Source organism: Bidens hawaiensis, unplaced genomic scaffold (assembly GCF_021521415.1).
Source record: "Bidens hawaiensis isolate Kalapana, Puna unplaced genomic scaffold, B.hawaiensis_p1.1 tig00003115_1, whole genome shotgun sequence".
NCBI classification, from domain to species: Eukaryota; Viridiplantae; Streptophyta; class Magnoliopsida; order Asterales; family Asteraceae; genus Bidens; species Bidens hawaiensis.
The window spans coordinates 203,213-275,301 of record NW_027491167.1 but is presented as its reverse complement, the minus strand read 5'-3'; the positions used below and the strand labels follow the sequence as shown (position 1 = coordinate 275,301).

Sequence of the window (72,089 nt, the reverse complement as noted above, 5' to 3'; positions counted from 1 at the left end):
CCTTTGTGCGTTAGAGCTGTTAAAGGCAAAGCGATCTTCGAGAAGTTCGAAATGAAGCGCCGGTAATAACCAGCTAAGCCCAGAAAGGAACGGATCTCGGTAGGAGTGGTCGGCGTAATCCAGTTCTTGATTGCTTTAATTTTGGATGGGTCGACATGAATCCCCATCTTGTTCACAACATGACCAAGAAACTGTACTTCATCAGACCAGAATTCACACTTGGAGAGCTTGGCAAAGAGCTGCTCGGCTCTAAGCTTTTGCAATACCAATCGAAGATGTTGCTCATGCTCGGCCTTGGTCTTAGAATAAATCAGAACGTCATCGATAAACACAATCACGAATTTATCCAAGAAAGGCCTACACACCCGATTCATTAGATCCATGAAAACGGCGGGTGCGTTGGTTAAACCGAAGGACATGACCAAGAATTCAAAGTGGCCATAACGAGTTCGAAAAGCAGTCTTCGGAACATCCTCATCGCGGATGCGCAACTGGTGATAGCCAGAGCGGAGATCGATCTTGGAGAAACAAGAGGCACCTTAGAGTTGATCAAAGAGGTCGTCAATACGCGGTAAGGGATACCGGTTCTTAATGGTGAGTTTGTTCAACTCGCGGTAATCGATACACATGCGAAACGAACCATCTTTCTTTTTAACGAACAACACCGGAGCACCCCAGGGCGAAGAGCTAGGGCGAATGAATCCTTTAGCGGTCAACTCTTGAAGTTGACTTGCCAATTCTTGCATCTCAGCGGGCGCAAGACGATAAGGAGATTTGGCTACGGGGGAAGCACCAGGGACAAGATCAATACGAAACTCGACTTCACGAGCGGGAGAGATACCAGGAAGATCATCAGGAAAAACTTCAGGGAAGTCACGCACAACAGGGATTTCGCGAAGAATCTTCTTTCCTTCATCGGGTTTAACCACATGGGCTAAAAATGCAATACACTTCTTCCGCATGAGTCTTTGGGCTTCGGCGCAAGACATAAGCTTAAGACCACCGGAGGGTTTCTCGCCGTAGATGTGAAGATCACCGTTTTCTCGAGGAATGCGAATCAACTTCTTGGCGCAAATAACTTCGGCGCGATTCTTCGAGAGCCAGTCCATGCCAATAATAACATCAAAACTTCCAAGAGGCATGGGGATGAGGTCGATCAGAAAATCGTTTTCGTTAAGGTTAAGCGTGCAATTTTTAATCACTGAGTTAATTAAAACAGTTTCGCCATTAGCCAATTCAACTGAAAAATTTTCTTTTAAATCGTTGCGCGGATCGCGCAAGCTTCTGCTCAAACGCGCGAGAAATAAAACTTCTATCGGCGCCAGTATCAAAAAGTACAGAAGCATAAAATCCGTTAAGCAAAAATGTACCATTAACTACGTCATTATTCGCTTGCGCTTGGTGCGCGGTTATGTTAAAAGCTCGTCCGCGCGTCACTTGGTTCGAAATCTGGTTCACCGGATTCGCTTGCGTAATCTGAACTTGTAGTCTCGGGCACGCGTTCCGGAAATGACTGGGATCACCGCAGTTAAAGCACGATCTGGGTCGTGGGTTTTGGTAGGTTGGTTGTGGGTTCTGCGGGTAGGCTGGTGTTGGCACAATTGGATTGGCGGGAAGGACTCTACAGTTTTCTGCAAGGTGACCAGCGCGGCCACATCGGTTACAAAGTCGACATGGGACTTGAGGTGGGTGGTGGAGTCTACAGGTTGGGCAAAAGGGGTGGTTTCCTGTGTAGGGTTTCTTAGTTGGCGGGGCAGGGAGTGCGGGATTGGTTAAGGCATAGTTGTGGACTACAGGGGGAGTTGGGTAAGTCGACAGTGGGTTAGGAGCGTATACTAGAGGTTGGTAGGCGGGTTGCTGGACTATGGGCGGGCTGGTAAGCGCGTAGACTTGTCTGCGCCTACGTTTCTGGTTATGGTTTGAGGGTTCGGGTTTGGTTTCTGCTGGTTCAGGGACAGTTTTGGTGGGTTTGGTCTTCTCAGTTCCCCGCAGGAACAGGGTTCCTGCTCTGACATGGTTGTCGCTGAGCACAGCGGCCAACTCGATGGCGTCAGAGAGGGTTGCTGGGTTTCTGGCCCATACAGAATCTTGAATTTCCATGGGGAGGCCCCCAAGGAATTTCTCTATGGCTCGGCGGGAAGGGGTAACAAGGTGAGGGACAAGCAGGCTTAGTTCATGGAAGCGCGTCGCGTACTCGCGCGCTTCGCCACTGTATTGCTTCAAGTTCCAAAATTCTTCCTCTAGGCGCTTTACCTCGTTGGGAGGGCAGAATTCTCGCGTCAGAATTTCTTTGAATTCCTCCCAGGGCATGCTAGAAGCAGCTTCTGCGCCACGCGCATGAGCTACTCCATTCCACCATGTAAGCGCTCTAGATTCCAGGACACTGGAAGCATATAGGGTTCGTCTATCTGAGGGGCATTGGGTATGGAGGAAAGTGTTTTCTATTTTCTCAAGCCACTGGAGCATCACGGTGGCTCCTTCAAGACCTGTGAACTTTGGAGGGTTACCCGCGTTAAAGGACTTAATGTTGTAACCGGAGGTATTGTTTTGGCTCAAAGCTTGGGCTATTGCGGCGGCCATTTCCTGGGAACGTTGCTGTCTACGCCTGCGCGAGGCTTCTCTCCTCTGATGACGGCGAGATAGCGGAGGCATTCTATAAAAGTTTTAATTTTTAGTTAATATCTTGGTTTTAGCGCAAAGTATAACCTCGAAAAGCTTGGTTTCGCGGAGTCAGTTACTGTCAAAAGTTAAAGTAAAATAATTGACCCTAAATGCAGACTTAATAAAGGTAACAAATTCGAATCAAGAATCGACAATTCATGTATCACCATGACTTTCCGAATTCCCAATTTAAAATGACTAGTAAACGAGTATTGGAGATTGACGATTCATGTATCACCATGACTTTTCAATCCTCAATATAAAATATACAAGAAAATGAGTATTGGAGGTTGACAATTCATGTATCACCATGACTTTTCAAGTCTCCAACCTCAGAACATAATCGTAAATGGAATTTGAAAATCAACTATTCATGTATCACCATGACTTTTCGGATTTTCAATCCCAACAAACGAATATGTAAGTAAAATCAATGAAAATCGAAATTCAGCAAAAATCGAAATATCGCGAAATAAAACATAAAACCATACGCTGCGTCTGTGCAAGCATATTCATAAATATCGAGTAATTAACAATAAGCGCGCAAACATGAGATTTCTCTCATGCGCGAGAAGGGACTCTTAGGTATTCTAGGCCGTTACGTCTAACCACCTATCCTAAAGTCAACGAGCTCTGATACCAATCTGTAACACCCCGACCAAAGGCGGATTATACATCGGGGCGCCACATATTGTTTCATTACTCGTGACACTATTGGGTGTCAATATTTAATAAATATATTCATTCGCGCACGCGCAACGTAAACACAAGATAACATAAATCAACATAAATCAATATATTATAAGACAAAATATTCGAACAACAGTAACTTGTCTTGATACATTTTAATCTAGGTCCAAAAGTAAAAACGTCCTACGTGTCCACAAGCTCCAAATGTAGCTACAGCAAACCTGAACATGTGTTAAAATAAACGTCAAACACTTGCGTGTTGGTGAGAAATCAAGTTTAATACAATACATAGATAACAATAAATCTGCGCGCAACATGTGTATGTCTGGTTTTCAACAAGGGTGTAATCCGATCGGGACCAACTCTAAGATTCATACTCATAGACTGCCAGTGCTCACAATTGAGCTCACAAACAAGAAAGACTGTGCAAGTGTAAACAAAAGAGAAAATCATAAACGATAGTTCTCCCGTGTTCATCTAATGGTACCATGAGAACTGCGGAATAGACCGACAAGACGGTTAATGATCCACACATACAAATAAACAGCCAAGTCTACGTCCTCAACACATGGGATATTGCGCGACTAAAGTTCATAAACAGTTTAAGACTCTAAGTTTGTACGAACACATGAACATCCCAAAACATTAAAAATAAAAAGGGATTAGGTACGAGATTACTCACTTGATAAACGATGCGGTGTAAGATAAACCAAGAACCAACTTTAAACAAGCACAAGTTAACCTATAATTAAAGATTATTGTTTTAATGATTTGATTTAAGTCTTGATTAGAAGTTAGCATAATTAATAAGTAAATTATTATATATAATATATATATTACCGGAAAAGCAGGGCAGAACAGGATAGAAGACGAAGGCAAAGAGAGAGGAGACGGCAGAGGAAGAACAACGGCAAGGAGTAAGAGAGAACAGGAGAGTTTAAGTGCTTTGTGTGTGTAGTGTTAGGAAATTAACATTATTATTTATAGGGAAACCTTAGGGAACACAATCCCTAGAAAAGGGGAAAAGATCTCCAAAAAGTAAAAGATTCCAAAAGCAAAAGATATCAAAAGATATGGCAGCTGCAGGGGGCAAAGGAAAAGCTGACAGGTAACAGTAAACAGGCATGGGAGGGTCAGATAAAGGTACTGGTCAAGCATGGAAAAAGCAGATCTCAAAAGATAATGCCAGTCACTTTTTCTGCCAACCAATGGGGTTGGTGCGCATGCTGCGCCGAAAGTAACTTTTCAGACATAAGATAGGTCAGGTCAACAGCACCGAAGATAAGACATCACAAAAGCAAACGGCTAGATTAAACAGAAGAAAAGACTCAAAGGGGGGGTTTAGCGCGAGAAGGCTCGAGCGCACGCGCGAGGGCGAAGGCAGACAGAGAACAGTCCACAGCGCGCCGCGGGAAGAACTAAAATCCTTAGCGCGTCGCGGGAAGAACGGTATCCATAGCGCGCCGCGGGAAGAACTAAAATCCTTAGCGCGCTGCGGGGACAGTTCGTCTCGCGTATCGCAGTAACAGGTGGTCTTCACGCAGGCTTCCTTGTAAGGAGTCTGGCGCGTGGAGCTGCGCAGACAACCTTAGGCGGGAAGGATCAAAGGACAGCAAAGAGTCAAGAGAAAAAGGGGGTTCAAGGCTAAAGGGCGGGACGGCGACAAGAGGGGAAAAGAAGGCGGAAAGAGAGAAGAAGAGGGACGGGACGGCGGGAAGGAAAAGAGAGGAAGAGGCGGGAAGGAAAAGAGAGGAAGAGGCGGGAAGGAAAATATATTGTTATTATTAAAAGTAAAGTATAAGTATAAATAAATATTAAATCATAAAAGAAAGAGATCGGATCGGAGAAACGGGTACCTGGGTCGGGTCGGATCGGGGCAGATGTCACACTACTTGAACTGGACTAACCCAAAGTGAATCTGAGATTGGGTAGATTAATCCGGCATCAAGGAGTTTTATTACTTCCTTCTTCACCACATCTTGCATGTTGGGATTGAGACGTCTTTGATGTTGGACCACGGGCTTGTATTCTTCCTCCATGAGGATTTTGTGAGTAGAAAATGAAGGACTGATGCGCTTGATATCTATGATCTTCCATGCGATAGCCTTCTTATGGTTTTTGAGAACCTTAAAAAGTTCATCTTTCTCTTCTTTAGAAAGGTGAAATGAAATAATTAGTAGGAGTTGAGAGTCTTTTTCCGGAAAGGCGTATTCGAGATGGTTTGGAAGTTCTTTTAACTCTCGGGCTGGTGGTTCTTCGATTGATGGTTTCGATTTTTCATTACATTCGGTGATCTCACATACTACTTCTGATGTTTCTTGATTGTTGTTAGCATTGAGATTTCCGTTTTCTAAAATGGGTATGGTGATGGTTTCGGTTAAGACTTGTGTTTCGAGTGGGTTAGTGATGGAGGAATCTCGCACATAGCAACTCACGATAGTATCGATGATGTCAACACAGTATAATGTGTCATCGTGATGTTGCGGATATTGCATAGATTTTCCTATGTCAAAAGTGATTGCCTCGTCATTGACCCTGAGAGTGAGTTTGCCGATGCAAACATCAATAATAGCATTTGCATTGGCTAAAAGGGTCTTCCTAAAATCAGAGGTACACTTTTGTCTTCCTCTATGTCTAGAATTACAAAATCTACTAGGAAAACAAATTTGTCAATCTTTACAAGCATGTTTTCAACAATGCCCCGAGGATATTTGATCGGTCTGCTAACTGAATGCTCATATAGGTGGGCTTTGGTTCTCCTATCCCTAGTTTTGCAAAAACCGCATAAGGCATTAAATTATTACTAGATCCTAGGTCAGCCAAGGCATTGCTAACAGACAAATTTCCTATGAGACAAATGATAGTAAAGCTCCCTGGATCGGTCATTTTTGGCAGCATCTTGCTTTGGAGGAAAGTTGAACATTCTTTACTCAATGTGACATGTGAGAGCTCCTCCAGCTTCCTTTTGTTGGTCAGTACTTCTTTGAGAAACTTTTCATAGTTCGGCATTTGAGCAATGGCTTCGACGAAATGGATGTTGATGTGGAGATGTTTGAAGAGTTCTAAAAACTTCCCGTATTGAGCTTCCAATCTCTCATGTTTCAGCCGACCAGGGTATGGAATAGGTGGGACATAAGTTCAGACTGGTTCCTTAGGTTGTACGGTGCCTGTTGGGATTAGTCTAATCCTGCGTTTTATCAGGGGATTCCTTCCCCATAGCTGGTTCTGAATTTGGTGAGGCAACAGTGGTTGTGCCACTTCTTAACGTAACACCATTGGCTACTGCATCTGGGTTGGTTATTGTGTTGCTTGGAAGAGCGCCGGGTGGTCTTGCAAACAATTGCCGGGCAATCTGTCCGATCTGAGTTTCTAGAATGCAATGATGCTTTTTGACTTTTTGGGTCAGCTTCATGCTTTAACAAATTGTCCGCTGATATCAACGGCTCTTAAGTCTGCCTTCATTTCTGCTTCATTTGTTTTGGTCATGATTTGGATCAACATTTCTTTAATTTTTTAGTAGCTTGGATTTTGATGGCTACTGGAACTTTGATCTTGGAATTGAGGTTAGGTTGGAAGGTTGATTCATCGGCCTTTTTTCGAATCCGGGTAGAGTTTGAGTGTTACCTCCGTATTTCCAACTGAAATTCGGGAGGTTTCTCCAACCTGGATTGTAGTTGTTGCTAAAGCGTTGTTTTGACGGGCGATGAAGTTGACTTCTTCCATAGCCATAACGACTTATTTACAGTCAATCATCTTATGTGTTCCTCCACAGGTGTCACAGGTGATTCTGGTTTTTGATAGTTCGGCTTGAAGTTGTTCGAATTTTTTAGAAAGGGCTTCAACCTGTGCGGTGAGAAGAGTGTTGGAATCGACGTGGTGCATTCCTTTGTGTGTTGGTGTAGATCTTGGTGGGTTTAAGGGAAACTCTTCTTTGCTGCCTTTTCCATGATTTCAAATGTTTCGTTAGGTGATTTAGATCCCAGGTCTCCACCGGCAACTTGGTCGATGGCCCGTTTGTTTTGACTGGATCGTGCGTCAAAGAAATTTTGTACATCCAATCATACGTTCAGTCCATGATGTGGGCAGCTTCCAAGAAGACTTTTGTATCTCTCCCATGTTGCATGTAACGACTCATCATCATCGGTCCGGAATCCGGTAATGCTGGCTCAGTATTTGGCAGTTTTATCAGGCGGAAAGTATTTGAGGAGAAACTGTTCAACCATCTGGTCCCAGTTAGTGATGGAACCAGAAGGAAGAGATTCTATCCATTATAAGGCTTGACCCCTTAGAGAGAAAGGAAAGAGTTTGAGTTTGATCAGATCTTATAAACAGTTTTTGATTTTAAAGGTTCCGCATATTCGTAAGAATCGAGATATATGAGAAAGAGGGTCTTCGTCGAGGAGACCATGAAATTGAACTGAATTTTCCACCATATGAATGGTGCTTGATTTGATTTCGAAATTTTCGGTGATTTCGGATGGAGCCACTCCATTGCCTTAGCCTTCGAGAGTTGGCTTGGCATACTGGCTCATGTTTGGTTCGTTGTTTTGGGCCGCCATCATTTCTTCGGTTTGATTTTCTCCTGATGTGTTGGTGTCTACTAACTCGTCTTTAATTGTTTTGGCGGTTTCTGCAGTCCGTTTAAGTGCTCGTTGATAAAAGAGTCGTTCTGGTTCAGATTTTGGAAAAACAAACTCAGGACGAATGTAGAGGACATACATGAGATTAAATCAAATTGAAACTGCTTAAATTAAACTAAAGGTTAGTTGAAGTTAAACTAAAAGTTAGGCTAAGTTATTCAAAAACTAAACTAATATATAAGTTATTAATATAAGTTAGGCTAGCCGTAAAAATATATAATATAATAAGTAGTAAAAAAAAATTTAAAAATGAAATGAAAGTTAAAATATTTACAATTATAAACAATGATTAAATTAATTCTTGGATCGTTCTAAGAAACGTACCGTGTCCACGGCAACGGCGTCAAAAACTAGATTTGTGCTGTGTGAGTGCTAGTAAAATGTAATGGATTGGAGTTTTAGCTTTCGCATAAGATCGTGTTTAAAATTTATAAATGTGATTTCTACTAAGACTAAACACACACAAAATAGGCAAGTGTACCTATCGTATATGTAGAATAGTATTGGCAAGAACCAAGTATCGATCCGTGGACACAAATGTTTCTAATAATGAATCTTCGTTTTACTTTAATCGGAGAGTTTTAATCATTTTGGGGTTGATATTTAACTTTTATAAAATAATATATGTATATATATATATATAATATAGGTGACCAAGAAGAGAAATTCTAAATGAGTAATTCAATTACATGAAAGTTACCATCTAAATCCGAGAATCCACTCCATTTGTCCTTGGTAATTATAAAGTGAACATGTGATAAACTTGCCATAATAATGTATGATAGAATAGCCCCTCATTTCTAAGTAAGCATATCCTATGACATAAAAGAAATTAGCATGCGCATTTTAAAGTCAACCATTTCATAATGTCATGCTACCACGAGAATGTCAATTTGAGTTGGCAAGTAGTTTAGTAAAGTAGAAAGATTAGGATTGACTTCGATTTCTCAAATACCAATTCTAACAACTTCGGGTGGTTATAGTTTAGTCACACAATCTCCCCTTGGTTTTAAGTAGGTTATAATTACACATTTCGTTAACATATGATTTCTTTAAGTAGCATGATAACCTAAGCAATTGTGTTAACGATGTTATTTCAGAATTATCAAAACTAGAGAAATAGATCATAGCTTATATCTCATGATTTCTAAGTACAATATAAGGATCCATGTTTTATTTTAAATAAGTTATCAAATTATTCTTTTTACCATTTCTAGCCTCCAAGGACATGAGTGAATCATAAATGATTGTTAATAATCAACTTTGATTTATTGAAGAAAAGTGATAAAACATTTTTCATCAAAGGATAATTGCAAAATAATCATGTACTTTACTAAACTAAACCACATGTTCAATATAATCATCAAGTAAAATAAAGATTCTTCATAGAATTTAGATGGTGAATGGAGTTTAGCTCATAATGAGCATGGTTAATGAAATCAAAAGAGATGAAGATAACAAGCACATGATCAAACTAGAATAATCTAACCAAATGTGGATGAATCTTCCTTAATGATGATGATGATGATGATGGTTGATGGTCTCCAAGCCTTCCAACTCTCCACAAGATCTTCAATATGAGTGTTAGTAGGTGTTTTTATAAGTGAAAACCGTATAGAACTCTCTTCAAGGCACACCAAATGAGTTCAACATGAGCCTCTATTTATAGGCAGTCTGGAGTGAGAGGCACGACCTCGTGCTCCATGAGGCACGTCCCCGTGTCCAGGTGTCCATTCGCATTAAATGTTGTCAGCTTGTACATGACGACTCACCACGGTCCCGTGCTTCCTGAGGCACGGCCGCGTGCTTTTTAATGACATGTGTTAATTCTTTTGTCATTTCTTAAAGGTGACCACGGCCCCGTGTCCTTAGAAGCACGGCCCCATGTCCAGTTTTCCACTATTTTGTCTTTTATTGTAAATTTTTGTCTTTTTTGAAAGGTGAGCACGGCCCCATGTTCTCTGAAACACAGCCCCATGTTTTCTAAAGCATAGCCCCATGTTCTCTGAAGCACAGCCCCATGTTTTGCTGTTTTCTTGAGTTTTCTTTGGTTTTTCTTTGGATTTTCATTTGTTTCTTCGTTTGAGGCTTGGATTAAACCTGAAAATATATTTTAACATGATAAGTAGTTATTTTAATTATATTATACGATAGAAGTTGCAATTTTTAGAGATTATTGATGCTAAAAAGATGAATATTTTTATATACATCAATGACTCAGCACCCATGTGTCACAGCACATGCCATGGCGGCGTAAAATATACGGAGCCGCGATACGCGACGAGATTACCAAGAACCATCGCGTATCGCGATGGGTTTCAAAATCAGCTTATAAATAGGAAGTTAACGACACTTCACATTTCACACCCAAAATCCTTTCTTTCTAGAATTACTCTCTCTACCTGGGTTTTCATGCCTTGACCAGGTAATTATATCATCGCAAACCGACTCGCCTCGAAGTACGTGGCGACAAGTCTCGACGACCGGCGCACATCATTTTGCGTGCCGAACATCATAGTGCGTGCCAAGCCCCAAAGTTCTGACCATATAGATTCTAGTATGCGGCGTAGAATAAAAGTACTGCTCGTACAAGCATAAGACGTATAAATTCTGAATACCCGTGTAAGGTGGAGGTTCTGCCTAAGTCATTATTTTATTATTATATAGCTTAGACCATAGTCAGGGGTATAGCCCAAAACTTGATCAGAATTATGTTTACATAAGCTTTAAACATACAAAGGATTATAGTAATGTTTCTTTACAATTAAGAAACACGGAATTTTTCATTCATGAGAATATAGTAAAAATAAAGTTTCTTCGCGATTAAGAAACATAGCATTTTATATACATGGAATATAGTTAAAATGTTGTTTCTTCATGATTAAGAAATATAAGATTTTACATACAAAGATAGCAGCCAATAAATGTTCTTCTTGAAAAAGAAACAAATTATATATTTTTCTTCATGAAGTAGAAACTCAGCATAAGATTTGGTAAATAAACACAAAGACTACAGGTCTTGATATTTTATTCTAACAAATGATCAATCAAGGTTTAAAGCTATTAAAACCAGACTAAAGGTCTGTAGCCGGATCAAGAGACGATCCGGGTATTTATATAAACATATTTTGTTATAGGTTAATCATCAATCAAGCAATCATTCACAAAGGTTTTCAAACGAGATCACAACATCATTCAGAACAGACAATCACAGGTGAATACGTTAACCTTTACAAACAGTCAAAATACATTTATACTCTATAAGATGAACGGGTGGGTTGTTTGTCTTAAAGAGTCGGTCAACGTTTACATGAGATTACGTGATCTCTAAAACGTTATAATACAAATTAGAAAATAAAAGCAACTCAGTCCGATTACACATGTGTCTGGATCCAAACACAATTGTTCAGCCTAAACAATTAAAGGCTACGTGGCCAAGGACTAACAATCATAATTTATTCTCCATTAAGGGCTACATGGATCGGGGAACACTTTTGTGTATGTAGGGTAGTGGTACAAATCCCAAAGATAGAAACATTTCTGCTGAGTTTGTACAGAATACTATATTTGTATTGTAACTATAATTTAATTATTTTTAGAGTCAACAATTCCCCACATTTCAGGGAGACATATTAGTACAGGTAGCAAGGAATTATAGTCATTCATGGAGTTAGATGCTCTCAATGTCGAGATGACTCAGTTTTAAATTATTTAAAGATTATAAACAAGATTTAAACATGATTTATAAATCAAACACTTGTTTATTTATTATCCGAGAAGTTTTCAAATAAATCAATACTTTATTATAACCAAAGTCTTCTGCTAAAATAAACCGCAAATCTGTGTATTTACCTAACCCGGGTTGTGACAATTAATCTCGTTACAAGCTATCGTGTGTGTATATATATATATAGGGGAAGGTTAACGTACAAATGAAATTAACGTGCTAAACATGAGAATCAAGTAGAGTAATTAGATATACAAGTAGAGTAATTATCATAGAGTAATTACATAATTACTCTATGATAATTACTCTACTTGTATATATAATTACTCTACTTGATTCTCATGTTTAGCATGTTAATTTCATTTGTATTTGATCCAAACCCTATATATATATATATATATATATATTAATAATAAACCTTATTTTATTAAAACCCGACACCATTATTGATGGTTCTTATCATTGAAAGTCTTTACAAATTTCTTATATTTATTATATATGTATTACATATATATATATATATATATTATTTAAACTAAAATAATATAAACGTATTAACTATGTTTTTACCATTTGATCTTCGTTAAAGATTCCATAACATATATTTTATGATGATTATTTATTTAAACGTTTGTATTATAATTAATTAATATTATATATATTTGTATGTATGTATGTATATATGTGTATATATATGTATGTATGTATGTATGTATGTATGTATGTATGTATGTATGTATATGGCATTTTTAGTTATCTATGTAAATATTTATCTTATTAATACATATTATTAACTATTTAATATATATTTATTTAATTTTATCTCATATCATATTTATTTATTTATTCAGATTATTCATTAAATATATCTTGTTAAACAAGTTATCAAGTATAAACAATGGTGATTCTATAAATACTAATAAAAATAATTATCTTATAAATGATAAACAATAATGTTGATTTTGCAATAATAATAACAATAGAAATTAGTCACATAATTCAAATCACATCGAAACCCTAATTCCATAGCACATGTTATGTCATTACAATTAACCTATATTATCATTATTAACTAGGAATCCTTGTCGGTGAATCCCGAAGGGTTTAACAGTTTACTTTCTCGCATCATCCATTGATCTTTTGTTCATCCGTTAAGGTGAGTAATCACTCCTCTATTTTACTTGTTTTCAAACGTTTTGGGAACTTATGTGTACCAATTATTAATTTACACATATTTATTATATTCTTAAATGCAAACAGTTAACATTTGTGTTATGTATCAATTGAATGACTACTTGCTACTTGTTGTTTATTTTTATGTTTATTTATCGCATTCGGAGAGGTCCATCATTATAACCACGTCTTTTAGTAGTGGTCGGCGTCCTATCGCATGGCAATGGTTTCACTGACAACTCAATTATTATATCATGGTAACCAACGCTCGATTCGCATGGCAACGGTTTAGCCCACACATCCTTATTTGTTTGCAATATTTGCATGCTATGGTTTGATTGTTTACACTAACAGAAAACAATTTTGCTCATTTATTTTTATTATCATATATTACTATATTGTATTCAAAACACTAGTGATCTACTCACTCAACATGTGTTGTTGACAAAATATCTATTTTGTACGCATTTGCAGGCTATCAGGTTGGATTGTTTATCAAGATGAAGATCACGTAGAGATAACTTTTGAGATTAAAAATTATTCAAGAACTATTTGATCTTGTTTCGTAATTTCTTTTACTTGATGTACTTGAATGTTATTTTTTATTAAATAAATTAATTAGATATTGTCACATATTAAATTGCGTGATAGTACCTTGTGAGTTGTGAGCAATCAGTTCGCGCCCCGATATTTCCGCCTTAGGTTGGGGTGTGACATGATTGGATTTTTAGGATTTATAATCAATTTGGGGAAGAACAGGGTTGTGTATAAGTTTAATTTATCTTGGTTCGTAAACAGGTTAGCCACCAGCCCTGTTGGCCGGTGCACTTTGGGTTAAGTCACTGAACCGGCTAGGGGCGCAAGTTCAAGCCCCCTGGACGCGATTTTAAGTTTTTAAATTTTATTTTCTTTATTTTATTATTCCAACTTATTAAATATTAAATAAATAACGACAAATATATATTATTAGTCGGATCCCTGATGGTGTTAAAACCCTCGTTTTCTAGACAACCTATGTATTATGTCTCTGTGTGTGTGTATGCGTATAGTTTTTCTAATGTAAAGATTTAAAAAAGATATTTAATAATAATAATTGTAAATTTAGTATTATTAATTTTCACTTAAACCCTATCGAGACTCAAACTCATCCCAAATCTTGTTCCACTCCGTTGTTGGAAATTTAGTTTAAGAATAATTAAACTTTGCATGGCGATGGTTTTACCGACACTTATTAATTGCTCGTTAGCTTTAAATTTTATCTAATAAAGGACGATTGTGCTCTTTTCATATTATATTGTATTAGCTGACTAGGGTTTTACTCACTCGACCTTGTGTTGACAAATCTACTTTATTTTATACGCATATGCAGGTTTTCGTTTGAATTGATTGCAAGATTGGTGAAGAACTTAGGAATGCTTTAAGCTAAAGAAATTTATCAAGATTTAAATTTAATTTGAATTTGAACTATTATATTGTGTCTTTCATGTCAAGATTATGTACTTTGTTTATTTGAATTGTTTGGATATTTAATTATATATATATATATATATATATATATATATATAGATAAATATCAAATGTTGGTGCGACAAGCTTCTTTCTAGAAACCCATTGTTTGAGTATTTAGGATTTTAGTTTCATTATTGAAATAAGTATTAGTGATGGCATGTTGGCTCAAGTGTGTTATGCTAACTTCTTTGTGTGGTAAGTTGCCAGGGTTCGAATCCTTGGTTTTCCTTTCAATTTGGATTCTTTTTTAAAAGTAGTTCTTGCCTGTTTCAAAACTCATATAGAAGTGATTTTGATTTTTTTCTTAGTACTTTTCTTTTGGTTTTGGTGGAGCATGATCCTTTTTTTGTATTTGTTTTTTTGTTTTTTTATAAATATTTGAACTTGAAGAATTTATTATTTGAGTTTATTTATGGAACCATAACGAACATATTGATACCAGCCGAATTCACATAGACTCACTGCTGCAATGTCCGGACTTTAACGATCGAGTAAACATCATTTTAGATATGTTATTTGTATCATAAGCTATACGAGTGGTCGTAGCGTAACCAAGTCCGTGTCATTTTGAACATAAGTTGTACTTTTGTCGATACTATTTTAGACGTTTACATATTATTTTCTTTATTAGCCGGTGTCGTAACGAACTTAACTGATACTAACTGAATTCGCGTTGCTGCGCTGCCGCAACACGGCTGGTTGTTTACCTAGTAAAAACTGAATTGTGGAAATATGGTTTGGTTTTGAACTTTTGATTTAGGCCTTGTGATGAACGGAATCGAACGGATGTGAATAAGTAGGACTGTTCAAAGGGTAATACCCGACCCTTTTACCTAATATCTTATCCGGACCCTTTACCCTTTCAGGAAGAAACTTGGACCCGAGACCCTACCCTCTAACCAATAAAATGGTCGGGTATAAATAAGGGTTTCAAGGGTCCAACCCTTTACCCTTTAAGACAGTAATCAAATCTTCTTTTTTTGCATTTACAAGTTGCACATCTCATAAATGACTTTAATATATGAATCATAGAACAATTATACTTTCATTTAATAACATAGTAAAGTTTAACTTCGAAATTTTATCAATCATTTGAACTGATGCAAGCAATATTCACATTCACAAATTACTTGTAAAGAACAATTCAGTGATTTCCATATATATGTTTCCATTCAGTAGTATGACCCTTTATTTTTATTTTTCTTAGTAGTTGGAAATTTCTGATGAATCATATATGAAATACAAACCTCTCATAAATTTTATATTAATCGTGAATCTGATGTATATCTATATAGTAAAAGGGTCAGGGGTTTGAAAAAGGGTCGGACCCTTGAAACCCTTTTACCCTTTAAGGTGAAATTTAAATACCCTTTACCCTACCCATATTATTTATTCGGGTCTAATTATGGGTTTTAAGAGTCAGGTAACCGGGTTTCAAGGGCCGACCCTTATCTAGCTCACCCCTATGAATAAGGGCATGTTCATGTTTGTTTATTTGACTTTAAACGAATGCTTAATCAGATAATATTTGTGTTCGTGTTCGCTCGTTTAGAAGATGAAAATGTTTGTGTTCGTTCATTTAAAATAGGTGTATTGGTTTTTTTAATCCCAATTATCATCTTTTGGTTCATGTCGGCCCCAACTAACGAATTGGTTGATAAACGATTTCACCTTCTATCATATTTGTTCCCAACAGTCCGCGACCAACAGAATATAACGTCTTTAGTTGCAGGTCACCGGAAAAGTCACAATTTTAACTAGAAAACTCAATTTGAACACTACTACCACCACCAACCAACCAACCACCACCACTTGAGCACCACCGATTCCAACAATGGTCATAAGGTTTCGACAACCTCAATAACTATGAGCTTTTTAACAAAAATGTTTGGGACGATTTGAGTTTTCCGATCAAAAACGTTTTTCCGGCGACCTGCAACTAACGACGTTAGCATTTTGTTAGTCGCAGACCGTTGGGAACAAATATGATAAGAGTGAGATTGTTATTAGCTAATTCGTTAGTTAGGCCAACAATGACCAAAAGTTGATAGTGGATTAATAAAAACCAATACACCTTTAAAATATAAAATTCACGAACATAAATGAATATACGTAAACAAACACCCATAAATGGATATAAACAAACAAATATAAAATATATTATGGTGATATAATTTATAAAATACATATAGTATTTCATTATTTTCTATTAATATGTAAAGCAACATGAACGAACGAAACATGTGTTCATGTTCGTTTAGTTAAATTAACACAAGCATTTTGTTCATGCTTTCCACCGAATAATTTACAAACAATATATTGAAATTTCAGTTGGCTTACAAGCCTAGGTTTTATGAAATTGATTAACCAACTAGCTAGATCAGTTATGTTGTGATAGAAATCAAACTGAAACCGACACGTTTGTTAAACATCCTTATCATAGTGTGATGCATGTCATGTGTGGAGTTGAAAATATGTATCCTTTAGTTGGGGGCGTGTTAATGGTACATGCTTTAACTAACCACGCACGTGTCCATGCTCACCTACATGAAGTTTTGATAGTTGTCATTGCTAATTCATCAAGTGTTAGGTGGTTATAGTTAATATTGAGAGGATAATAATGAGAAGCACAAAAACATTTATACACAGGGTTTGACAAGTATAACGGAAGAGATATTATTATGTGGCCACATAATTATTATCACGAATGCCATAGCACAATCCAGCAAAAGGGGGCGCTAAGGGGGTAGCGCGAGTCGGCTCGCATATGCTAGTGGGAGTGGATGGAATGGATAGGGGGCGTTATTGGCTCACCCGTCAGTCCATCACAACATGCTCAGGTGAGGGGCACGAGTGAGTATGGGTGAAGGGTCAGGTCCATTCAGCGCCATATGAGGCAATATGATAGGATGAATCATGGTGGTGGCTTCAATCACAACGCATAGTCTTATGTATCATCGTTAGAAAAAGTATGTATAAAGTATCCATACCATAATAAATAAGCAGCTAGAGAACACTTGCCCCCGTTCTATTAGTATCTAAATCGGAGATAATTTTCTGAATTATAGGATACGCGTATATATGAACTTTGGGTATTTGAGTTTACCACAGCCCGTGAGAAATTGTTCTTATACATGTTACCAAGTATAAAAAGTGTGTATAAAGTATGTATAAAAAACGCATAGTCTTATGTATCATTGTTAGAAAAAGTACGTATAAAGCATTCATACCATAATAAATAAGCAACTGGATAACACTTGTCCTCGTTCTAGGGTATTCACCTAAGCAAAAAAATGCCACTAGTTAAAATTAATAGATATTGTCACTTTTAAATATTGCATGATAGTACCTTGAAAGCTGTGAACAATCAGTTCGTGCCTCGCATTTCCGCCATAGGTTGGGTGTGACTGTTCGTTTGTCTCTACGCTTTATGGTTCAAAGCTTGTTGTAAAGGCAAGGACATCAATATTTTGAGCGACTGACGCTTCTACATCCCATGCCACATTTTCATAACTTAGGTTAGGTTTACTAATCCGACTTGATCGTCTTACATTGATTTCTTTGTTTTTAGCTCTACCATTTTCAGCTTTTCATCTTTTTTATTTTATCATGAAAAACCGTAGCATGGAAATGAGCTATCTTCTAGCATACTTCATCCAACGTGGTCTCTCGTTTAGAAATAGGTACAAGTTGATCGGGATTGAACAAACAAGTCAATAAAGCTGAAAATGGAAAATAAGAAGGCAGCGTGCGTACTCTACACCCATGGGGCGCACCTTGCGCCTTGCAGTGTAGGCTGCTGTACCAAGAAGGTTCTTGTTTATGCTGGGTTTTTTTTATGAAAATTTTTTTTACCATACTTTTGACATAGTTTTCATATAAGATGATTATAGTTGATGTTATGCACTAATATGGATATACATTAGGAAACCATTATGTTGCTTTGAGGATCGATGACCAAGTTTTTGGAACAATGGGAAAGGTTCATGGTGGAAGGTTTGGTTGTCAAATATGGGGAATGCACAACAACAACTTGGATCTTTGATTAAGTGCTCGGGTACTTTAGGCAAGGCTATTGGATACGGGGTTGCAGGGGAATCAAATGCTCGTGATAGATTTGTTAGGATTAAACGCACACACGAACCGAACACACAGAAGAAAGCAATAACAAACACGAGGATCTAACGTGGTTCGGTCTAAACTGACATACGTCCATGGGTGGCAACTAGATATTTATTTTATTGAGTGACAAGGGATTACAAGTACATAACATCAAATATATAGAAATACAACTAGGGTTTTTATCTTATTACACAAGAAATCTAAACCAGGTAGGGATTTGGTCTGGCCACCATACACCCGTCTGTCCTATGTACTTCAAATAACAAACCGGGCCAACAAGGCCTACGAACCCAACAATCTCCCACTCGGAGGCCTTGAGTACTCTCGTCTGCACTCCTCATCGTAATTTTGTAATCTAAACAATAAATTTCTTCTAGTTGCCATCACCTTCTCATCAATTAACCTGAAGGCCCGTTGAAGCTCCCTAGAGCTCCAACACATCAGTCATGGCTAAAACTGCCCCTGACCTGTTCTCTGTCCCTACCGGCTCCCACTGTAACGAACTACAATATCTTGAGATATCCCGAGAACAAACACTCTTCATATTCAGCAAGCAATCCACTAGAGAGAATTTTACAGCTGGAATACTAGTTTTCTTAATCCACTATCGACCTGGAACTGTAACTGAAACACGACCTGTGCTCCCACTGTCACGATGTTCTCCGACTGATTTAACCTTCCTAGCTCGTTCATCATGAAACTTCACTTTAGCTCTGGGTTTGTTACTTGCAAAATGAACCTTCTTCTGCCCACGAGATTCTGTGAACCAGACTTTGTCTTTCACCAAAACTAGATCCACTCCTTTCGGTGGCATATCGACAATATACAACAAACCCATTTTCTTGCCACGAGCAACCACGAGATTCCCTTTGACTACCTTCCACTGCCCATTCCCGAACTTAACATCGTGCCCATGGTCATCCAACTTCCCAACTGAAATCAAACATTTCTTCTAACTTGGAACGAACCTCACATCTTTCAAAGTCCAAGAAGTACCTGCCGATGTTATCAAATCAACATCTCCCATACTCGTAACCTCTAGAATATCATCGTTCGCAAGTCGAACCTTTCCAAAATCCCCAAACTTTCGATTCTTCATCGTTCCACTGTAGTGAGTGGCATGAAACGATGCACCAGAATCCATCACCCAATCAATAACGTTACTCTCAACACTACAAACCTAAGCCTCATCACTAGTGACCCCATCATCTGTGTCGTCTTCAGTAACGTTCATCTCTTTCTTACCATTCGGACACTGATTCGTGAAGTGTCCCTTCTCTTTACAACCCCAACATTCAATATCTTTACGAGTCTTAGACTGACTCCTCTTCCTGCTCCCACTGCCTCCTTGTTTTCCCCTACCTCTACCTTTTGTGACTAATATATTACTTGATGGTTCACCTGAACTTCTGCGTCTTGAATCTTCTCCAAGAATCAAATCCCTAATCCCATCAAAAGTAATTTTTGCAGACGAACTACAAACCGCAATCACTGTTTACGACCAACTGTTGGGTAAAGAGGATAATAACAATAGACCTTGAACTTCATCATCAAACTTAATGTTGACCGATACTAAGCGGGACAAGATCGAATTAAGATTATTAATATGCGTTGTAACTGACCCACCCTCTTTCATTCTTGTCACTAGCTCTCGGATAAGATAGACCTTATTCGCTGCCGAAGGCTTCTCATACATGTTGGATAGTGCCTCCATCATACGACGGGCTGTGGTTTCTTTCATGATGTTAAACGCCACATCTTCCGACAATGACAAAGTAATACAAGCCCTAGCCTCTCGTCTAACTTCTTTCAATCTTCATCTAGCAAATTTTCTGGTTTTTCATCCTCAAGCACTACATCTAAGTCATCTGACAAAGTAGCGCCTCAATCTGCATCTTTCACCAACCAAACTTTTGTCCATCACACTTATTTGTCGAAACCTTTCCGTATTCTGTCATAACAATGACTAAACGAAAAACCTGGATAAAAACATAGACAAACACAGCAATGGCACGGGCCTAAACTTAATGGATTTTCTGCTGAACTCTGTTAAAAAATCAACATATTTAAACACAATGGAATAACGAACTAAAAATCAGAAACTGAAACTTTAAACTAAAACGATAAAACCTGATAAACGCGGTTGACACTAGTTCTCGGTTTCTTTAATGTTTCTTCTTATTAATTACGGTTCTTCAAAAAATTAGAATCTTGATTTATTGTTCTTGGCTCGTACTTTGCAAAACAGGATCGACCCAAATTATTTTCGGGCTAAACTACCAAAGACTTTTAGACCACACAAACTTAATAAGCTAGGCCTACTGCCCATGTATTCTAAGGCCCAAAATAAAAGATAATAATAATTGTTTGCTCAAAAAAGCAAACTGGTCAACCTTGTGTGCTACAGGCAACAAATATCCTTTTTTCCTTTTATGGCACGAACCCCAAAAGAATAAATAATTCTTCCTTTTTGGATAATCGCAAACAAGCAAACAATGGAGATCAAATGATCGGCGCGCAGGTACACGGTGGTGGATGGTGCTTGACTGAACCCTAGTCGCGATCGTCAGGCTGGGTGTAATGGCGGAGAAACATAGATGGCTTATAATCTAACGATAATCGGAAAACCGTAGGTGGCAGCGGAACCCTAACGCAGTAGAGTGGCGGTGGCCCGAAGGTTTGGCGGCGACTCCGCTGGTTCAAAGTGTTCTTCATGTGTAACGAACCTAAGCTCTAGATTCCACTTGTTAGGATTAAGCGCACACACGAACTGAACACACACGCACGAAAGCAATAACAAACACGAGGATTTAACGTGGTTTGGTCTAAACTGACTTACGTCCACGGGTGGCAACTAGATATTCGTTTATTGAGTGACAATGGATTACAAGTACATAGCGTCAAATATATAGAGTTACGACTAAGGTTTGTATCTTATTAAACAAGAAATCTAAACCGGGCCAGGCTGCGATCTGGCCACCATACACCCGTCTGTCCTTTGTACTTCAAATAATAAACCGAGCCAACAAGGCCTACGAACCCAACAAGATTAAAAACACACATCATAAAGTTGAAATCATGTTATTGTCGGTTAATACATCAAATGTTGTTTGCCAAGTATTGTTTCTATTAAGCTGAAGTAGTGATTTTTGAAAATAGGTGTGTATTTTGTCATGACAAAATATATTGAGAAGTGAAAAATTTCTATTTTGAATCGTGTTTTCTGCAATTATATATAAAAAATTAACGTTTTCAGATTTATGATGCAACCAATAATAGCCTAAATTTCATGTTATTTTCATTTATATATATATATATATATATATATATATATATGTATATATATATATGCACAAGTAATCAAAAGGACTTTTCTTTTGATGTATATTCAATGGCTATAATTGCATATATAAATATGATTAGTGATGATGGTAGTGACTTGGGTTACCCACGACCTTTGACAATTTACTAAAGACCAAGTCCAAGTTTAATGTTTGAGATAAAAGAATAAATTATGTGGTTAGGTATATATTAGTATGCTACGTATGGTCGAAAAAATATCATTAATGCGTTGATTAATCTATGATTAATCGTTAATCGATACCTCTAGTGCTCCTATCGACTAGTTGTTGATTACTTCCTATTTGGTCAAAATTAAAAAAATTTATATATAAAATTTGGTCTCTCTCTCTCTCTCTCTCTCTCTCTCTCTCTATATATATATATATATATATATATATATATATATATATATGGTAAGGATCCTAAGAGAATCCTTTGCAAATTAAGAACTTTGAGAACCATTTTGGACCACTAAAAACATCTTTAAAAAAATCATAAAACAAAAAATAACCATAATTTTAAAAAAGTAAAAAAACCAAAATTCTTATATTTCATTCCGGTTTCATTAAAAAAATGTCGTATTATACGCATATGTATAATTTTATGTAATCTTTAGTTACGTAATATACACATATGTACAGTATCATTTATCTTAAATTATACATACGTGTATAAAAACATGTAAATGTACATATTATACATATGTGTATGTAATTTAGCTAAACCGAGTTTTTTTATTTTTTTATGAAACCAGTATGATAAAATAAGAATTTTGTTTTTTTACTTTTTTCATTTTTGTGTTTTTTTTTATTTTATGATTTTTTTTATTTTTGAGTTTTTTGTGGTCCAAAATGATTGTCATAGTTCTCAATTTCAAAAAAGTTATCTCATGATCCTGATCCTAATATATATATATATATTAGTTTTTATCCACCATATTACGGGGGTTGTTTTACATTATTTGTTTTCTAATATTTATATATATTTATTCTAATTTTAATTTTATGTATTGTAAGTAAGTTAATAATATACTTAGGATTTGATAATAAAAGGGTTCCATAAATAAATGAGATGTTATAACCTGATTTAAAAGCTATTTGGGTTTAGTGAGACCCATGACCCGCGTATATATTGTTATTATAAAATTGTTTCTTAGTTATATAGTTATAAATAATATATTTTTTAAAAAAAAAATCGGATACTAATTTTTAGTATATCCCTATTTTATAGGATTTTCATATCAAATATTTGGTGAGATTAATTTTTGATTTAATGAGATGTTAAAACTCGTTTAGGGGCTATATGGGTTTGGTGTGGCTCATACCCACGAATTCGGGTCAAATGCATGAAAAGTTTTCATTTAAAAATAAAACAATCCGGTGGCTTGAGAGAATATAAGGAGGTTTCGTTTATATATATATATATATATATATATATATATATATATATATATATATATATATATATATATATATATATATATATGGATAAAGGATCCAATACAATAATCCATAATCGTACATTACGTACGCGACTCGTATCCCCGTCGATTTCAAATAACACGCGGTGGCAATACTGTAATTTTCATCAAATATGATTCGCTGCTCCCATCGATTCCGTCCACCCTTACCATGACCGTTCAGCAATCCGTCAGCATCCAACGATTTTGTCCACCATCCAACAATTCCGTCCACCGTACGCCATCTTCCTCCGTCATGACTTGTTCACATGTCAGTTGATAAAATTGACCAATTGAAATTGAAATTGAAATTATTGAACTAATTGATCAATTAAACTTTGAAATTGGTCCGATTAATCATCAATTTGAAGTTTCAATTGATCAATTTTGAGTTTTGTGTGATGGGTTTTAACTGAACGTTTAAAGTTTTAAGCGTCATTTGCATAAACTCAGTTGCAGACATTCCATATTTTGTTCATATGATCGAATCGATGATCAAATTGACGATTGATTGATAATTGTTTGATGATTACGAGATTATATTAAGTGATTTCAGTGTTCAATTTCATGTTATAGGTGTTTACTCTTTTTTTTTTTATGTTAGTAAGTTCTATTTAGAAGTTCTGTTTATCTCATTTCTTTTGTCTAAATTTGATTCCGTATTAAACCATCGCATGAATGTATACATACATGTATATAAACACACAGAGAGTAGTCAAATGATTTTATTTTTATTTATGTATGTGTAAATGATTAAAAATGTATCTAAGGTGAATATTCGATGGTCGAATATAGCTATGATTAGGGATGATGAGAGTGACCTGGACTGGACCACACGACTTTTGACAATTTACTAAAGACCAAGTCACTCACTCGTCACACGTACACCGACATAGACACAAACCCAATTCTGCATTCTTGGCTTTGTGACGTAATGATTTTATATCACATGAGTTCAGTTTTTTAAAACTAAAGGCATCTTACTTTATTAAACAAATATTACTACGAATTAAAGTTTCGAATGAATAGGCCATTTCAAAAATCTGTTAAAACTCTTGAGCCAAAAGCGAAAAGAAATTTAGAAGTTAAGTAAAAAGTTTTATTTTATTTAGTATAAACAATAAAATTTTTAAATGAGTTTATAAATTAGGTAATTTAATTTAAACATTAAGCATATATATTGTCTCATAATAACATATATTAAACATATTAGAAAAAATTCCGGTTCTAGGAAGCGTAAAAATACATGATCCACCCAACAACAAAACTGAATGTTGAAACAAGAAGTAACTATGAAGCGTATGTTTTGTTCATAAAAATGAGTTATTATTCGTAATAAAAAAAGGTTGAATGGTTGATATTTGCCTGTTTTGAGTGAGTGTGAACTCACTAAGAGTATAGGTTTATTATTTGCATCTAAAAGTTCACATTGAGAGTATAGGTTTACTATTTGCATCTAAAATTCACATGTCCATCCTTCACTTTCTATATTTGTCCAAAACTATTTTTAAACTCTTTGCGATACATCTTTCTATCTCCTTCTCTCTCCAAAATTATTTTTTAAAATAAGTTAACTAAAATAAATAAAAAACAACAAAATAATAAAAAAAACTAGGATTTAGGATCACGTGCTTCAAGACGGGACCGTTAAATGGAATAAAAAAACATAAGTAAAAACGTTAAACCATAAACATGCTGCAAGCCGACGCGAAGTCTGTCTGTATCAATTTACGACATCGAAACTAAAAAAATAAATAAATAAACTTGTTAACGCCAACATACAACAAATTATCATATGTAGAACCAAAAACCCGCACATTAACCAACACAAATTCGTAAATTAGTAAGCCAAAAAAACTATTTTAAAAGCGAGGTATCAAACGTTGAAACGCGGATATAAAACCATGCAACGATGAGATATTTTTAAATCATAAAAAAAAATTCGTTCATTGTAAAGACTAATATGAAGCAAAATTTAAGAAAATCGTTTAACGGATAAATAAAACACGTAAAGCCGACATTTGCCTAAGTTTACTGTTTAAAAATATAGTTTGTAAAATATTCTAATTAGATAAAAAAAAGTAAAATAAAGAAAATAAAAAACATTATATTTATTTGTGGAATTATAGAAATTAATAATATATTAATATATTAAATAGTAAGTTTGTGAGGAGAATTCAATCTTCTTTTTAATATATATACTAAGATTTAGGATCCGTGCTTCGCGACGGGGCTATTAAACCAAACAAAAAAACATATCTAAAGATGTTAACCCACGAACGCGATGTGAGTTGACACGAAATCAACCTATATCGGGTACGACATCAAAACTAAACAAATGAAATAAACTCGTCAATGTCAAAATACAACAAATTATCATATGTAGAACAAAAAACCAGCACGTTACAGTTGCAAACCGACGCAAATTCAGTTAGTATCGGCAGTATCAACACAAATTGGTAAACATGAATTAGTAAGCAAAAAAAATCAAATTTTGAAGGTGTGGTATCAAACGTTGAAACATGGATATAAAAACATGTGACGATGGGATAATTCTAAATCACAAAAAAAAGTTTTGTTCATTTTAAAGATCAACTATAACAAATACAAAAGCAAAGTTTAAGAAAATCGTTTATCCAACAAATAAAACATGAAACTGACACTTGCCCAAGTTTAAAGTTTAAAAATATAATTTGTTAAATATTATAATTAGTTGAAACAAAAAGTAAAATAAAGAGAATACAAATCATCTTATATTGTACCAACCTCTACTGTATTTTTAAAAGTTAAAACATATTTAAATAACAAATAATAAATAATAAATTAAAACTTAAGTAATAAAAAATTAATATATAATATATGTAAAAAGGTAGTGGAGTTAAAAGTGAAAAGTAAAAAAATAATATGAATAGTAAATTAAATAGTATTTATGGATGAAGAAATCCTCTTTTTATAATGACTATACATGTATAATGTGCAATGTGTTTATCGCTTTATGGTTGGTACATTAAACATCAAAGCGAGAGGGTCCGACGTGACATGCATGCGCTACATATCCTTCAACATTGGTTGTCGAGAATTGTGGTATCATTATCATTCTCCTAGGTTGGGGCGTTATTTTTTGTTATTTTCCATTTACTCTATGTTTGAATATATAACATTTGTGACAGGTGAATCAACAAACATTTTACACACACACACATATATGTATATATATATATATACATACATACATACACACATGGGTCAAACTTATGAAAGCTCACCAACATTTGTTATTGACAAAAATATATTATTTTAAACATGCTACAGGTTGAATTCAATGATGTGCTAGGACGAATATCGTTAGTCGACCTTAGGATATTTAAATAAAGATACATATTTATTTTATTATGATGTAATGGTATTTGTCTTATTATCAACTATTTGTGTACTTGCGAAATTATGAAATAAAATAATTATATTGTCACTATTAATAGTGTTACGAGCTTATGAGTAATATGTATGTTGCACCGGGAGTATTTATCTTAAAGTCGGGGTATTACATTTGTCATGCATGTTTGATTTATACACAATTGTTTATGAACTATGTGAATTACGTGCAATATGTTTACTGTTTTTATGATACAAGTTACGCATACACATACCATAGTAGAATGGTCCAACCGGACATGCCAGCGTCGCATAATTCTTCAACTTATGTTGGAACGACGGTGGTTCTCATTCGCCAAAATTTCGACTCCGATTGAAAGAACATGATTCATTTCTTTATTTATTTGTTTATTCATCTAACAATACTATTAAATCATTACATATGCTCCACATGGCATTCAACTAGGGTGTCCACCTATGATGTCATGTAGGATGCCACATCACTATTTCTTAAAATAAACCGCTACCCATTTAGGCTATCTTTCCCGGGTTTTAGGTACCCGTTTCACCCATTATTTGATATCCTTTATTTCTCTTTCAACCCATTTAGAATATATCTACTCCCTGCTTTCTCTCCCTAGGAATCGTAGCTATATTCTCTTCCCTCTGTCTCGCACGTATCGATCTTTGTCGCCAACATCAAATCGATTTCAGGTGTGATTCCATCTAATCGATATATTTTTTAATTGATTTATGGTTAAAGGCCTAATTTTGAATTTCATCTGCTAATCGAATTAGGCTTTCTCTTGGATCTAAACAACATTGCTCATAGGTTGCCCTTCAATCCAAACAAGATCAAAATTGATTAACCTTTAGCTGTCAAGTATAATTGAATATTATGTTTCATTATTGACATCGGTTTCAGTTTTCGTTTTATATTTGTGACGTTGATTTTCTAGCAAATCGATTCCTTTTAATATTTATATCGGAATCGAATTTTGTATGAAGTTCGTTTGAACAACCATCACGATTACTGTTTTTCTGACCCTTAAGTTACAATATTAATGTTGATGAGCTCAAATACATGTTGTATTGTTGATTTCCTAGCCACTAGAGAGTTATTGTATTGTTGCAAGTATGGGGGGTTTGAAAGTTTTAACAGTTTTATACCAATTTGCAGGTTGAAGTAATGAATCTTATAACTTTTTTATGAATTGGTGTAGTTTATTACTAACACTTTTGGCTTTTATTATGAAATATTTGTTGAATTTAGGTCAAGTAGATAATTTTAGGCAATTCACAAGTGTGGGTTTCAAATGTTACTCACACAAGATTAGTTTTCTTGATTATTTTCATATGTGTCGTTATCTTGAAATTCGAGAATTTTGGTAGAGATTGAGATTTTTTAGGCTGTTATATCTACCCTAACAACAACAATTGAATTTCTCTATTACTAATATATGTTTTTAGTTACTTTACTTATTTTTCTTAATTTTATTTTTGCTGTTTACCGCATTTGCCATACCTGTTTACTAAATTTTTAATGGAGGTAAGCATTTTGTTTGTTTGGTGGTTTCTTCATATATATTCACTTTGTTATAATGTTTTAGAGACACGTAGTCTCATGTAAACCTTTTCATTTAACACATTTGACAAGTTTTAAACAAGTTTGTAAAGTTTGGGGGCGTATTCACCTTCTTTGATTTGGATCAGCTTCAAACACTGTTCAAGGGTCTTTCCCTTGCTATCTCGCACATACAGTACGAGCATAACTTTTTTTAGTCGGATATACAATCCGGCTTAAAACCTTTTGTCTTTTTATAATCTTTACTTCGACTTTAAAACCTTAGTTCAAAAGTATTCTTTCTTTCTTTTATAAATTAAAAGTCTTTCTTTTAATTATATTATTTTATAAGATAAATCTTATTTTCTTTAAACCCTACGTTTCTTCTTTTCTAAGAAACGTATTCTTTTTATTTTCTTTATTGTCTAAGAATAATTATATTAAACTTAAATAATACTTATAACAAAGAATAATAATCACATTGTATTATATTCATATTTCTTTCTTTTCTTTGTTATGTTTTCTTTTATTCTATCGAGGTATCGAGTATTTCCTCGACTTTAGGGTTTTAAACCTTTTCAATATTTTATTATTATTTTATTCGGTCATTGTGCCTACCTTTGTCGGCTTATAACAACCCTAGATAATCGAGCAGCACTTCGACGTCTTTTCTCTTTTAATGCTTTCTTGATCAACACACCACCTTGGCACGCAAAATGAGGCACACCAATACTTCTTCACGTCCTGGCACGCTTTACGAGGCGGGTCGTCGGGATGGCAACACTTTATTTGTTGGAACTTCGTCGGTATGTGGCACGCACTTCGAGGAACGGGCACGGAAATCAAGGAATATGGGTACGTTTTACGAGATGATCGAGGGTACACTTTACTAGGCTTTAGAGTGATGTTAGAGAGAGAGAGGTAGGTGAATTTTGGTGTGCAAAATGAGAGAGCCCGACCTTGCCATTTATAGGCAAAATCAGCAGGCTCATCGCGATAGGCGATGGCCTCTGATCAGCCCGTCGCGTATCGCGACGTAGCTTGTTGCGTTGCCATATAGGCTTGCCACATGGCGACACGTGGCAGACGTGATGCCACGTGGTGCCACGTGTGGACATGTGGCATGCCACGTGCCTTGCTTGTCAAACAACCCATCGCGATACGCGATAGGTTTCCCTTCTGATCCATCGCGTATTGCGATGGGCCAGGAAACCAGAATTTTCATTTTAACCATAAAGTTTAGAATTTGACATTTTTGGTCCTTCATCTTTTGAAACTTGGTATTTTCAAATCGAAACTTTCACGATGTTACATGTATAGCAATCCTAAAATAAAAAACCTTCAAAAATCAAAACAACTTCTATATTTATCAAACAATTAGCAAAAATAAAACACGGTTACCTCCCTATATATAACACTGCAGTATCACAAGTTCACAACACATTTTCACTACAACTTATTTTCATTCCATCTGAAAATGCGTTAATGAAAGTATATAGCTATTTAAATCATTATTTTTTTAATATATACTATTTATTGATGTTGTCTTTTATTCTTAAAGTTGAATTATGTTCTAAATTTTTTGTAAACACTGTTGTAATCTTTACAAGCAGCGTCAATGGAGCAACAAAAGATAACGATGCTGAGTGAACTCGATGTTCTTATGAACAACTGTGCCTTAAATGTGTGTATAATGAAGTTATGGTATTTAAAGGATAACAAACCCAATGAGAATGATCCATTGAGAATATCTTAATCGATGAATAGGTAATTTATTAGTAACCCAAATATATTTTTATTTACACATTAGCTGTTATTTATGCTTATTGCTTGATTTAAAAAATATTTATTAAGTTATTATAAGGTTTTATTTGTACAACCATTGTTACTTATCTTTCCATTATGTCTAATATAGGGAAATCAAATACAAAAGATTAACTTTGGTTGCATTTTATTAATGTAGGTTGTAGATGATATGTTATTGGTTAAGTGGACTTGGATTACACTGGAACAAAGGTGACACTGTAACTGAAGAAGATAACAAGGTGTGGTCTTTGTTTTAAACGTTATTTTGTTTTATGTAAAAGTAACGGTTTTTACTATTACCCGATACATTATGGGGCTCTTATGTTAGTTGCTCTTGGTTTGAAGAATTATGATGACCATGATCACTTTTGTAGAGATAATTTTAAATAAAAATGTTAATTTTGTAAAAAAAATCCATTAAAAAGCATTTAATGGGTTAATTAGCAGCTAAATGATTTTGGAGATTGTATTCAAGTACATTTGAACTACTTTTAACCTGTTTTCAGGGTATTTTAGGTTTGTTTGCGGGTGAAGAGAAATATGTATTTTGAACATAAGGGTATTTTAGGTATTTGCTAAAGCACAAGTAAGTAATTTGAGAATACGGGTCACTAACAAGGTTACAAATTAAAAGTTTAAATGTTAAATTGACCTAACATTTTGTTCTAAAAATCATTTTTATACACATAAAATGTATAATAATATTGGTATGAATGTTTTGTTTTAAAATAAATCAAACACCAAGGTTTGGTTTGCAAATTATAATTTATAATTAATAGTGTATAAATATATCAAAAACTTATTATAAAAGTCATAAATAAAAATCATTATATAATATAATTCAATTTACGTATTACGTGAAATATTTTTTTACTTTTATTATAACTTTCATCCGTGTGTAACACGAGCTTTCATTATTAAACATGTTATTATTTTAATGGTATATTTAATTTGGATGCTATTGTTTTATTATATTTTCAGGTGGTGAAGTAAAATGAGTTTCTTTTGGTAGAATGTTTGAAGAAGTTGATGGTGGTTTAATATGAAAGAACATGTTTATGTTTTCTGTTAATGTTTTTTGGTTGTTCAATGTACATTAACTTACGGTAACTTTTAACTTTTAATATCTAGACAATATAAATGGTTAACGTTTTGGTCCGAAAGTTTGAAGAAGTTTTGTGTTGCTTGAATTTGTTGTTTAAATTTATTATGTTTGTTGACATGTTTTTCCACCCGTGTGTAACACGGGCTATACCTTAGTTTATAATATGTTAAAGCGATACCTTCTTAACAATTGAACTGATATCAATTTTTGTATTAAATATAATTAAATTTATGAATTTTCACAAACTTAATTGTTAATAAAATATATTATTTTATGTTTCTATATTAAAGAATTAGCTTTTGAACTCATGTATTACATGAGATTTATCAAATAATAAAAATAAACAAGGTTAATTATTTGAAAGAAATGAATAAAATTAAAGGTAAAAATAAAATAAAATATATAGTACAAATAATAAGTCTAAAATCTCAAATTTACAAATTCAAAAATATCTCTTTATATACAACATTTACCAAAATTGTCTTGGGCTTTGGCGAATTACTTATGGATAGCTATGATAAATGAAATGAGAGATTAGAGAATTAGAATTGAAATTATAACCCATTTTTCAAAATTGTTTTGACTCATAACTCATGGATAAGTATGATAAATAAGATGAGAAATTAAATATGTAGAAAGGAAATTATAATTCATTTGTCAAAATTATTTGACCTATGACTAATGGATATATAGATGCATGAGATGGGAGATTGAAGAATTAGAAAGGAAACTATAACTCATTTGTCAAAATGTTTTTGCCCCATAACCCATGTATATGTAGGATGAATGAGAAAAAGATTAGACCAAGAATGAATATGAGATTACTATATCATTCTCATTATTTTCTTTTATTAGTATAGTTAGATTAAATTAGATATTTAGATACTTTTTGTATTTATTGATGTAATGTTATTTGATTTGAGCCATTGTTTACTTGTGACTATTTGAAATAGAATAAATATGTATTTGTCACTTTAATAGTATTTACAAGCGATAAACAATCTACATACCACCCCGACGTATGATCCGTCAAAATCGGGGTGTTACAATTACATTGTACTAATATACCCAAAACACATATTTATAGCCATCTTACATATTTTGTTTACCATTACTTTTTGAATAAAAGAATATCATTCTACCTTTTTTGTAAAATTGTCAATACTTAAAAAAGGCTCAATGATTTGAGCTTATAATACATTCAGACAAGCTTACACAATATTCTGCATTCTCTTATTTCTCTCTAGAGTTTACGATAACCATAACAATTTTCATAGGTTACTATAAGACCATTTCAAGCCTTTGAGCGTAACATGAATAGACCCTTTGAAAGGGCTGCAATGGAGATGAAGGAAGATGAAATCTTTATGTAAGGGCGAGGAAGAAGAAAGGTAAAAGGGAGTAGAGGTGTTAAAACCACATTGGAAACCCAAATCGGTTCGTAACCTGATTTAATGCTACCTGTAACACCGATTTGAAGCAGCCCGACCCAAATGCCAGTTTGTTTATCGGTTCCACCTCTCATCGCTCAACCTAACCTAAATCTGTTTCAATCCGACCCAAACCAATAATTGTACAGGACACCGGTTTATGAACCGGACCTGTTTCTCCTCAAACTGATTTTGACCAAAGTTGACCAAACTGAATCGCTTTACAACATGAACCGGCTCTAGCCTCTAGGAGGTAGAGAGGTAAAAGAAAGGAACAAATGTGGATCCATATTCCTACTTTCCAAACTCTTTGGGGGGTGTGAACTGTAAAGTCAAGAATCTCACTTCATTCATGTAAACAAAACATGAACAAAAGCTGTTCACATCCACTTTAATCTCTCTTTCACACACACATACACACAGTCAGTCAGTCAGTCACAGTCACATACAAGTTTGGTCTTCCCTTATACCAATTAAAAGTCCGCATTTTGAGTTTTTGACCACCTCTCTTTCTCCCCTCTTTCCTCCTATCTGCTTAAACCTTTCCTCATTATTATTATTTTATTTCCTTTCAATTATTTCCATTTCCATTTCTTCCTCTTATTATGTATGTATATAACCACTATCCCATTGTCCCCCCCAGTTTCCACACATGGGATGAATTCTATTCTATTCCAATTCCAACACTAATAAAGTTACAGTCTTTTTAATCTAATAATTTCAACATGGGATCCTGTTTTTCAACCACCAAGATCAGCGGTTCCAACAGCAACGCACCGTCATCCTCCGCCGCCACTACCGCCGCCGTCCACCGCCGGACAACAACAGCCCATGATGGAGGTGGGTCTGATTTTAATTCCCATAAAACCAAAGACACCCACAGTAATATTAATAATAATAACAACAAGAATAAGATGAAGAACAAGGCCACTTCAAGGCGACAAAATGGAGTGATTTCTTGTGGGAAAAGAACTGATTTTGGGTACCTTAAGGATTTTGATCAGAGGTATTCAATTGGGAAGTTATTGGGTCATGGTCAATTTGGGTATACTTATGTTGCTACTGATAAAATTAGTGGAGATCGTGTTGCAGTCAAGAAAATTGATAAAAATAAGGTAATTTTTCTCACTTGTTTCGTTAAAAATCATAAAATTTATGTCTTGTCTTTCTTTGACTTTTTGGTTATTATTAAAATGTATACTGCTGATCATTTGCATAACTTTCTGAGCCCCTAGGGTTTAGATCAAAATTGCAGCAATTGACAAATAAAAATGTGTTGACTTTTAGTCAAAGTCTAGAATTTAGTGGTCTTGAATTGTTCTTTGGGTTATATGGCAGATGATACTTCCGGTTGCGGTTGAGGATGTGAAGCGAGAAGTGAAGATATTGCAAGCGTTAAGCGGTCACGAAAATGTGGTCCAGTTTTACAATGCATATGAAGACGATTCTTACGTGTATATAGCTATGGAGTATGTTCTAAATATTATTCATTCAGTAGTTATGATACATATGTCTTTTGAGTCAAACTCAAAATCACAATCTTGATCTGGTTTTACAACTTTGATTCTTATAAAGTTTGTGACTTTCCCCTTTTAGGTTATGTGAAGGCGGTGAATTACTGGATCGAATCCTATCAAAGTAAGAATTCCCATTATTTTGTAAGATTTATCAAAAGAGAACTATGTTGACTTTTGAGGTCAAACTTTTGGTTTTCTTATGTTGTAGTATTGATTTGTTTTTGCAGAAAAGACAGTCGATACACAGAGAAAGATGCTGCAGTAGTTGTAAGGCAAATGCTTAAAGTGGCAGCTCAGTGTCACTTGCACGGTTTGGTGCATCGTGATATGAAACCAGAGGTACCAACGAATAAAGATTTGTGATTTCCCGGTGATGACAAGTAACTCGTGAAGGTCAATAGTCAACTAAGGCCACACGGGATTTTTCATTAACATGTGTTCATAGGATGATGCTAACTAAGTTTTTCTTTATTTTATTCAGAATTTTCTTTTCAAGTCACCAAAGGTAAATTCACATTTGAAGGCTACCGATTTTGGATTGTCAGACTTCATAAGACCGGGTATGTTCAATATCTTGAATGTCTATGATATATTTTTTTAGTTTTAAGATTTCAAGCTAAAATTACTAGGTCTGTAAACGAACTGAACGTTGAGTGAACTGTTTGACGGGAAGTTTGTTTATTCAATAAACTAACGAACATGAATAAATTTTTTGTTCCTTTAGTTAGACGAACGAATATCAACATATTTTTGTTCGTTCGTTTATGCCAGTTTATGTTCGTTCGTTTAATTGTTCCTGTTCAATCGTTTGTTATGTTAAAGTTAAATGAACGAACATGTCGCGTTTGTTTACAAGCCTAAAAGTTACCTACTGTTACAAATAATCTAATGATATTGATTTAGTTCACCAAGATTCTTTTTTCTTGTTTTATAGTCTCATTAATTGTTTTATTAATTAATGCAGGAAAGAAGTTTACTGATATCGTCGGTAGTGCTTATTACGTCGCTCCCGAGGTGTTAAGGCGTAAATCGGGACCCGAGTCGGATGTATGGAGTATAGGTGTAATTACATACATTCTACTTTGTGGGCGTAGACCCTTTTGGGATAAAACAGAGGACGGGATTTTCAAAGAGGTTATTTCTTTGCATGAAACGTTACATTTGTACATTAATGACACCATTTCTTTCTATAATTGAATAATATTATTTTAATTAATAGGTATTAAGAAACAAGCCTGATTTCCGACGCAAGCCCTGGCCAAGCATAAGCCAAAGTGCTAAAGATTTCGTGCGAAAGTTACTTGTTAAAGATCCGCGTGCGCGACTCACTGCTGCTCAAGCCCTATGTATAATTCTTTTTGTCTTTTATATTTTTTGTTTCGTGTTGTAGTTTTGGCCGATATGTTATTAATTTGTTGGACGTTTGCAGCACACCCGTGGGTTAGAGAAGGTGGAGATGCTTCTGAGATACCTCTTGACATTTCTGTTTTATCAAACATGCGACGGTTTGTGAAATATAGTCGTCTAAAACAGTTTGCTTTACGGGTAAATATTCTTTTTTGGTTAGTTAAGATTATTTTAAAGAAGTGTTACTCAAGCTCGGGATTATGTGACAGGCATTGGCTAGCACTCTTGATGAAGAGGAACTGTCTGATCTCAAAGATCAATTCCATGCCATTGATATAGATAAAAGTGGTGCTATTAGTCTTGAGGAAATGAGACAGGTATGCTGACTTCAAGTTTGTTTATTTCAGTATTTGATCGTGAGGCAGGCGAATAACGTTTATTGTTGCATCCGCTAAATCTTAAAATTTATTATGGTTCTTTATTAGGCCCTTGCTAAAGACCTCCCGTGGAAGATCAAAGAATCTCGTGTTTCAGAGATTCTAGAAGCTGTAAGTGTCCTTTTCAAATAAGATAGCATGTGATTATAATAATCCTATCCATGAAAGTTACTAAGGTAGAGAATCTTTTATAACTATCTCTCATCCAAAAGTATTGATTAAGTGTTCGAACTCAAGTCCGTACTGAAGAAGGGTTGAAATTTCTTTATTAAATTTGGTAGAGATTGTCCGCATGCTTTTAAGCTGGCTTTGGTATCTATCATGCTCCATGTGGTTGTGTTCACACACATCAAAACAACAAACATACCAAGAAAAATCTCATTTGTAGCAGAGCTATTTATAGGGTCTGGGAAGTACGTTTAGGCCCAACGAAATTCCCCTCAAACCCAAGTTTAATGATGACATCCTTTAACGATTATTCCACATGATCCACCTTCGAGTCAACGAGTACGATTTATTGTCTACACAGGGGTAACACTGTAGCCCTGATACCGATTATAGCAAACATGACTAGCCCAAGTCTCGGAAGGTCCAAGTACACATGGGGTTCTATCCCAAGGTTTAGAATGGAAGGCTTACAGGTTGGGTTAAGTCCTAGCGGAGACCTTGACATTTGAGACTAGGGGAATATTGTATCCAGTAAAATCTCACCCATAACAAAGTGTTATCGGTAGGGTGTGGGAAGGATGAAATGCCGGCAAACAATACCTCTATTCCAAGGATAGAGAGGCTTCTTCTAGAGAAACCCTTGACTTTAAAACCATATATGGACGCTTCTCATGGAATCTAAACAACAGAATGCAAAAACTATTATATTAGAAAGCTACCTATGATTGAAAATGGTGAAGAAGTATAATGGTAACAGATAAAACATTATAGAGATACGAAGACAGAAGAAGATAACATTTAAAGGCTATAGGAAAAGCTAAAACAAAATTTATGCCCTTCCTCTAAAAGTCCTTAACCTTAATCCCGTGTCTCTGCGAATCTTGAATATTTATAGTTATTTTATCAAGTAAATATGTTGCTCTCTGTTATTTAAGAAACACGATAATAACTGGGTGATGTTGGACCATGACTTTTATTAAAATACCTAACCGAAAACCCCGCGTTTACAATGTTATGCAAAAGTCAACATATATACATCTAATTTAGGTTGTATATCAGTCAATCTGAATCTAACTCAAATCTCTTCTAATTTGTTGTCACGTAGACACATCATGTTTCATGGTTTTGATGGATATTAATATTATCTGTTTGTGTGATACAGATAGACAGCAACACAGATGGGCTTGTGGATTTCACAGAGTTTGTGGCTGCTACTCTCCATGTTCATCAATTGGAGGAACATAACTCTGTAAAATGGCAACAGTTGTCACAGGCTGCTTTTGAAAAATTTGATGTCGATAGAGACGGCTACATAACTCCTGAAGAACTCAAAATGGTACCCCGTCGTTTCATGTTTTACTTTTACATGCATAGTATTTGTTTTCCATTGACCTTTTCAGGCTGAACAAACTCCTTTCAGATTCAAAACAGTTATGCTAGTATCTTTTGACAAAACTAAAAACCTATGCCAATTTTTAGTTGAAAATTAGTATCTTTTGAGTTTGCATTACCTTTTCAACCCAAAAGGAGCTTCTTTTCAAACTCGAAATTGATACTCGTTTTCTAAGAAATTTAACGCCAGCTTTTTCAGGTCCATCACTTTTAAACTATAAAATTCAATCCAAGCATTACATTTTTCATAAAATTTCAAAATACATGCATAAGTTTTTAGTTTAAAGTTATGCCTTTTGACCTACTCACACGTAAATGTTGACTTTTGCAGCATACGGGTTTGCGGGGCTCGATAGATCCAATTCTAGAGGAGGCTGACGTGGACAAAGATGGGCGGATTAGCTTGCCCGAATTCCGTAGACTGTTAAGAACCGCAAGTAACCTCTCTAGCCCGACTGCACATAAAGGTTTACATAAAAATTAGGTTTTATACAAAAGTCAGAAACAAAAAAAAGATTTCATGTTTTCATGTGTGAATTGGTTTTCTTATTGAGTGGATGATATTTTCCCTTATTCACCAAGATCTCAAAGCAGCCATTTTTTTGAAGAAGGCGTAGGTTGTATGAGGAACATGTGTTATACTACTATGTATGTATGCAAGAACATAGTTTATGTTAGTCTTAAGTTGTTTCTTGTGTGTGTATAGCTGATGTCCTTTTAAGGTTCTTCCTGAGTCATGTAATTTATGGTTTTTAAGCTCTTTATTATGGCGTTCCTTGTGATTTTGAGTCGTTTGATCCGAAGATACCAGTTTTTCTTTACTTCAAGGCTTTGATCAAGTGTTTCTTTCAACTTACAATAACGAGCCTATTAATGAACCAATTGTTTAATGAACTATTAGTGAACCGTTCAGCAGGAAGTTCGTTTATGTTCGTTCATTTAATAAACGAATGAACATGAGCAAAAAAGTCGTATTTACATAAACGAACAAACATAAACACGTGTTTGTGTTTGTTCAAATATGTTTGTTTGTGGTCATTTAAGTGTCTTCATTTATGTTTGTTTATTTTTTCAATTATGTTCGTTAAGTGTTCGTTTTGATTTTAATCTAATGAACATAAAGGAACACGGGCGTATTCATTTTTTAAACGAACATAAACACAAATATTTGTCCGATTAAGTGTTTGAGTTTGCTTAAGTTCAAATGGATGAACACGAACAATGAACACGAATATGCCCTTGTTCGTGCTCATCTTGTATGTTTACATACATAATCCTTATATAGTGTTAAAAGTTGAAGAAGCAAAACTTGACAGAGACAATGAAACCAAATGTGAACACGAGGACATATAAAGTAGGTAAACTCGTAAAAGTCACATGCGATATTTTGAATAAATTAAGTTAAGGGAAAATTCCCAAATTAACCCAAAAGATCAAAAAGAGAAATAAAAAGATCCTAAATTTGTCCACATTCCCAAACTAATCAACTAAATATGTACTGAGCCGACGCTTTGGGAAAATAAACGACGGGATTTTTAAACCAATGAAAAGTTGACATGTGGAAAGCATTTGACACACCAGACGAGATTTTTAAAAATCTCGTGGTTTCCGACCGTATTTTAAACTTAAACCACTTTTTATAAAACAGTCTATCAAGATGGTTTTTTTTATGTTTGTTGTCTGATTAGTTCATATTATATTTTTCTTGAAAGTTGAGTTTTTTTAATTTCGTCTTTCAAGACGCATTTTGATTGAATTTGTTCCAAGAAGTTCATATTCTAAAGTTTCTTTAAGTTTTAAAAGTTTAAATATCGTCTCCATCAATAGGATTTTTGGTATTCCGTCTTAACCGGCAAAGTCTTTTAACATTCCGTCTACTCCAACTATATTTGTAACTAGGTTTTAAATATTTCTTAAAAAAATCAAAATTATGGATTTATGGGTATTTGTGATTAACCAAAACCCATTTCAAATCACCCACCAATTTCATCAAAATTTCAGTAATCACAATCCTTGAAGCTATATAGACTTTAAATCATTAACAATTAAGTGAACGAAATCACACTCACCAGTAACCGTGTTTAACCACAAAATCACACTCCAATTTCACCAAAATCTTAATAATTTGAATCCCAAATTCTCAAAACCTTATCGTTCTAACCTTCCGTTTTATTGTTATTAGTATTCACTTCAGTTCCTAAGATGCATATGAAAGTGTTGTTAACATTCAAGCTGTTGTTGATCGGTGGAGAAGTTGTTAGAAGGAGGTGAGTGGGAGAAAGAACGATAAGGTTTTGAGAATTTGGATTCAAATTATTAAGATTTTGGTGAAATTATAATATGAACGATAAAGTCTTTTAAAAGACTTTTTCGGTCAAGACGGAATACCAAAACTCTATCGGTGGAGACGATATTTAAACTTTTAAAATTTATAAGAAGAAACTTGAGAATATGAACTCCTTGGAACAAATTCAATCAAAATGCGTCTTGAAAGACGAAATTAAAAAAACTCAACTCTCAAGAAAAATATAATATGAACTGATCAGACAACAAACATAAAAAACCCGTCTTGATAGACTGTTTTATAAAAAGTGATTTAAGTTTAAAATACGGTCGGAAATCACGAGATTTTTATTAATCTCGTCTGGTGTGTCAGATGCTTTCCACATGTCAACTTTTCATTGGTTTAAAAATCCCGTCGTTTATTTTCCCAAAGCGTCAGCCCAGTGCATATTTAGTGGGTTAGTTTAGGAATGTAAACAAATTTAAGATTTTTTTATTTTCCTTTCTTCTTTTGGGTTAATTTGAGAATTTTCCCTTAAGTTAATCATCAGGTGTTAACAATCATTTTCTTAAAAAAATTTATGTGAGTTGGCACACGATAGGTAGCTAGAGACAAAGGGTGTCATTTGTCATGAACAACCATAAACATAATTTGGTGGGCCACCCAATTAAAATATTTGATTCAAATCAAAGATTAAAGACAAAGTTTGTTAAAAGTAAGACTTAACTAGAAAACATCTAAAAAAATTGCTAAGATATTCAAAAAGTAAAATCCAAACAACTTATGTATAGAAAATAGAGATGGCAAATGGGTTGGGTTGGGTCGAAACGGGTCATGAGTTGGAACGGGTTAGGGTCGAAACGGGTTAGGGTCGAAACGAGTCACTTAAAAAGGGTTGTTTTGGTTCGGGTCGGAACGGGTTAGGGTCAACAGGTTCGGGTTAGAATGGGTCAAGGTTGGAACGGGTCAAAACGGGTTTTTCAATTCGTTTCAGCACGTAACAGCTCGTTTAAGCGATTTTTCAGTTCGTTTCAGCGCGTAACAGCTCGTTTAAGCAATTTTACAGTTCGTTTCAGCGCGTAACAGCTCGTTTAAGCGATTTTTCAGTTCGTTTCAGCGCGTAACAGCTCGTTTAAGCGATTTTTCAGTTCGTTTCATCACGTAACAGCTCGTTTAAGCGATTTTTCAGTACGTTTCAGCGCGTAACAGCTCGTTTAAGCGATTTTTCAGTACGTTTCAGCGCGTAACAGCTCGTTTAAGCGATTTTTCAGTTCGTTTCAGCGCGTAACAGCTCGTTTAAGCGATTTTTCAGTTCGTTTCATCGCGCAACAGCTCGTTTAAGCGATTTTTCAGTTCGTTTCATCGCGCAACAGCTCGTTTAAGCGATTTTACAGTTCGTTTCAGCCCGTAACAGCTCGTTTAAGTGATTTTACAGTTCGTTTCAGCCCGTAACAGCTCGTTTAAGCGATTTTACAGTTCGTTTCAGCGAGTAACAGCTCGTTTAAGCGATTTTTCAGTTCGTTTCAGCGCGTAACAGCTCGTTTAAGCGATTTTTCAGTTCGTTTCATCGCGTAACAGCTCGTTTAAGCGATTTTTCAGTTCGTTTCATCACGTAACAGCTCGTTTAAGCGATTTTTCAGTTCGTTTCAGCACGTAACAGCTCGTTTAAGCGATTTTTCAGTTCGTTTCAGCACGTAACAGCTTGTTTAAGCTATTTTTCTGTTCGTTTCAGCACGTAACAGCACGTTTAAGTGATTTTTCAGTTCGTTTTAGCATCTAATAGCTCGTTTAAGCGATTTTTTAGTTCGTTTCAGCACTTAACAGCTTGCTTTAGCGACTTTTCAGTTCCTTTCATCACTTAACAGCTTGTTTCAGCATGTTTCTGTTTCGTTGTTGTCGACTTTTCAGTTTCGGTTAATTTGTCGATTTTTTTTTGAACGAGGACAACGGATGAAACGTTTTAGTTTTTTTACATTTTTTTTGTTTTATTTTTTGAGTTATGATTTTTTTGAATATTTTTTGATGGTTTCTATTAAGATCAAAATCCCTCAAAAAAAATTCAAAAAAAACAAATAAAAAATCATAACTCAAAATATAAACGAATAACAAAAAAAGTAAAAAAACTAAAATATTTTCGCCGTTATCCTCGTTCATAAAAAAAAATCCGACAAATTAACCGAAACCGAAATGTTGACGAAAACGAATCAAAAACCTTAATCGACCCGTCTAGTGCGAAAACTCGAAAGAAACCGAAACCCAACCCGTCCAGTGCTAAAACTCGTGTCGGCACGAAAGCTGATCCGAGCCGAAACCTAAACCGATATCGTTGCAATCTAAAACTCGTTTCAACCCAAACATGTCACTTTTCCTTAAGACACTAACCCACATCGACCCATGTAGTTAAATTTGTCAACCCATTTTGACCCAAAAATAAGAATGTGGAATTTCAAGTGACCCATTTTGACCCATTTAATTAAAACCTATGACCCAAATCAACCCATTTGAATTTTAAAACAACCCAAATTGACCCATTTGGAGTGGTTTGGGTCAAGGTTGCCACCCCTAATAGAAAATTACACGAAATGATATTTAAAATACCATTGTAAGTTTGATGATACATGATTAGTTGACTTTTTTTTTAATGTTTGATGTCACATGATTCCAAAGGGTTTACATAGAAAACTCAATTCTGAGACACTAAAAATCTTAAAACCATTACTGTACAACACTAGCTGAATTATTAACTTATACCTATAATTTGCACTGGTTATCCAACTAGTTATGGACTTATGTCTAACCAGTTAATAACATCATACAAGCAACCATTTTCCATCTTTTAAAGTTAAACCTTTGTAAAAAAACAGGCGGGTCTGGTCCTGTGACTGACCATTAGACCCGTTCATCGTTGTCCACCACACCATTTGATGAAGAAGTTTGTCTACTGCTTGAACAACCGCCTTCCGGTTGCTTCCCTTTTTTATCTCCACTTGATAACTCCTGCACATCACTCAAATTTTAATCTTTATATCAAAACATATTTCTCTTCAAAATGAGTCAAAACTATGGTTTTTTACTATTTACCTGACCAGATCTTGACCCCGGGGTTTTAAGCTCTAATACCGTTACCAACTCGCTAGAGTCATCCGGTTTTTCATTATTATTATTATTATTATTATTATTATTATTATTATTATTATTATTATTATTGCTACCCTTAAAAACAATCAGTGGACTTGCTTGAACCATATGAGGTAGGTGCTACATTTGCATATACAGGAATTACTTGATTTGGATATGGCATAAAAGGCGAGGCGGATGTAGGATTACAATTTGTGAAAAAAGGAAACGGGTGCATTGGAATGGGGGCCGTATGGACGGGCAAAGCTACTGGAAATGATGGTGGCAAAACAACTGAAGGATTGATGGCACCCCAAGGAAGCCTACCCCTGACTCTTTGCTGATGATATTCTGCGTTAAGGTTTTCTATATCGGATTTCAATGTTGATTTCTCCTCTCTGAGTTCGTTCTTCTCCTGTGTAAGCTGTTTTAAACAGTTAATTGTATTAAAAGTTAAAACTAGCAAATGCTATTACGATAATTACCTCAGATGATTCTTCAGATAATGCTCTGCATTCGGCTTTTAATCTGTTGACTTCAGTTGTCAGATCCTTTAGCACTTGGATCGTGTCTATAATGATGCTCGCCTTGTCGTTTTTGGGTCTGTCTGGATTTGCACATTGGATTAGTTAACGTCGTTTGTACGATTTGACACTTTTATGGTGGAGCAGGTAATAGTTATAAATTTGGCAAAGTTATTACCAAGAACGTTTCCCAGCTCAATAAACTGCTCGTTTAGTTTGTCTCTCCTCAGTTTTTCATGGTCAGCCTTTTGAACTTTTCTAGCTTCGTTTGCATCTTTTGCTTCGACTTCAGTCATCTCTCCGCTAGGAATCCAATAAGTAACGTGTCACAAGTAGTAATGCATCTAAAAAAGCCATAAAAAAAATATCTCTACAATATGCATCACATTATATTTGCAAGCTCTATAAACATATAAGAGGACTGTTGTGATTACAAATGAAGGATAGATCACATGCATTAAGAATTTAAGAGGTGGATATAAAACAGCATCACGTATGTGTGTTTGCGTGAATAAATGACAAGAAGCAGAGATCAGAGTGATTTATCAATTATCAAAGTCGTATTTAATCAATTAACAGATAGATATTAGCAAACAGAAGGTGACTCCGAATTGATGAAGTCGGTCCGGAAAGTGAAATGCAAACAAACAAACCTTTGATCATTGGGAATATAATGATGTTGTTGTTGATGCAACTCAAGCTTGGGTTTCCACTGATCCATGTAATCCAACGAGCTGAGTGTGGATTAAATTGAAGATTTGTGATTTGTTGCAATTAGCATATAGACAGATGACCAAGAAGATGAAGTTGAAGATGGAGATGGAGGTTAAAGGGAATTGTGTCACAAGGCATTATTAATTAAGGCATTATAATGGCTAGCAAATAGCAAGTAATGGACATGTGCCCACCACGATTCCATTTTGCTGTTGGTGCTACTTTTTTATGTACATTTTTTAAAAAAGTATTATTTTTCCACCAAGATTTTACCGGGTAGAGAATTCGGCCTCTTTGATGGTAGATCTTGGATTAAATCTGGACATGAGATATGCTAGTTTGAAGTAGTGTAGTAAGCTAGATTTATGGTTCGAGAAAAAAATCCCAAAGGAATGGACCTCCTCCTCTCAAGTTAAACCGGAAAAACTACCTGAAGTTTGATCAGCCCGTGTTTTCTGAGTGTTTTTATATCGAGAATTATTGAAGATGAAGAGATGTCAAAGGGACTTCTTATACATTCACAAAACCTAATTTTTTCAGACACATTGGGTATGTTTGGCAAAACTAGCCGGTGACTGGAAGCTAGTAGTTGTAGCGTTTTAGATGTATTTAAGTGTTTGACAGAGTGTCGTCTGGAGCTTTTAATAAAACTAGTTGAGTGTCCGCACGGTGCAGCATAGTGGCACGAAACCTGACATCAACTGCATAATCAGTGCCGGTACATATTCACCTTATGACAGTGCACACATAACCTGCATGTAGACGTGTAATTCGTGCAAAGGCAGCACACGTGTAATCGCTGGCGAAAATCAAGAAGCAGAACTAAAATATACAGTAATTTCAAATAAATAATTTTTTAAACCAACTTGTTTTGATCCGAATCTCGTTCTGGCCCGGCGCTGAATAAATCTAAAACATGTTCTGACCTGACACATTTCAACTCAAAACCATATTGACACAAACCAAACTAAATGAACTCTTTTTGTATCGACTCGTTTCGACCCTAATTTGGTCTTACACATGACCCAAGCTCGCCTAACTCGACTTGTTGTCGATTCTAATCGGTAATAATGTAATATGTTAATTTTTTTAAAGTTAAAGAAGTATACTAATATCATACTCAAATTAAAGAGAATAATGTACTCGTTTTTATGATGTAATCTTTAAAAAAAATATTAACGTGTGAAAATGTTATAACCTCTTAAAAAGTCCTGGGACAGTTGGTTTTGAATAAGTGTTAAATGTGTAACTATTATATAAATTAACAAAAGTTGATGAAAGTTCAAATACCAAACTTGCAAATTTTCAAATATAAAAGCTTGTATCCTTTTCTCAAACTCTAGTAGTAGTAGCGTTCAAATTTGAAGTTTTTTATCTTAACCTAAAATTTTTAGGCTCCTCCAACCAAACACACCTTTTTTATTCGATTTTGAGTATTTTCTTAAAAGCGGGGATATGTTTGGCATGAAGCTTTTTGGAGCTTCTAGCTTTTAAGAGAAAACTCTTACTCAATTTAAAAAATTGTTTGGTTCAAGAAGTTTGAAACTTTTAGGTTAGGAGAAAAAGCTTAAAGTTTAAAGCTTTTACTAGTAGCGTTTAGAAAGATATACAAGCTTTTAGTATTTTAATTTACTTAAATAACCTTCCAAAATAAATACAACACTATTATTGTTTTTAGTTATGCCCATTTTAATAATTTTTTAACATTTTATTATAAGCTTCAATCACTTTGCCGAATATCTAAATCTAAAAAAACTATAGAATAGCTTCAAATCACTAGCTAGCAAACAGTTTTGCCAAACATACCCAATTATAACTTAGAGTTAAGTGCCATTTTAGTACCTGTGGTTTGATCAACTACGCAACTTTAATACTTTTTTTGAATTTTTCGCAACTCGCTACTCCATGTTTAAAAAACTGGTCATTTTAGTACTTTTTTATAACCCCGTTTAATTTGTCCGTTAAGTCAAGGGCATAATGATAACTTTATATATTTTATTTATTTTCTTTTTTCTTTTAAGCTCCTTCCTTTCCTCTTTTAATATCATTCAAACCCTAATCCCATTATCTCACCTCAGATCATTTTAAACAAGCTTCCATGGTGGTTTGCTCATGGGGTTCACAAACCATGAATATAAAGCAAACTGTGCCGAAAATGCAAGACGTCATCAAACGCCCCCGACGCCTTCACACACACATCCCAAAAAATCTTCTTGCAATCCGCCACCACTTGGAGCTGAATCGTATTAAACCCGTAACCATTCATATAAACATTCCGATTCGCCACACCTGACGGCAAACTATGCAACCTAATATGCGTGTTACCAATCGCACCACAGATATTCGGAAGGAACGTAATACCGGCGGCGGAGTATTGGGAAGTGGTGGTGGGTGAGGGTGGTGGGGATGGGATGCGGGGTTTGCGGCGATGGAGATGAAGGAGAGGACGACGGCGATGGTGAAGAATATGAGTGGAACGGCGGAGGTGGTGGTTAGGAGGGAGGATGGGGTGGTGGTGGTGGTGGTGGTGTCGGAGATTAAGGAGGTGGTGCGGTCCAGGTGGTTTTGGAGGTGTAGGAGGTTGGACAACATGATTAGGAACGATTGATCCATTCGTCGTGAAATGTTGAAAGTTGAAACCCTAATTTGATCGCCGGTGAGTGGTGGTGACGGATGAGGGTGGTGGTGGTTAAGAATACAGTGGATGTAAGTTTGGTCTTTGTGGGTTAAGACTTAAGATGATATAAAAAGGATATAACCATTAGGGCTTAAAAGAAAAAAGAAAATAACTAAAGTTAAAAGAAAAAAGAAAATAAATAAAATAACTAAAGTTACTATTACGCCCTTGAATTAACGGATAAATTAAACGGGGTTACGAAAAGTACTAAAATAGCCAATTTTTAAAACATGAAATTGCCAGTTGCAAAAAATTCAAAAGTACTAAAATTGCGTGGTTGGCCAAATGTACTGGAAACCCATAAATCACCTGCAATTAGAAATCCCAAACACCACTTAAACTTGTAAAAAGTGAAGTTTTTACCCCACCAAGAAAAGGGTTTCTTCAAAGGTGTTGTTTCATTTCCGATATCAATGGCGGTTTGGTTCAATTAAAGAAAAGATCTTCATTGAAGTTGCAGTGACAGCCTTCAAGGGATGGATGAATGAAGATAGCAACGTATAACGTGAATGGGCTGAGGCCTCGAATCTCTCAGTACGGCTCCCTTCGTAAACTCCTCGACTCTCTCCATTCCGACATCATCTGCCTCCAGGTCTCTTCTCCATTCATCTCTTCCCAATTTTACCTTTAGCCTTTAATAATAATAACAATTTCTTTTTTTACTTAATATCATTTAGGAAACCAAATTGTCTAGGCAAGAATTAAGAGCTGACGTGGTTTCAGCAGATGGGTATGAGTCATTCTTCTCTTGCACTCGTTCCCTTGAAAAAGGCCGCACGGGTTATTCCGGTATGCACACAAGGTGTTTGTTAAATTGCCCCAATGAAACCTACTTCATTAATTCAGTTATTTCTCTAGTTTTTCTACATTTGAAGTTATTTGTTTTCTGGGATCATGTTTAAACAGGTGTTGTAACATTTTGTAAAGTGCAATCTGCGTTTTCAAGCAATGAAGTTGCACTGCCAGTTGATGCTGAGGAAGGGTTCACTGGTGTTCTAGAGAATTCTAGAGGATTTGCAGCCACAAAACACGATTCTTTGGTGCGTGCGGAAGGGCTTGAAGGGTTTGATCGAGACGAGCTTCTTAAAATTGATAGCGAGGGGCGTTGTATCATCACTGATCATGGTCATTTTGGTGAGTGGTATATGCCTGTTGGTTATTATAACCGATGTTTTTCGAACAATATATAATAAGATCACAAGTCGTAAAACTGAAATATTGCAGTTCTTTTTAACATTTATGGACCTCGAGCCGCATGTGATGATGCAGAACGGATTGAATTCAAGCTTTCATTCTACAAGATACTGCAAGTAATCTTTTTTCTTCACATCGACTATTAATATTAAGTATTTTTTATATAATTTCTTCTTTATTATTTGTTTTTGGTGTTTTGTTATAGAAACGATGGGAGGCCCTTATGCTTAAAGGAAGAATAATAATCGTTGTTGGTGATTTTAACATTGCACCTTGTTCTATAGATAGGTGTGATGCAGGGCCAGATTTTGAAAATAACGAGTAAGCTTCTAAGTTCTAACAAGCCTATTAAGCAATAATTATATTTTACCTTTAACATTTAAAGTTTTATATTGAATATTACTAGGTTTAGAAGCTGGTTTAGATCTTTACTAGTGGAACGTGGGGGCGTGTTCTTTGATGTATTCAGAGCAAAACATCCTGAAAGGTGCAACATAAATCATAATTTGTGTTTTTATTAAATACTGTTTATAACATATTATTACTTCTAATCATTTATAGAACAGAAGCGTATACGTGTTGGTCCACAAACACAGGTGGGGAGATATTCAATTTTGGGTCAAGGATTGACCATATTATAACTGCTGGATCATGCTTACATGAAAATGTAGATATGAAAGATCATAACTTTTTTACATGCCAAATTAAAAATTGCGACATATTAACACAGTTTAAACGCTGCAAACCGGGGACCATGCAAAGGTAACTTTCTTACATAGGATCAAACATTTGACTTGTGGGTTTAACTTTGTTGGATTCAAGTTTTGTTCTTTCTTATTGGAATATAATCAAATTTATTACTTTTGTACCTTCAGTTACAAATGGAAAGGAGAGAAAAATACTAAGATGGAGGGTTCAGATCACGCCCCGGTTTTTATGAGTTTAAACGAGATTCCTGATATTCAACAACATAATACTCCATCTTTATCAACTAGATATTGTCCTCAGGTTCGAGGATGTCAGCAAACTCTTGGTAGTATATATATTATATTTATATATTTTATTTGGATTTAAATAAACACATGCGCACACTATTTCTTGGATGTTTTACAGACCCGTATACGGTTTTGCAGTGTCAATGTTATCAAGAAGGCAATCAACAGACGAAACCAGAGTTCTTGATGAACAGGTTAAAGTACAAAACCATGAGATAGGCGATAAAAGTCCCGTTTTCGACTCGACAGCAACAAAGAAAAAGTTAAAAAAAAGTCAATCATCACAGCTTTCACTTAAGTCCTTTTTTCACAGTTGTTCAACAGTGAATAAAGATGTTAAGAGCATGACTGCTGAGTTGTCAGTTAACCATACAAGTAATTGGGTTGATGGGTCTGAAACTGATATTATGAAGTCCAATATAAGTCAACCTGATGAGTGTCCAAGTGCATCGGATACTTGTAATTCTTCTCAAACTGATAATAGTCAAAGTCGAAGTGCTCAATTAGAGTGGCAAAGAATTCAACAAATGATGCAGGGTAGTATTCCTGTGTGCAAGGGTCATGGAGAGCAATGTGTTTCTCGGGTTGTGAAGAAAGCGGGACCCACTTGTGGTCGCCGTTTTTATGTTTGTGCTCGTGCAGAGGTATATTTTGTGGTTTTGTAAATGGTGTGTTTATGTTTATTACATATGTGTTTTGGTTTGGCTTATATGAGAAACTTTACTTTGCAGGGGCCAGCATCAAATCCTGAAGCAAATTGTGGTTACTTTAAGTGGGCTGATTCAAGATCTAAGCGCAAACAGGGCTAGTGATCTTATCTCTTAGTGGTCTGTTTGCTATGCTTCCTCTCATCGTCTGTTATCTAATTTTTATCAATACACTGCTCAGAGCTGGTAATTTGTGAAATAGAAGTTAAACTGTTAAAAGTTTCATGAGCTTTCTGTAGGCCAAAACCAAGCTTATTGGTTTTGAAACAAAAACTGAACTAGTAAAATTGGAGACTTGAGCAAACCAACCAAAACCGCTAGGCGTAGTCCTCATATGCTGTCATTGTTCATCTCGTTTGTTAGTTTTATTCTAGAAATAGTCATAATTGTTTTAACTTTTAAGTGTTGGTATCAAAAGTGTTTTCTTTCTTTGCATTCACTTTATATATATATATATATATATATCATTTAAGAAAGGAAAAAAAAAAGAATGACTAGGTTTTCGATCATTTGTGTAACACTTTATGTTGACTAGTTATCCTGTACAACACACCAGTTGATTTGTTTTATCGATGTTTTCTGCAAAATGTATAAAAGGAAAAAATATGTATTTTTGTAGAGAGTAAGCGGATAATTTGTGATTTGTGAAAAAGATTGAAATAATCTGAATTAAACTTTTACGATATTTGGCTCGGATTGATTCCTTGCGTTCTTTGAACATGGCCCGGTCCTCTGGTGGTAGATGTGAGAGGTCTTTCTCGATAAACTTAAAATCTATTATCGTGTATTTGTTTTTGTTTTCCACTCGTGCGTTTTTTGTTAGATGAGAGAAGTTTAGAAATTTATCTCCCAAGCTTTCAAAGTGTGCCTTCACCTTGGGACTCATGTAGATGTAGTTTTAGACAAGGAGGTTCCCCGGGCTCTTGCCTCCTGGGCGGGCAAGGTTGGTCCTTCGGTCATCAAGATTTAAGTCGTCATCGAACTCGTTCAACTTTATATGGGAGCTAGCATCCGATGTTGCTTGAGACGAATTTTGTTCATTCATACCAGATGTTGTCTTGGACCATTTAGACGCTCAAGCGGCCTTCACTGGTAGTACAAGATACTTTGTTGAATTCTAAAGGAGATTCCAATCTTCTATCATTGTAAAAGGGCGAGATTTTTTTGGCTCTATTTGTAGTCGCAAACTCATCACTTCACCATCTCTCGAGGTTCTTTTGGTTTGACGCACTTATCTTTTTTCTGTGTGTTTTTTCACTTAGAGGTGGTTGGTTGTGTTTGAGTAAACTTCTCGGGTAATGCTTGGGTTTTGGGTATATGAATTATGACATTTGGAATTAGAAGAGGATGTCGGGTGGATGTGCGTGGGGTTGGCACTATCGGTTGATACATCACATAGTTGGTGTGTTGGTTGTAAATATAGGGGTTGTTTCTTTCCGCTTCATATCTTGCTAATCTTTTAAATTGAAAAAAAAAATCAATTTCATATTTTGTTTAGTTATATATATATAGTTTTAAATTAATTTGGCCATTTGGGTACACACTTCTTAATTTATAAAAAACAGGGAAAATCCCAAAGTGGCCCTTTTTCTGAGAGAGAAAATCAAAATAACTCAACTTTTTTTTAAAATTCGGAAATAACCCTTCAAATCTCGTCTGGAAAGCCACATTGGGAATTGAATGATTTGAATCTCGTCGGCTCCGTCCAAATTTGAAGTATCTCGTCTTTCTAGGCCAAATTCTAGGAAACTCCGTCTGCTTAGTTCATTTTTTGAAAAAATTTTCTTATCCTTTTCTTTAACACTAACTTTCTCGCTCTTCTCACCTCTCTCTTCCCTTTTCTCTCCACCATCCTCCTTCAAAAACCTCAAACCATGTAAACTGGTTTGGACACGGGTAACATTTGAACCGTTTCCGGCGAGCACAAATCACAAAGCCTCGATAAATCCGTCCATTGGCTTCGATTTGTTCTCGTCGAAAACGGTTCAAACGTCAACGGAGCCTAATCCGGTTTACATGGTTGGAGGTTTATTTTTAAGATGGTGAAGATGATTGTTGGAGAGAAAATGAGAAGAGAGAGATGAGAGGAGAAAGAGAGAGATGTGTTAGAAAATGACCAAAAAAATCTAAAAAATGGATGAAGCAGACGAGATTTTTTAAAATTTGACCTGGAAAGATAAGATTACTTAAAATTTGAACGGAGCCGACGATATTCAAATCATTTTGAATCTCTTCGAATTGATTCCCAATGTGACGCCCAGACGAGATTTGATGGGTTATTTTCGGATTTTAAGAAATAATTGGATTATTTAATTTACTCTCTCCTTTTCACTTTGGGAATTTTCCAAAAAAAAAAAAAAAGAAAAAAAAAAGTAGTCCATTATTAATTTACCAACGACATTTTGTCCTTAGCTGCAACCGTGGGTCACCATTTATCTTGATGACTCAGTCAGTCCAGTCCATCAATAAAAGGCTCCAATCTATGAATTAGATAGTGAAGCTATGTATGGCTGGCTCTCTATCTGCAATGCTCTGTTCCACCTTCTTCTCTTTCTCTTGACCTGAAAACTTGGAACAAAATCATCAAGAAACAAGCAGCCGAAGGCAACACCAAGGATGCTTTCCATTCATACCAACAAATGCAACAACAATCAATCATTCACCCCAGATAACTTCACATACCCTGTACTACTCAAAGCACTCTCTAGTCACTCCAATCATCAACCCGGATTAACCCTCCATGGCCAGATAGCAAAAACCACATGCTGGTCCAGACTTCACTTCTCAACATGTATGCTTCTGTTAACAAACTACACGATGCTCGTAAAGTGTTTGATAATATGCAAATCAAAGATACTATTGCTTGGAACTCCATCTTGGATGCATATGTTTCATTTAAGAATATGGATGCTGCTATTCAACTTTTTAGATTAATGCCTAAGAGGGATCTTTATTCGTTTAATATAATCTTGTCTGGGTTTGCGGAAACAGGTGATGTGGTTTCTGCGCGTAAGGTGTTCGATGAAATGCCTCAAAGAAGTATCGTGTCTTGGAACGCTATGATTTTGGCTTGTGGGAGGTACGGAGATGTTAAGGGTGCGCGTAAGGTGTTTGATGAAATGCCTGAACGAAATATTGTGTCGTGGAACACATTACTTGGTGTTTATTTGAATAACGGGTTGTTTGATGAGGTTGTTCTGCTTTTTGACACCATGAAAGCGGAGGAGAAAACTGTAGTTCCAGATTACCTTACGGTAACAACCGCATTATCTGCTTGTGCTGGATTAGGGTTACTAGAAAAAGGCTGTGAAATTCATGTATACGCGCTTGAATTAGGGCTCGTTTCGAGTGTTCATGTAATCACTTCTTTGATAGACATGTATGCCAAATGTGGATGTGCAAACAGTTTCTTGTGTGTGTTTTACAAGTCTAAAGCACGAGACATTTTCTGTTGGAATGCGTTAATATCTGGACTCGCTCTTCATGGATACGGTGTTGCGGCCCTCAAGATGTTTGATGACATGCTTCAAAGAACAAAGCCTGATGATATAACCTTCATAGCTTTGCTTAGTGCATGCAGCCATTCAGGGCTGATAAAAGAGGGTCAAACCCTTTTTGAATCTATGGAAACCGAGTATGGTGTGACTCGCAAAATGGAGCATTATGGGTGCATTGTTGACCTTCTGGCTCGAGCCGGTTTTCTTGAAAGTGCGTATATGATCATTGACACGATGCCATTTAGGCCAGGGAGGTCTGTTTTGGGTGCATTGCTTAGTGCTTGTGTGAATTATAGGGATCTGGAGATTGGAGAGAAAGTTGTGAAGATACTACTAAAGTTTGATGGTTTAAATGATGGAGACTATATGCTGGTGTCGAATTTGTATGCGTCGTGTGATCATTGGGATGAAGCGTATCGTTGGAGAGCAATGATGAATGATTCAGGGGTTGTGAAGACTGCAGGACTGAGTTCAATAGAGGTTGGTAATAGGGTACATAGATTTTTGGCTGGGAATATGCATTAATGGAACATAGAGATATTTTTAACCTTTTGTAATTATACATTGTTAGTGCATTCATAAACTATAAGTATAAAACACTATCTTTATGATAATAAATCATAAAGATAAGAATATGTGATGAAAAATATTAGTTACAAATTATTTCATAGTCTGTACATAGTCTATCCTTCGACCTCATAAAACATAAAGCCTTGCGAAAACGAAAAGAAAAAAGATTGGTTAATCTACAAGCTATAAACTCAAGGTTGATGCAACAACATATGTAGCCTTGAGATGAACACATTACAATAATTAAAATATAGATATCACAAAAGTGCATAAATCCCTATGGTTAACTATTGGTTGAACAATAATCAACACACAATGTTAAGGACATAACACAATCAACACAGTCGATTTTACGGACGTGTCATGTATTGATCGCATATTCGCATCATAGTCAGACGACGTCACGGCCATTGTCGTGGTCCAACTGTAACCGTGGATTAATTGTCCAACCACTAGACATATATTTCTCATAAACGAATCATGCTTCATATGTGCAGTCAAGATTAAATACCAAAAAATGCAAGATAGATATATGCCAAAGCATATATGATTAAAAAGATCAGTCAACAAAGTCTTATTTTTAACCATTTTTGAGGAACTATTTTCTCAAGAACAAGTCAAAGATTATATATAAAATTGCTAATTTTTTGGATCATAAATTATTGGAAGTTCTCTTAAGAAAATAGTAGTTCACATGTATTTAAATAAAAGGGATGGGTTTAATCAAATAGACAAGTGAACATTTTGGGAATAAAACAATTTTTATATCAATTTTTACTTGTTTTAAGCATATATCTTTTTGTGCGAGACATTAACCAATCACATGTTTAAAAGTCTCTCTCACTCATTTTTTAAAGAGTCTTCTTACATTAATTTTAAAAAACTTTTATAAATCTAACACGAAACAATGTTCTCTCAAGTAACCTTCTATATTATTCATTTATTTGAGAGATCAAGATCTAAAAGTTTAATACCAAGTTAGAGAATAATGAAGGTGATCACTATCTAGATTAGTGAGACTATAGATATGTGATCAGTTTCTTGAAACTTGGAAGATTATGGTGTTTCCTTTCACATTGTTATAAGGCAAGAAGTTGTGGTGATTTTTGTCATCTTAAAAAGAAGTTTGTATGCGGTGACCTCTACCGATTCTAAGAGAATCGGAGAATAATAGTTAAAAATAAATTTTATGAACGCACACCTCTTTAAATACCACCTATTTTCACTTTGTGTTTTCAATCACATTTGATAAAATTGAAATAATATAGAGAAAATTAGCATGACCAATGAATTGTAGTGACCCTGAAGTCACGATAATTAGCACCTGAGATAATGCTAGATTCTAATGGTTTTGTTGAATGACAACAAGACTTGTTTACCTATGATGACGGGGGTAGCCCAAGGAAATAATAAAATGGCTGAAACACTTTAACGTTAAAAGGGTTAAAAGGTTAAAAGCTTCGTTTCCCGCCCAAACTTATGTAAACAAGTACCCACGTGCTACAGTACGATGTCAAATCACTGTTCTCCTCTGACCAAAGTACATACTCAGATAAAGTATTATTATTTTAAGCTATGGACCAGCGGTCCAAGCCTTCCCGCCCATAAAGGTCAACTCTCTATGCAAACAAGAGGCTAACTAATTTAGTTAACTGGACTAAAAGGCTTAGATCTTCTTCATATATATAGATAACTTAGCCTTAAACATAAACACAACAAGATCTGGGCAGATAACACCATCTCTCAAATCTTCTCTTCTTCCTTGAAAAATATGCTCTTAGCTTATTTCTTTCTTACTTCAATAACTTCATAGCTTCACCAAAAACATCATCCTAAAACCGATTCCAAACATCACGGTTTTTGATCTTCGGTGAGCTATAACAACAAACAACTAACTAGTGAACCTCCTTCTACGTTTTGCAAACGTAGAGGGACACCACGACCTGCGTTAGGCTAACCTGAACCCTTGAAGCCTCTTAGCCTAACCAGTCCATTCACTATCATTGGTCTTATCTTTGTTGTAGCAACAAGTTGGCGCTCACCGTGGGGCTACGCCGCTTACTTTATCATAAAGACCAGTAGTGTAGTTCCATCACCATGTCAGAAGGTGGATCTCCTGGAGAAGTTAATCAAGTGTCAAGAACACCGACACCAAGCGTCGGTCAAGAAACTCCGGCGACGACCTCGATTTTTTCCACCCCGGGAGGAACTTCGACGGGACCTTTGTTCCTCGATTTTTCACCTTTTCGAACTCCAACCCCTTCGCGATCCGGAGTTCCTTCTCCTCATGCAGGAGTTACAAACACCCCAGAACGTGTCGACTTGACGATGGAAGGGGTATCACGACATTTCTTGCAACTAAGGCATCTCCTTAACCAACACGTGAGCCAAGAAAGAGAAAAGGGAATAAGAATCAGGCTGGATTATGACGAATCGGAGCCCTCATTGTCGCTCGGACGTCCACCTTCCCCTCCAACCAGCTCACGACCGACTGCTTCTCTTTTTAAAGCTGGTCCAAGTGTAACCTGTCAACCCTTTAACCCCTCTCCCTACACTTATGGGAGATCAAGCCCGACGGCTTTCCCTTTGTTCACCTCACGACCCCTTGGGCACGAGACCACTCCCGACCAAATATGGCGGTCACCAGCTTCAAATGCTCCTTCTACAGCCACTACGTGGGAGCAGGCCATGTCGGTCTTGCCCTTGGCTCGAAGTGCAGCGATGAGCACTTCCATGGGAGCAAACAAAACAACAGCAACACCTGAAAGCCTTCAAGGCTTTAACCTGATGCCTCAAATGATGGCACACTTCCCGTGGACCCAGCTCATCAACCAAGCACTGGGTACTCACCAAGGGACAACAAATCATAATCCTGCTGTGAGGCTAGATGAAGATCTTGCAAAGCCTTACAAGCCCGGTAACCTATCATGCTTCTCCCAACAAATCGCCGATTATGACTTCCAAACAAAAATCAAGATGCCACCCCATGTACAAAACGTATGATGGGACTGAAGATCCCGAAGACCACCTTCAGGTCTCCACTGGGGCAGCCAGAATTGAAAAATGGTCCCATGCTGAGTGTTGCTTGATGTTCATGCAAACGTTAGTCGGATCGGAAAGAATATGGTTCAACGACCTTCCTGCTCAAAGCGTTCGAAGCTTCGACGATCTGAGCAAGGGCTTCTTGGCCCACTTCTCACATCAAAGAAGGTACGTCAAGGGCGCCACGGTCATTTTTCAGATAAAACAAAAAGATGATGAAAACCTTCGAGACTTCATCGAAAGGTATAAGAAAGAAATGTTACAATATGTGGGGGCTGACGAAAAAATGAGGGTGACAGGCTTCATGAACGCCATCACCTCCAAGCACCTCACAAGGGACTTTAACAAGTGCCTGCCTAAAACCCATGAAGAAGCTCTTGAACGAGCCGAGGCACATATTCGAGGCGAGGAGGCCGTTGATTTTAAAGAGCAACGAAAAAGAGCTCCTAGTTGGCGAGGCAACAACCCCAACCGAAAGAGAGGGAACTACAATCCCTATGATAAATATCCAAGGAGCTCAGATCAACGAAGGCCTGAAGGTCGGAACCCTTCAAGCAGGGAAAAGACTGTGAACTTCACAGCCTTAACCAAAACCCCTCAGGAGATCCTTGCCACTGAAGAAGTAAAACACAACTTCCGACCTCCTCGACCCTTGCCCAAGAGCAAGAAGAACGAAAACTCCACTCAGTTCTGTGAGTTTCACGATGAAAAAGGTCACCACACGAACGATTGCTTTCAACTCAAGAGAAGAATTGAGGAAGCCGTTAAGTCTGGAGAATTGGCTCATTTGGTGAAAGGGGTCAAAGACAAGATGGCAGAAAGAAAAAGCAAAGAAGTAAATATGGTGAATATAGACCAAGGTATTCCCCACAAACGACAACGCTTGGAAGCTTGGGAGCTTCAATGCATCTGCTTCCCACCGCCTCAAGGTAACTTACTCTCAAACCCTCTAATGGTGGAAGCAAACGTGGGAACACTCCAAACAAGCAAAGCCTACATCGACACAGGGGGGGCCACAGAGATCATGTATGAAAGATTCTTCAACAGGCTGAGCAAGGAAGAGCGTTCAAGGCTTCAACCCTCTGAGTCATCTATAAAAGGTATCGCGACGTACCCTTGAAGCCTTTAGGCCAGCTAACCCTTGATGTCTGTTTTAGTGAAGGCAGGATGAAGAAAACCAAACCACTTACTTTTATAGTTATCAACAAACCTTCCAGCTATGATATAATCATAGGAAGGCCTGGGCAATGTGCATTCAACATGGCTGTCTCGGTTGGTCAAGGTGCTGTAAAGTTTCCCACCGACATGGGAATTGCAACCCTTCAACCTACCCAAGAGTTTACGCGGTTGAAGGGGAAAGATCTAAAAGCAAACACGAAGAACAAGGCTTAATCATAAAACCCCAAGTACCCTGAACAAAAGGTACGGGTAAACACAAGCCTCTCCAAAGAAACACTTTCACACCTTGAAAAGCTGTTGATGAACAACAGCGACGTTTTTGCTTGGTGCCCGGAAGACATGACAGGCATCCCTCGAAGCATTGCAGAACATGAGCTGAAAATACCTCCCGATGTTAAACCTGTTGTCCAAAAGAAACGGAGCCTGGCTCCAGAAAGAATCTTGGCAGCATGCCAAGAGGTTGAAAAGCTTGTACAAGCCGGATCCTACGTGAGGTCAAGTACCAATCTTGGGTGGCTAATCCGGTCATGGTTCGAAAGCCTGACAAGTCTTGGAGGATGTGCATCGACTTCAAAGACTTAAACAAAGCATGTCCGAAGGATTGCTATCCCTTACCCGAGATGGACCTCAAGGTTGACTCTCTAACCGGCCATCCCTTTAAGTGTTTTCTCGACGCTTACAAGGGTTACCATCAGATTCTCATGAAAGTGGAAGAAGTGGAAAAAACCTCTTTCCACACGGACAAGGATATTTTCTGTTACCAAAAGATGCCCTTCGGCCTACGAAATGCCGGTGCAACCTACCAACGTTTAATCGATAAAGCATTTGCTAGCCAAATTAGCAAAAACTTGGAAGCTTATGTTGATGATCTAGTAATCAAAAGCAAAACCGAGCATCAAATGCTCGAAGTCATACTAGAAACCTTCCAAAACTTGAGAAAGATCAACTTGAAGCTTAACCCGGGAAAGTGCTCATTCGGGTTCGAAGAAGGCAAGTTTTTGGGACACATTGTGGGAAAACAAAGTATAAAAGCTAATCCTAACAAAATCAGGGCTGTTCTCGAAACCAAATCTCCACAAAGCAAAAAAGACGTGGAAAGTCTAAATGGAAGGCTTGCAGCCTTGAAACGTTTTACCTCCAAGCTTGCCGAGAAGTCCCTACCCTTTTTCAAAACACTAAAGGGTTGCACCGACAAGAAAGATTTCAGATGGACGGAAGAAGCAGAAGAAGCCTTCAACCGAATGAAGCAACACTTTGCTTCACTTCCAGCTATTGCAGCCCCTGAAATGGGAGAATTGATATCTATCTATCTATCTCTTTGTTGCTGAAGAAGCATTAAGCGCGGTTCTAACCATCGAACGAGACAAAGTTCAGGTACCCGTTTATTTCTTTAGTAAAACACTAAAACTGGCAGAGGTCAAATATCCTCCTCTGAAAAAACTTGCTCTGGCCTTAATTCAAACGGCCAGAAGGCTTCGAAGGTACTTTCAAGCACACCTTATACAAGTGGTCACTGACCAACCCATCAAAAGTGTGCTTGAAAAACTGAAAAATTCAGGCCGATTGGCCAAATGGGCTGTGGAGCTAGGTGAACATAACATCACCTTTGTCCCAAGGAAAGCTATCAAAGCCCAAGTCTTGGCGGACTTCATTGTAGAAATCCCAAAACAAGTCATTCCTAAAATACACACAACTGCCACTGAACCTTCTGACCCTGAAGCCTGGAAGCTTTTTACCGATGGAGCTTCCAGCATTGAAGGGTCAGGAGCTGGACTCGTTTTAATCAACCCTGAAGGGTTAGAATTTACATATGCTCTTCGACTTGAATTTCAGACCACCAACAACGAAGCTGAGTACGAGGCATTGATTGTTGGTCTGAAGATTGCCAAAGAAATGAAGATCCAAAAGCTACAAGTCTTCACAGACTCGTTGCTTGTTTCAAGTCAAGTCAATGACAGCTATGTAGCCAAAGAGCCCAACATGAAGAAATACCGTGAAAAGGCAAAAGGGTTGATGACCACGTTTCAAGAATGCACCATCAAACAAGTCCCAAGATCACAAAACAAAAGAGCCGATGCCCTGAGCAAACTAGCATCCCTCACTTTTGCACACCTCACCAAGAAAGTACTGGTGGAGGTGCTGAAGACTCCTTCAATACAAGAACTGGAGGTTCAAGATGTAATAACTGAAGGTCCCAATTGGATGACTCCCATAGAAAGGTTCCTCAAGAATGGTGAGTTACCTTTGGACCAGACTGAGGCTGAAAGGGTTCGAATCAAATCCAGGCAGTATGTGTTACAAGGAGAAACACTTTATAAAAAGGCTTACCTTGCACCACTACTGAGATGTGTAGGACCCGAACAAAGCCAATATCTGATCAAAGAGTTTCACGAGGGTATATGTGGAGCTCATTTTGGGCCAAGAACGGTGGTTGCAAACTGATGAACCTTGGATACTTCTGGCCTACCATGCACCGAGATGCAACGGAACAACTCAAGAAGTGTGAAGCCTGTCAAATTCATGCACCGGTTCCTAAAAGCCCTAAGCACGATCTAGTCCCCATCTCCTCGGCTTGGCCATTTCACAAATGGGGAATGGATATTGTTGGTCCATTCCCACCGGCCAAAGGTGGGGTAAAATTCTTGCTAGTAGCTGTCGACTACTTTACCAAGTGGCCTGAAGTCAAACCACTTGTAAAAATAACGGGCAAACAATTTATTGACTTCGTGTGGGAAACCATCATTTGCCGTTATGGGCTGCTAGGGGTATTGGTCACGGATAATGGGAAACAATTCGCTGAGAAGCCTTTCAGCACATGGTGCAAAGAATTCAGAATCACTCAAGTATTCAGCTCAGTCGCATACCCACAATCCAACGGCCAAGTTGAAAGAACAAACAGAACCATCGTTGAAGGAATCAAAACAAGGTTGGGAAGGCATGACAACAACTGGCTTGAAGAACTCCCAAACGTTCTATGGGAAATAAGAACAACCGAAAAAACAAGCCACAAACGAACACCTTACAGCCTAGTGTTCGGATCGGAAGCTGTAATTCCGGCCGAAGTCGGAGTTGTGACTTAAAGAACACTCAACATGGATCTCGAAGCAAACAACAATGAGACCATGTTGAATTTGCAACTCCTCGAAGAAATTCGTGATCATGCCACAATACAGGAGGCTAAGTACAAGCAAAAAATGGAAGCTTATTACAATGCAAGAGTAAAGCATGAACGCTTCAAGCCTGGATACCTTGTACTACGAAACAACGAGGCCAGTAAGAAAGAAAACCAAGGAAAGCTCGGCCCAAAGTGGGAAGGACCATACACAATCCTCGAAGCTCACAAGGGTGGATCCTACAAGCTGGCCGACACAGAAGGCAAAAAGCTTCCAAGACACTGGAACGGCAAAACCCGTAGAAGGTTCCATGCCTAGTCAAAATGTAAAAATGTATTTCAAGAGATGCATAATTCCCCTTTTTGTGAAACAACAACCTCTTGAATGAATGATAAACTTTTTCATAACTTGTCTTTACTATCCCATAATCAGGTTGAGAACCTAGCAAGAAACTCCATGGAAAGGGCCGTGTAAGGGGATGAGCTCCCAAGCCACATCGCTCAATAGGTTCAAGGGGTAAATGGATCTATATAAGGGGTGAGTACCTATATCAATTCGACTCCATGAGACTTAGAAAATTTTTTCAACCAAAACTTGTCTCATAGACAGGTCTGAACAACCTACACCAATTCGTTCCTTAAACTTCAAAACAGTTTACGAAAACAAAAAAAAACATACACTAAGTAGTGATATAAAGGATAGCCAACATGTGCTTTTTACCTAACGAAGCCTTGAAGCTAAAAGTGACTGCAGCACTAAAACTTCTTAAGGAAAAGTTAGCTAAAATCACATCAAACTAACAAGACAAGCAATCAACACACAAATACATAGAACATCATAGGTTCATAAACAAGGCCTTTCTAAGGCCATAAACTAAATAGCATCCATACATAATAAGCCGATTAAGGCTAAAACAAGGAAACCACATGGATTCCCAAGAAAATGTTCAAAGGCCGTAAAGGCCAAACACAACCACAAGGCAGGAACTTTAAGAGTTCCATACCAAACCTACATTGTTTAAGCATTACATAACATTGTTTTAAGGTGCTAAGAAAGCTACGAATAAAAGTGTTCAGACATCAGAAACAGGCTTTGAGGTACTAGCCTTACCACCTTTAGCCTTCTTGGACTTCTTGACTTGTGGGACAACATCAGCAACAGCCGAGCCTTCGAGGCTTGCCACATGAGACACGTCGCTTCCCCCAGATAAGGTCTCTTCACTATCACCAGAACGGGAACGTTTCTTCGACAAAGACTCAATGACCTCTTTGGCAACCTTCTCATCAAGGCCGGCTGGTTTCAAACCCTGCAAAACCGAAAGTGGCTTACCATAGCAAGATGAAACTGCACCCACATAAGGGTAAGTAAGCCTCTCCATCGCGTGAACTAAACTGGTGAAAAGCTTGTAGGCTTTAGGGTTGAACAAAGGAGACTGCTCCATAGGCTGACCGGTTTCGTGATGATGGAAGCCTGCAATGAAACCCAAATGCTTTCCATGACCTAGAAGCTTCGTGTAAACATCACCCAGCACCGAGTTAAACTCCTTAGAATGAAGCAAATAGGATACAACCTGCTGAAACCCATGCTCGATCAACCACTTGTTATCTTCAGAAGTCTGAGTAACCGAAGCTTTCAAGCCTTCCTTCTCCATCTCGAAGGCTCTCTTCTGCATCTCAAAAGCTTCACGGTCAGCATTCAACTTGGCCTTATCAGCCTCCATGGCTTTCTTCAACCCTGCCATCTCAATCTCATGGCCACGAGACAACTCATCAATCCGTTTCACATACACCTCTTCCTTCTCAGAAAAACCTTCAACATATTTCTTCATGGCCGCCATAGAGGCCTTCATCTTCTCATTCGTCTTCATGAACTCCTCATACTCCTCCATCCCTTTCCTAAAGCGGGTGACACCTTCCACCAAAAGGGCAGAAACGTTACAGGAGTTCAATATCAACCTGGACAACAAGGAGTCACCTTCCATCTTGGAGATAGTATCACGAACCCCCGGAGGAGCAAAGTGGGCTAAAGCATCGGCACAAACTTCAGGATCCTTGAAAGAATCCCCAACCCTGACACTCCATTCCGGCACATAAACGGCATTCCCGTCCAACCCTTGAACGACTGGCATCTCAACCTTCTTGCCAGTCGGCTTCTTCTTCTTAGAAACCACCAACCCCTGTTCCTTCTCAACCTCCATAGTCGGACCCTGGTCTTCAGAGGCTTGAATGTCATCACTAACCTCAACTGGCTCATGAGAGGATGAGGTAGCAACAGACTTCAGCAAACGTCGTGTAGAACGACGAGTGGAAGATTTTGGAACAACGGTCTTGGTGAACCTTTTAACATTGGCAACCCCAGCATACTCAGTATCCTTAAATCGACCCTCTTTCCCTCAAACAACCGAATCCTCTCCAACAACGGCTGCAACATCAGTAAAAGCAACGTCGGAAGTGTCATCACACTTTAGGAATTCCAAAGCAGACATGACTGCAAACACAAAAGAAATCCGTTAATAAATATATCAACAAGATGAAGCAAAAGTGGGAAGAACAAATGCATACCCTTATTATCCTTCATAAGCACGGGATCCCGATTAGGCTTATCCCAGAGTTTGCTAATTCCTAACAAAACAAGAAGATGTTCGGGGAGAGGGTGAAGACGCGAAGGACATGTTCCAATGGATTTCAAAAAGGCTTCGTTTAACTCAGATTCGGCCGGCTCCGGTTCATTTAGAACGACTTCGGGTTGTCTCCAAATGGGTTTAAACGGAAGGATAGAATCAGAAACAAAGAAAAACTGGTCTTTCCAAGAACCGAGGGTCGTAACCGCCGAGGAAACCAAACATACATCAACCTTGGTATGCTCGAACGTATACCAATCACCATTTTTCGCTAAGCGAAAGAAACGGCGAAAGTTCAACAGCGAAGGGTCATAACCTAGGGCTCTACACAAAACTTCAAAGTGCAGAACCCTAGCAAGCCCTAACGGATGGATTTGGCCAAATGATATACGATAATACTCCAAAGCATTAAGAACAAAAACCGAAAAAGGGTGTCGGAGGTTAGAAAATTCGAAATGACGGCAATATAAAGCGATAAAACCCGCCGGACAACGATCAATGGAAGAGTCGACCGGCGGAGCAATCGGCTTGTATTTTAACCCTATCCCCCATTCAATACAAAACGATTAGACCTCCTCTTGGGTCAATCGGGAAAAACTGATCGGAAGATCCTTTTTGGCAACCATAATTTCGAAAGAAAGATGAAGGATCGAGACTAACCTGGTAATGGATCGAAGAAAACTTGAAAGTGTTAATGGTGGAAAGTGTTAAACAAATCTGGAAGAAAGTGAATAGTTATTTAGTTAATAACTATTAATGAAAAGCAGTTATTGGAAACCGCAATCTGACAGTTACAATCACATCAACTGTTACATCAATAATTCAAAAAATAACCAAAACTGAACAAAGCTTCGGAGCCTTCAAGCCTTGAAGCCTTTAAGCAATAAACAAAACGTGTGCAAAAGTCAGAAGCCCTTGAGCATACTCCTCAAAAACCTCTGACTTGGGAGGCTGATGACGGGGGTAGCCCAAGGAAATAATAAAATGGTTGAAACACATTAACGCTAAAAGGGTTAAAAACTTCGTTTCCCACCCAAACTTATGTAAACAAGTACCCACGTGCTACAGTACGATGTCAAATCACTGTTCTCCTCTGACCAAAGTACATACTCAGATAAAGTATTATTATTTTAAGCTATGGACCAGCAGTCCAAGCCTTCCTGCCCATAAAGGTCAACTCTCTATGCAAACAAGAGGCTAACTAGTTTAGTTAACTAGACTAAAAGGCTTAGATCTTCTTCATATAAATAGATAACTTAGCATTAAACATAAACACAACAAGATCTGGGCAGATAACACCATCTCCCAAATCTTCCCTTCTTCCTAATATGCTCTTAGCTTATTTCTTTCTTACTTCAATAACTTCATAGCATCACTAAAAACATCATCCTAAAACCGATTCCAAACATCACGGTTCTTGATCTTCGGTGAGCTATAACAACAAACAACTAACTAGTGAACCTCCTTCTACGTTTTGCAAACGTAGAGGGACACCACGACCTGCGTTAGGCTAACCTGAACCCTTGAAGCCTCTTAGCCTAACCAGTCCATTCACTATCATTGGTCTTATCTTTGTTGTAGCAACAACCTACAAAACAAAGCACCGATTAGGCTCATCGGAGAGAGAGGTCTCTTCTTAGACCACCCTCCGACGTGAGAATAAACAACTAGTTTTGAGAGAGAAAAGATAGTGCAAAAACTTCAAGGAATATATTTTGAATTGTGATTAACTTATCAGTCTCACCAAACCCAAATAGTCCTTAAGATTATAACATCTCATTAAATTGAAAATTAATCTCACCAAATATTTGATATAAAAATCCTATAAAATAGGGATATACTAAAACTTAATATCTTATTATTTTTTTAGAAGATGTTATTTATAATTAAGAAACAATGTTATAGTAAAAAAAAATAAGTAAGTGGCACGAGTCTCACCAAACCTATAAAGCTTTTAAACTGGGTTATAACATCTCAGAGTTATCATTAAATCCTAAGTATATTATTAACTTTCTTACAATAAATAAAATTAAAAGCCAAAAAATATATATAAATATTAAAATAATCTCATAATATAAGAATGAAAGCCGGTATAAACATATATAAAATAGTGAGTTGTTAACTAGTTGACGTTTGGTAATTCTTCATTTCTTTCACACCGAAGGTCCCTTCGTCGAATCCTGCTGGTGCCATCAAGGAACTTACCCCACATCTACCTTCAAGGCTCTCCCTTCCATAAAATGAACCCACATGTCTCCTTGAATTCAGCCCTATTAGGATTTAGGCTATTAGTACAAAATGATGAGTTTTTATATATATTTAACCCGGTTTAATAAAAACCCGACCGATATACTATAAAGCGGTTTAACCGGAAAAGATAAACATGTAAATTATCAAAAAGTAAAATCTTAGAAAAACAACATCACAAGTCTAATAACGAATAAACTCAAATAAGTGCACAAGCTTATCAAAGGCAACACAATCTGTTAATCTATCAGGACACACATAAAAATTTAATTAATATGCTCTAAACATATAAAATAGCAAAACACGTAAATTATTGCATATTGAACAAACTCACAAGATATGCACTTTATACGATTTTATGGAGGCAAAAGAATAAAAAACATACAATCAAAGAATTAAAACACATCTAAAGGCGCCAATAAACCATAACTGGAAAGATTCGATGGTGATCCATGAATTTTTTTAGGGGTCATTGTTTTTAAATGCTTCAATTTTATATGGCCGTGCATAAAAAAATTTGGATCGGTTTGAAAGTTCGGGTCAGGTAAGGTTCAATAACCGCACTAACAAAATCATCAAATTTATATATAAAAAAATGAATTTAATGATCATGAATTTGTTTATATACAATTAAACCATGTAATAACTATACAAAGTACTTAAACCTAACAAATTAACAAACTAACATGGAAACAAAGAATTAAAGAAATTAACAAATTAATATGTAAACAAACTTTCAATATAATTAAATAATTAAAGAATTTAAAGTAACAATTAACAAAGAAACCTGGTGGTAGGGTCTAGAGTGGACCGGGTGGTTGTCCGGGGTGTAGAGCGACAAGGGCTAGAGCTGAGGCAAGTTGACTTCTCTTGTTTTGCATGGCGTGCAAAGGTGGAGGGAGTACTAGAGAGTAGCGACTGTGTTTCAAAGTTTTATAAAAGAAACCTTAGAGCATTCACATTCTATACATTAAAAATTGTGAGTGAAGTTTTTATAATGTAGGGAGTGGTTTAGAATGTTGTGAATGGAGAAAGAAATGTAGTGATTTTTATGTATATTTGAAAAGCTACTATTCACACCCTATAATTTTTTAATATATTTTGAAAGTGATTATGAGTGAAGGAAAAAAAAATGATAATTATAAATGTGTAAAAAATATTATTTAATTAAAAATAGAGAAAATGTAGTGATTTTAATGTAATTTTTTAGTTGAAAATAAGAGATTGAATGTGAATGATTTTAATGATACTTCTTTTTTTTAAACATATAAAAAAGTGGTTGAAAAGATGCCATAAACAATAATCAAACTCAAGACCTTATAGTTAGTTATAAACCTATGCATTGTCAACTACATCACTTAGTTTAATTTTGTTAGGGGTTCATCCTTATATTTTATAAGGGGACCACTTTAGTTTTATATATAATGTTCTAATATCATTTAGAAACTCTGTATTCCGAGGATCGCATCTACATATATTTGTAGAAGAAGAGGTGGACAAAATCTTTGCAGTATGAAAGAAGACTGTTTGTTTTTTAACGTTTACAGACTGTCTAAAATAAAGTGATTGTGGTGTATGAACTGTGGTAGTGAGTGATGATGGTGTTGAATGGTGATAGTGGTAGTGGTGGCGGTGGCGGTGGACGGTGGGTGGTGGTGGTGGACGGTGACAGTGGTGGCAGAAGGCGGTGGTAGAAAGAGGCGGTGGGAGGGGGACAATGGTGGTGGGCGGTGGTAGAAAGAGGCGGTGGGAGGTGGGCAATGGTGGTGTTGGACGATGGTGGTAGACGGTGGTGGTGGCGAACGGTGATGGCGGGTGGTGAACGGTGGTGGTGGCTGACGATGGTGGTGGGTGGTGGACGCTGGTGGTGGCGGGAGGTGGGTGAGTGGTGGGTGTAGACTGTGATCAGTGGTAGTGGTGAACGGTAGGTGGTGGGGGGTAGACGGTGGTGGTGGCGAACGATAGGTGGTGGCGGTTGTGGTGGACGATGAGTGGGTGGTGGATGGTGAGTGGGTGGTGGTGAACAATGGGTGTTGGTTGGGTGTAGTGTTTTAACCCTCTACAGATCTTAGAAGATCTCAAAACTGGATGAGTCAAGTTTGCATCAAGAAGAGCTTACACAAACGTTTTTTAGTGAAACGTCTTCGAGAAAACAAACAATCTACATATGACAATATCTGCACGTGGTCTGCGCGCGCGCAGACAAAAAAGGCTGCGCAAACATTTTTCAGGAAACAAACAACACTTAAGGAGTTCTTGTAAACTCTCTTTGAACTATGTAGGTCTGCCATGTTGAAAATAACCTACAACATTGAGAAAGTATATATATTGTGAAAAGAGTTTTGTGAATAAAGAGATATCGTTAAAAACTTACGGTATTAGTATTACTACAATATTATTATGTCTTTTTGTGATAAACTTTCTTATATCGTAAAAAAGACCGTTGACTAACGAAACTTTCTTTTTACCATGGCAAAGCGTTTTTTAGAAAACTTGTGGGATAAATATTATACAATCCTAATTAATGTTGTTTGATAAATCACAGTCTGTATTGAACATGACATGAAAACTTTTTTGAAAAAATCAGATGCAATTAAAAGATTTCGAAAATAAAACTTAGCAACAATATAACATGAATTTGTGATATTTGGTAAAAGTCTTATAAATCAAAGTGTCATTGGCCTAATGATATTATAGTATTCGATAAAATTTTGTGTATTTGATAAGTGAAGAAAGTTTAAATCCCATGTTATATATATATATATAAATATAAATGAAAATGGCCGTTACGAGAAAGATTCATGTGTAGAGTCTGTCTATTAATGATTTTCCATGATTAGTTCTTTTTACTCAATTAAGAAAGATCCATAGTATAAAGTCACTTTAATAATCATCTTTCTTTCAACGGCATCTATTATTAATTTATAATAACCACCACCAGCAAGGTGTCGAGCATCTATATCTATAAACATATCTTAACATAAAAAATAGTAAAACTAATATAACAAATGAATATAAGTATATATAAAAAAAAACAATGTCTTTTATTATGCCCGAACATTCAGAATCACTCTAGCAAATCAATCACTGTTTCGTTAAATATATTAAAATAATATAGTAAACCCAAGTGAAATAAATAATACTAGTTGTGTTGAGAACAACAGGTATGAATGCGATGTGAGACCAATTGAAAGCAAGTATTGACTTTTGACCCTGTAAAGCCCGTCTACTCTGAATCACCAAACAAACACCTACTAGTCATCACACCTCTTCAATTCAATTCAATTCAATTCAATTCAATTCCATTCCATTCCATTCCATTCCATTCCATTCCTCACCACAAACAACCCATGGCTGACCTAGTCAAACACATCCTAGCTAAACCCATCCATCTATCCGACCAAATCATCAAACTCGCCGACGAAGCCTGCAACAACAAACAAGAATGCGCCGAACTCAAATCCAAGACCGAGAAACTCGCCGGACTCCTCCGCCAAGCCGCGCGTGCCAGCAACGACCTCTACGAGCGTCCGGCCAGACGCATCATCGACGACACCGAACAGGTTTTAGGAAAGGCTTATTCCCTTACCTTAAAGTGTCGAAACAACGGCTTCGTCAAGCGCGTCTTCAACCTCGTCCCGGCAGCCGCCTTCCGTAAGATGTCGTTACAGCTCGAGAATTCGATCGGTGACGTGTCGTGGCTGCTACGTGTCTCCGCCCCGAATAATTCGACTGATGAGTACCTGGGTCTTCCTCCGATCGCTGCCAATGAACCCATTTTGTGTTTAATTTGGGAGCAGATTGCGATTTTGCACACCGGAACGTTAGATGACCGCTCCGATGCTGCGGCCTCGCTCGTGTCGCTCGCGCGTGACAACGATCGCTATGGGAAGTTAATTATCGAGGAAGGCGGAGTCGGGCCGTTGCTGAAGTTGGTTAAGGAGGGGAAACCCGAAGGTCAGGAGAGCGCTGCGACCGCCATCGGGTTGCTTGGAAGGGATTTCGAGAGCGTTGAGCTCATGGTTCAAGCGGGTGTTTGTTCCGTGTTTGTTAAGATTTTGAAAGAAAGCCCTATGAAAGTGCAGGCGGTGGTCGCCTGGGCGGTTTCCGAGCTCGTGGCGCATAATCCCGAGTGTCAGGATTTGTTTGCGCAGCATGGGATTGTGCGCTTGCTTGTCGGTCATCTCGCGTTTGAGACGGTGGAAGAGCATAGTAAGTATGCGATTACTAGTAACAAACCGACTTCAATTCATGCTGTGGTTTTAGCTAGTAACAACACTAATGGTGTTAATCAAAACAATCCTAACTCGACATATGATGATGAGTTCAAGAGCCGAGTGTCTCATCCGTCTGGTTTCAACAAACAACAACCGATTAAAATGCATAGTGTGGTTGCAACCACCATGACCATGAAAGATGGACTTAAACAGAACGGATCGTTGCCAAATTCGACTCACAAGCCGAACGTTCATCACGCTCCAAGTCTCTCACTCTCCGCCAATAGTTTACACAAAGGGCGGGAGCTAGAGGAGCCTGCGACAAAAGCTTACATGAAATCAATGGCTGCACGCGCTCTCTGGCATCTTGCTAAAGGGAATCCCACCATTTGTAAAACCATTACCGAGTCACGAGCTCTACTTTGCTTTGCGGTTCTGTTAGAAAAAGGCGCTGAAGAAGTCAGGTACCACTCAGCAATGGCGGTTATGGAGATCACTAGTGTAGCCGAGCAAGATTCTGATTTGAGGCGGGCTGCTTTCAAGCCGAATTCACCTGCTTGTAAAGCTGTTATCGAGCAATTGTTGCAGATTATTGAAAAAGCAGACTCGAGACTCTTGCTTCCATGTGTTCGAGCCATTGGGAACCTGGCTAGAACCTTTCGAGCCACTGAGTCACGGATGATCCAACCGTTGGTTCAGCTTCTGGAGGAGCGAGAGGCTGAGATAACCAAAGAAGCTGCAGTCGCATTGACGAAATTTGCGTGCACGGACAACTACCTTCATGTTGATCACTCAAAGGCTATCGTGAATGCGGGTGGAGCAAGGCATTTGATTCAGTTGGTGTATTTTGGGGAGCAAATGGTTCAGATTCCTTCATTGAAACTTTTGTGTTATATCGCGTCACATGTGGCGGATAGCGAAGAACTTGCAAAGGCTGAAGTGCTTACTTTTCTTGAATGGGCTTCTAAACAGTCTCATTTGATTCAAGATGACAAAATGGAGGAGCTTTTGCTGGAATCTAAAAGCAAGTTGGAGCTCTATCAGTCTAGAGGATCAAGGGGCTTTCATTAGCTTCATTTTATCATTTAAGTTTGTTGTTTTTTTTTTGTTTTATGTTTTATGTTTTAGTTTACTATGCTAGCCAATATATTTATTTGCTTCTTGTTTGTTGTGATTTAGGGTATATAGTATTTATTCATAAAAATTGGAAATTATAGTCAAGATTTTCTTCTTTATATGCTTATTGTGATGATATTCTAAATGAAAAAGCGGTTGTGTTTTTAACTTCATAAACCTTCTTTTTAGCTTATGGATTTCAATCCTAACAGAGTATAGAGAATTTGGGCCTTTTTTGCTTTTTATTATTTTGTAATTTTTTTATTATTAGCTTGCATTTGTATAATTATTACGTTTTTTTATGGGATCAGTTTAATTCGACAAGTGATGTGTTTATAGATTTCAATCCTCGACAAGTTCGGTTTACGAGTTTCCGAGCCGGTTCCATGACATAAATCATTAGCTAGACCGTTGTACCCGTTTTTTCAATCTGTAAAATGTAAACTATTAAACATAGTCGTAGTCAGTTTTAATAGTTTATAAACACTTTTATTGTTTATTCGGTATCTGATTATCCCGAAAAATAAAATAAAATAATTGCTTGTACACTACAATACAAACATACAATATATATGAAAACAAGAAGATCACGTATGTAACAATCGACTGGCACCAGAAATCTTGCATTCATCAGCATAACAGAATCTGATTATTTGGCTGACGACCAACCACCATGCGATTAAAATAATAAGAAAATTAGAAATATTTTAATTAGATTTCGCTGGATCACCACGAAAGGATACAACTGTCATAAACGAGAAACACAAAATCATAATGCATGCATCACCGCTTGAGCAAACACCAACTTACGATGC

The 72,089-nt window shown here is 36.7% G+C and overlaps 5 protein-coding genes across 5 annotated transcripts; 4 read left to right on the top strand and 1 right to left on the bottom strand.

The window, feature by feature from the left end:
• The first annotated feature begins 33,310 nt into the window (after positions 1-33,310).
• On the top strand, positions 33,311-38,225 carry LOC143622296 (calcium-dependent protein kinase 28-like). The gene is made up of 12 exons (XM_077093483.1): positions 33,311-33,715; positions 33,939-34,069; positions 34,197-34,238; positions 34,345-34,456; positions 34,599-34,677; positions 35,082-35,251; positions 35,337-35,463; positions 35,547-35,662; positions 35,734-35,841; positions 35,950-36,012; positions 37,232-37,405; positions 37,793-38,225. Exons 1-12 carry the CDS (start codon positions 33,326-33,328, stop codon positions 37,943-37,945), a joined length of 1,665 nt encoding a protein of 554 aa, XP_076949598.1. The 5' UTR covers positions 33,311-33,325; the 3' UTR covers positions 37,946-38,225.
• Positions 38,226-42,634: 4,409 nt separating this feature from the next.
• Positions 42,635-44,184, bottom strand: LOC143622245 (transcription factor bHLH121-like). The gene is made up of 6 exons (XM_077093439.1): positions 44,036-44,184; positions 43,564-43,682; positions 43,348-43,486; positions 42,971-43,286; positions 42,827-42,903; positions 42,635-42,742 (listed from the first exon to the last, which is right to left on the bottom strand). The coding sequence occupies exons 1-6, from the start codon at positions 44,105-44,107 to the stop codon at positions 42,635-42,637; spliced, it is 831 nt and encodes a 276-aa protein (XP_076949554.1). The 5' UTR covers positions 44,108-44,184.
• Positions 44,185-47,241: 3,057 nt separating this feature from the next.
• Positions 47,242-50,084, top strand: LOC143622244 (DNA-(apurinic or apyrimidinic site) endonuclease 2-like). The gene is made up of 10 exons (XM_077093438.1): positions 47,242-47,369; positions 47,455-47,566; positions 47,684-47,911; positions 48,002-48,087; positions 48,177-48,292; positions 48,378-48,458; positions 48,533-48,733; positions 48,847-49,004; positions 49,105-49,610; positions 49,698-50,084. The coding sequence occupies exons 1-10, from the start codon at positions 47,262-47,264 to the stop codon at positions 49,773-49,775; spliced, it is 1,674 nt and encodes a 557-aa protein (XP_076949553.1). The 5' UTR covers positions 47,242-47,261; the 3' UTR covers positions 49,776-50,084.
• Positions 50,085-52,462: 2,378 nt separating this feature from the next.
• LOC143622221 (pentatricopeptide repeat-containing protein At5g56310-like) lies at positions 52,463-53,695 on the top strand. The gene has a single exon (XM_077093421.1). The coding sequence runs from the start codon at positions 52,463-52,465 to the stop codon at positions 53,693-53,695; it is 1,233 nt and encodes a 410-aa protein (XP_076949536.1).
• A 15,547-nt stretch (positions 53,696-69,242) lies between these two features.
• Positions 69,243-71,391, top strand: LOC143622295 (uncharacterized). Its single transcript, XM_077093482.1, has one exon. It carries the CDS (start codon positions 69,292-69,294, stop codon positions 71,227-71,229), a length of 1,938 nt encoding a protein of 645 aa, XP_076949597.1. The 5' UTR covers positions 69,243-69,291; the 3' UTR covers positions 71,230-71,391.
• The last annotated feature ends 698 nt before the right edge of the window (positions 71,392-72,089 follow it).

Excerpts from the sequence above, each read along its gene's own strand:
- LOC143622296 (XM_077093483.1), top strand. The coding sequence starts at position 33,326 with ATGGGATCCTGTTTTTCAACCACCAAGATCAGCGGTTCCAACAGCAAC. Across the intron at positions 34,070-34,196 it reads TACGTGTATATAGCTATGGA|GTTATGTGAAGGCGGTGAAT; the intron begins GTATGTTCTAAA and ends TTCCCCTTTTAG. Across the intron at positions 36,013-37,231 it reads TTTCAGAGATTCTAGAAGCT|ATAGACAGCAACACAGATGG; the intron begins GTAAGTGTCCTT and ends TGTGTGATACAG.
- LOC143622245 (XM_077093439.1), bottom strand. The coding sequence starts at position 44,107 with ATGGATCAGTGGAAACCCAAGCTTGAGTTGCATCAACAACAACATCAT. Across the intron at positions 43,487-43,563 it reads GAGCTGGGAAACGTTCTTGG|CCAATGTGCAAATCCAGACA; the intron begins TAATAACTTTGC and ends ACGTTAACTAAT. Across the intron at positions 42,904-42,970 it reads TGGTTCAAGCAAGTCCACTG|ATAATGAAAAACCGGATGAC; the intron begins ATTGTTTTTAAG and ends ATAATAATAATA.
- LOC143622244 (XM_077093438.1), top strand. The coding sequence starts at position 47,262 with ATGAAGATAGCAACGTATAACGTGAATGGGCTGAGGCCTCGAATCTCT. Across the intron at positions 47,567-47,683 it reads AGGCCGCACGGGTTATTCCG|GTGTTGTAACATTTTGTAAA; the intron begins GTATGCACACAA and ends ATGTTTAAACAG. Across the intron at positions 47,912-48,001 it reads CACTGATCATGGTCATTTTG|TTCTTTTTAACATTTATGGA; the intron begins GTGAGTGGTATA and ends GAAATATTGCAG.
- LOC143622221 (XM_077093421.1), top strand. The coding sequence starts at position 52,463 with ATGTATGCTTCTGTTAACAAACTACACGATGCTCGTAAAGTGTTTGAT.
- LOC143622295 (XM_077093482.1), top strand. The coding sequence starts at position 69,292 with ATGGCTGACCTAGTCAAACACATCCTAGCTAAACCCATCCATCTATCC.